Source organism: Tursiops truncatus, chromosome 14 (genome assembly GCF_011762595.2).
Source record: "Tursiops truncatus isolate mTurTru1 chromosome 14, mTurTru1.mat.Y, whole genome shotgun sequence".
Lineage (NCBI taxonomy): Eukaryota > Metazoa > Chordata > Mammalia > Artiodactyla > Delphinidae > Tursiops > Tursiops truncatus.
The window spans coordinates 78,554,501-78,626,589 of NC_047047.1; the positions used below are offsets into that span (position 1 = coordinate 78,554,501).

Consider the following 72,089-nt stretch of genomic DNA (forward strand, 5'->3'; position numbering starts at 1 on the left):
AAAAAAGTGAGAAGACTCAAATCAATAGAATTAGAAATGAAAAAGGAGAAGTAACAACTGACACTGCAGAAATACAAAGGATCATGAGAGATTACTAAAAGCAACTATATGTCAATACAATGGACAACCTGTAAGAAATGGACAAATGCTCAGAAATGCACAACCTTCTGTGACTGAACCAGAAAGAAATAGAAAATATGAACAGACCAATCACAAGCACTGAAATTGAGAATGTGATTAAAAATCTTCCAACAAACAAAAGCCCAGGACCAGATGGCTTCACAGGCGAATTCTATCAAGCATTTAGAGAAGAGCTAACAGGTATCCTTCTCAAAATCTTCCATAATATAGCAGAGGGAGGAACACTTCCAAACTCATTCTACTAGGCCACCATCACCCTGATACCAAAACCAGACAAAGAATTCACAAAAAAAGAAAACTACAGGCCAATACCACTGATGAACATAGATGCAAAAATCCTCAACAAAACACTAACAAACAGAATCCAACAGCACATTAAAAGGATCATACAACATGATCAAGTGGGGTTTATCCCAGGAATGCAAGGATTGTTCAATATATGCAAATCAATCAATGTGACACCATATTAACAAATTGAAGGAGAAAAACCATATGATCATCTCAATAGGTGCAGAGAAAGCTTGTGACAAAATTCAACACCCACTTATGAAAAAAACCCTCCAGAAAGCAGGCATAGAGGGAACTTACCTCAACATAATGAAGCCCATATATGACAAACCCACAGCCAACATCATCCTCAATGGTGAAAAACTAAAACCATTTCCTCTAAGATCAGGAAAAAGACAAGGTTGTCCACTCTCACCACTATTATTCAACATAGTTTTGGAACTTTTAGCCACTTCCAAAGTGGCTAAATCAGAGAAGAAAAAGAAATAAAAGGAATACAAATTGGAAAAGAAGAAGTAAAGCTGTCACTGTTTGCAGATGACATGATACTATACATAGAGAATCCTAAAGATGCTACCAGAAAATTACTAGAGCTAATCAATGAATTTGGTAAAGTAGCCAGATACAAAATTAAGGCACAGAAATCTCTTGCATTCCTATACACTAATGATGAAAAATCTGAAAGTGAAATTAAGAAAACACTCCCATTTACCACTGCAACAAAGAGAATAAAATACCTAGGAATAAACCTACCTAAGGAGACAAAAGAACTGTATGCAGAAAATTTTAGACACTGATGAGAGAAATTAAAGATGATACAAATAGATGGAGAGATATACCATTTTCTTGCATTGGAATAATCAACACTGTGAAAATGACTATACTACCCAAAGCAATCTACAGATTCAATGCAATCCCTATCAAGCTACCACTGGCATTTTTCACAGAACTAGAACAAAAAATTTCACAATTTGTATGGAAACACAAAAGACCCTGAATAGCCAAAGTAATCTTGAGAAAGAAAAACGGAGCTGGAGGAATCAGACTCCCTGACTTCAGACTATACTACAAAGCTACAGTAATCAAGACAGTATGGTACTGGCACAAAAACAGAAATATAGATCAATGGAACAGAATAGAAAGCCCTGAGGTAAACCCACGCACATATGGTCACCTTATCTTTGATAAAGGAGGCAAGAATATACAATGGAGAAAAGACAGCCTCTTCAATAAGTGGTGCTGGGAAAACTGGACAGCTACATGTAAAAGAATAAAATTAGAACACTCCCTAACACCATAGACAAAAATAAGCTCAAAATGGATTAAAGACCTAAATGTAAGTCCAGGCACTATCAAACTCTTAGAGGAAAACATAGGCAGAACACTCTGAGACATAAACCACAGCAAGATCCTTTTTGACCCACCTCCTAGAGAAATGGAAGTAAAAACAAAAATAAACAATTGGGACCTAATGAAACTTCAAAGCTTTTGCACAGCAAAGGAAACCATAAAGAAGACGAAAAGACAACCCTCAGAATGGGAGAAAATATTTGCAAATGAAGCAACTGACAAAGGATTAATCTCAAAAATTTACAAGCAGCTCACGCAGCTCAGTATCAAAGAAACAAACAACCCAATCCAAAAATGGGCCGAAGACCTAAACAGATATTTCTCCAAAGAAGATATACAGATTGCCAACAAAGACATGAAAGGATGCTCCACATCATTAATCATTAGAGAAATGCAAATCAAAAGTACAATGAGATACCATCTCACACCAGTCAGAATGGCCATCATAAAAAAACCTAGAAACAGTAAATGCTGGAGAGGGTGTGGAGAAAAGGGAACCCTCCTACACTGTTGGTGGGAATGTGAACTGATACAGCCTCTATGGAGAACAGTATGGAGGTTCCTTAAGAAACTACAATAGAACTACCATAAAATAGAACTACCAGCAATCCCACTACTGGGCATATACCCTGAGAAAACCATAATTCAAAAAAGTCAGGTACCAGAATGTTCATGGCAGCTCTATTTACAATAGCCAGGACATGGAAGCAACCTAAGTGTCCATCGACAGATGAATGGATAAAGAAGATGTGGCACATATATACAATGGGATATTACTCAACCATAAAAAGAAACGAAATTGAGTTTTTTGTAGTGAGGTGGATGGACCTAGAGTGTGTCATACAGAGTGAAGTCAGAAAGTGAAAAACAAATATCGTATGCTAACACACATATATGGGATCTTAAAAAAAAAAAGGTTATGAAGAACCTAGTGGCAAGACGGGAATAAAGACGCAGACCTACTAGAGAATGGACTTGAGGACACGGGGAGGGGGAAGGGTAAGCTGGGACAAAGTGAAAGTGTGGCATGGACATATATACACTACCAAATGTAAAATAGATAGCTAGTGGGAAACAGTCGCATAGCACAGGAGATCAGCTTCATGCTTTGTAACCAGCTAGAAGGGTGGGAAAAGGAAGGGGGAAGGGGGGGAGAGGCAAGAGATATGGGGATATATGTATATGTATAACTGATTTACTTTGTTATAAGGCAGAAACTAACACACCATTGTCAAGCAATTATACTCCAATAAAAATGTTAACAAAACAAACACTTAAGTGTTAAGACATGGAAGAAAATATGGAAAGAGAGCAAACAAGGAAAGAATCAAAGTAATGATTTTATTATGTAGAATTCTGTTGAATTAGCTTGTAGGTTAATTTAGGATAGAATTTTACCTATTCACCCCAACCTGCCATCTGTCTGCATCTACTGTTTTAGTGAAGAGACTACAGTTGGTTTTCAAACAGTCATAGTTTCTTCTTATCTTGCCCAGCCTGGATCTTCACAATGAGTGAATCTTCAATCTTACCATGTTCTTATGGACGACGGGTACTTTTTATTTATCTCATTATTCCTGGGAATAATGGAATCTCCACATAATAATAATATGGAACAAACAGTATAGTTAATATTTATGGACTAAGTTACCTTTTACAAAATACTCTTCCCAACTGTTATCTGATTTAATCTTGAGGCCTGTGAGAGGTACTTCAATCTCTGTCTTAAAGGGGAGGAAGTAGAGACTCAGAAATAAAGAAGAATAAAAGATAAGAACTTAGTCATATAGCTAAGAATAGAGAGAAATTAAATTCATGTCCACTGATCATAACTCTTGGTCTTTTGAGTACTTAACAAGTGTTAGGTTACAGATGGAGGGGCAGGGAGATAGCTAAATAACGTAGCATTTTATACCTGTAGTGACCCTCATCTTTGCAAACCCATATCCTACCTATCCTTAGTGCCCTCTGCTGTATTATGCCACCTGTGATAACCTCAGATAGCCATGATATCTGCTTACTCTAAATTCCCATGCACTTCCCTAGAGCCTTAGTGGACCTTTTATATCATCATTATCACAAACTACTACTAGTTCACATTTATCTATCACTTAGCACACAGTCCTAAGAGCTACATACTGTGGTAGGCTAAATAATGGCTCCTAAACATAGCCACATTCTAATACCCAGACCTGTGAATGTTACCTTATGAGGTGAAGGGACCTGACAGATATGATTAAATTAAGGACCTTGAGATTGGGAGATTATCCTGGCTTATTGAGCGAGCACTTCATGTAGTTACAAGTGTCCTTATAAGAGGGAGGAATGGGGATTTAACACAGAGGGACAGAAGGCAATGTGAAGTCTGAAGCAATGTGCTAAACTACTGGCTTTGAAGGTGGAGAAAGTGGCCTTGAGCCAAGGAATGCAAGGAATGTAGTTCTACAAGCTGGAGGTACTAGGAAACTGATTCTCCTCTAGGGCCTCCAGAGGAAGCACTGCCCTGCCAATACCTTGATTTCAGCCCAGTGGTACTGACTTCTAACTTCTAATCTCCATAACCATGAGAGAGTAAATGTGTACTGTTTTAGTCTCTCAGGTGGTGGAAATTTGTAACAGCAGCCATAAAGCATTCTTATGTACACAATAATTTAATCCTCATCACAACTCTGTGAGGTAAGTATTATCATTATTTCCATTTTACAGATGAGGAAACTGAGGCATTGGGAAATTAATAAAATTGTTCAAGCTTATACAACCAACTAGTACAGGAGATGGAATGTAAACCCCAGATAATCTGGCTCCAGAATCAATGCTTGTAACTACTATACACAATACGAAATGTTTGATAAATTGTGAGTTCTGTCTATGAAAGTGTTAATCATCTATTTTATCTCCTACTCTTGCAGTACTTAAGATAGCACTTCAGGTACTGTGCTCTGAATGGTTGTGTCTGCCTAAATATCATATGCTGCAATCCTAAGCCCTCAAAATGATGGTATTAGGAGGTGGGGCCGTGGGAGGTGCTTAAATCATGAGGGTAGAGCCCTCTTGAGCTCTTTATAAAAGAGCCTCCATCATCGGAATATTGGATGTAATAGTGAAAACCTGGAAACAATTTGAACATCTGTCAACAGAGGACTGGTTAAATAAAATATTGTACCTTTACACACTAAAGAAAAAAAAAAAAAAAGAGGCTCCAGAGAGCTCCCTTGCCTCCTCTGACATGTGAAGATACAAGAAGTCTAGGACCCAGAAGAGAGCTCTCATCTGACAATGCTGACACCCTGATCTCAGCATTCTATCCTCCAGAACCACGACCAATACATTTCTGCTGTCTATAAGGCACCTAATCTGCAGTCTGGGTTATGGCAGCCTGAAAAAACCAAGACATCCTACACATTAAATAAATCCTTTATGAACATTGTTTTAAGTTTTTTACCACCATAAAATGTTATGTATTCTAGCTCATTATACAATATTTGAAAAATACAGAAAGAAAAAACACCCACGATTCCCAATACCCATGACCCAGAAATGAGCATGTTTAGTACTCAGATATATAACCATGTGTAATTTTTTATGCTTACAGTTTTGTTACTTTTGCATAGCTACAGCTTTAATACAATGTAAAATAGTATATCTTCCTATATGTACTTAACAATTTGACATCCTTCTCTATATTTAATAATAAAATCTTTAATCATTACACTATATATTTCTCCCTAGAATATCAGGATTTTTTTCTCTTTTATTATTTTTGATTATAAAATTATATAGGTAAAAATAAGTACAGAATTGCAATGAGAAATCGCTCACCTCTTAACCTTCCTGCTTCTTAGCATAAGTTCCCAGATAGCAATGGATGGATAGAGGCAGAAGATAGATAGACAGATAGATAGATAGATAGATAGATAGATAGATAGATAGATAGATAATATATAGAGATTGATAGATGGGAGAGATAGATGAGAAAGAGAGAGAAAGATTGAGAGACAGAGACAAAGAGACAGAGAAAAAGCATAAATCTTGGATCTTGCTCTATGTATTGACCTACAATTTGCTTTTTAACCCAACAGCCCATCATGGATATTCTTACATGTCTGTAGGTAAAACTGAGCTTATTCTATTCAATGACTGTACAATAATCCTCAATATGATTGTATCATAATTGATGTACCGATGGACATTTAAGTTCTCTACAGCACTTTGATGTTCCAAAACTGCAATAAAAATCCTTGTCAACTCTGAGTTTTTCTGTATGAGAGTTAACTTAAAAGTAGAATTTGCTGGCCAGCAGTTTTATATATTTTTTATTTGATTGGTACTGACAAGTTGCTCTCTGAAAATGTTGTACCAATTTACACTGCAATCTGTAGTATAATATATGAGAGTACCATATTCCCTGTAGCCTTAAGAACCATATAAACTATGCTGTTCGTTGGTCCTTGAAAATATGATAGTTTAAAAAATAGTACTCTATGATTTTATTTTCTTTCACTGAACAATACACAGTTTGGGCATCTTTTCATACATGTATTTTTCTTCTGAATTTTTTTTTTTTTTTGCTAAATTGTTCAAATCTTTTGACCATTCTCCTATTGTTTTATAGTCACCATTTTAAATCATAATATAACATCCCAAATAGTGTATATACTGTTGAATTCTATCATTTTCTAGTATTGATAAAAGTTATGGAACAAGCATCTCTGTGCAAAAAACTTTTGTACTATTATAGATTATATACTTAGAATACATATTTACTCTAATTTTTGAGTTAAAAAAGGTACACATTTTTAAAGTTCTTGATATTTTCCAATTAAACTTCCAGCAAAGAAGCAACACATAATACTGTCCATTTCATGGAAGACCAGAAAAAATAGTATTACTTTTTCAAAACTTTTGCTAATTAAGCAAGAGAAAATGTATCTCATATTTAGAAAAAGCATATTTAACTAATTATAGTGTGGTTGAATATTTTTCTATTTGTTTGTTTACCTCTTTTTCCCTCTTGTAAATTACATTTTAGGATTCTTTACTCATTTTCCACTGAATTCTTCTACTGTTACAAAGATTCCCACTGTTTAGTGGTCCTGTATCTTTTTTGTTTTAAAGAACTAAATGTAAGTCCAGACACTATAAAACTCTTAGAGGAAAACATAGGCCAAACACTCTATGACATAAATCACAGCAAGATCCTTTTTGACCCACCTCCTAGAGAAATGGAAGTAAAAACAAAAATAAACAATTGGGACCTAATGAAACTTCAAAGCTTTTGCACAGCAAAGGAAACCATAAAGAAGACGAAAAGACAACCCTCAGAATGGGAGAAAATATTTGCAGATGAAGCAACTGACAAAGGATTAATCTCCAAAATTTACAAGCAGCTCACGCAGCTCAGTATCAAAGAAACAAACAACCCAATCCAAAAATGGGCCGAAGACCTAAACAGACATTTCTCCAAAGAAGATACACAGATAGCCAACAAACACATGAAAGAATGCTCAACATCACTAATCATTAGAGAAATGAAAATCAAAACTACAATGAGGTGTCACCTCACACCAGTCAGAATGGCTATCATCAAAAAATCTACAAACAGTAAATGCTGGAGAGGGTGTGGAGAAAAGGGAACCCTCTTGCACTGTTGGTGGGAATGTAAATTGATATAGCCACTATGGAGAACAGTATGGTGGTTCCTTATAAAACTAAAACTAGAACTACCAGAAGACCCAGCAATCCCACTACTGGGCATATACCCTGAGAAAACCATAATTCAAAAAGAGTCATGTACCACAATGTTCATTGCAGCTCTATTTGCAATAGCCGGGACATGGAAGCAACCTAAGTGTCCATTGACAGATGCATGGATAAAGAAGATGTGGCACATATATACAATGGAATATTACTCTGCCATAAAAAGAAACGAAATTGAGTTATTTGTAGTGAGGTGGATGGACCTAGAGTCTTTCACAGAGAGTGAAGTAAGTCAGAAAGAGAAAAACAAATACCGTATGCTAACACATATATATGGAATCAAAAAAAAAAAAAAGGTTATGAAGAACCTCGGGGCATGACAGGAATAAAGACAGAGATGTAGAGAATGGATTTGAGGACATGGGGTGGGAGGAAGGATAAGCTGGGGCAAAGTGAGAGAGTGGCATGGACTAATATATACTACCAAATGTACAATAGATAGCTAGTGGGAAGCAGCCACATAGCACAGGGAGATCAGCTCAGTGGTTTGTGACCACCTAGAGGGGAGGGACAGGGAGGATGGGAGGGAGACGCAAGAGGGAGGGGATATGGGGATATATGTACATGTATAGCTGATTCACTTTGTTATACAGCAGAAACTAACACACCCTTGTAACGCCATTATACTCCAATAAAGATGTTAAAAAAAAAGAAAGAAAGAGCAGTTATTCCTGATTCCTGATATAATTTGGTTTAAGAGGCTTCACACAATGCTCACCAGACTCTTTTTTTCTGGCTTTTCCTTACATTACAACACGCATAGGTAATCTACATTTTACTATTAATGGGATTTAGTAAATAGCCAAGGTGTTCAAAATTAGTTATTTGGAACACAAAAAATATCGAAAGCTGGCTTGCAAATGTCTAGCTCTTCAGAATTACCAGCTCTGCCGAGGCTACATCAGATAATCAGCTAAAGAAAATTCCGAAAGTTTTCCATTCTTTATTCCAATTTCTTTTAGGGATTGTTTAAAATCAAAATGACTTTATCAGAGCTTTGCCCTCTGACATCTGTTGTTCTCAATAGATTTATGGTCTTTATAACATTAACTCTTTGTTACTCCTATTGTCTGGGAACATTTAGCCAACAATTATTTGCTCTGCACCTTTTTTCTTAGCACTTAAGTCTTTAATGTTTACCTAGTAAACTTTACTTATTGTCTCTTTTTATTTTCTTCCCCCAGCTTTTAAACCAAAGAAATTCTCTGCATATAAACTTCCATGTGCTTGCTTTTTTTTCTCAGTTGTTTATTATTTGTTTGTTTTTTCTTTTTATGTTTAACCCTTTAAACCATATAAATGTGTTTTAGCACATGTTGTTATGTGAGTCTATATTTATTTATGTTCCCAAAGACCAGTCACTCTATTATTAGCATTTATTGAATATTTTTATTTACTTATTGATCAAATTTGTTTGCTTTATGCTGAATTATTATTAAACTACAGACTGTTTCAGAGTTAGCCATGCCTCTGCTTATAGTGATTTTTTTATATCAGTATCCTATTATTTTAATTATCAGAGCTATTAACATATTTTAGTATTTTTTAGAACTGTCCTCCCTCCTTAGGTTTCTTTTTCCAAATTTTATTTTCTATTTTTGACTATTCAGTAAACTCTTTATGAAGGGATGAAAAGAGGAATGGATAAAGCACAGCAGTAAAAAAATCAAGCCATGTAATGATACTTTCACCTACAAGGTAGCAGTAGTGCAGGAGTGGGCCAACCTTCCCTGAAACCATTGGACAGTAACCCAAAGGCAACAGAGCATCTATGTCAATCACTTTATGACTGCAACTCTTGCAGATGAAGCCTGAGACTGCCGTATATAATTAAAGACTTGCTCATAAACCATATAAGCCGGAGTCAAGATATACAATGATACAATTACAAAGGAAAAACCATATCTCAAGGCCCACTTTGCTTAGTTCCATAAGACACTGACTTGTACAGTAACTTGTATGCCTTTGTTAATATTGAAACCGAGAAGGACCCTGTGGGGTTCCTGGGCATGAAAGCCTTTTTGTCCCCCATTTCTTGTAGGCAAGACTCCAGCCTCCCTTGACCTTCCTTGGGTTCCAAAGGGCAGATTCGAACAGTTGCTAATCCAGGGAGGAGCAGTCAAGAAACTACCTGAGACAAGATTAAAGGGACCAGAGAAACTCATCAAGATTAGGAGACTGACCATTAGATGAGATTAAAGGATTGCAAACCCTGCTCACACCTGATTCTTATCAGCAACCCCACACTTGAACTCTTGCTATAAAACCTCTCATCGAATCCTCCCAGGTTGGGACACATAGTTTCTGAGGGCAGGAGCCTGCTGCATCCCTCTTTGCCTGGCAAAGCAATAAAGCTATTCTTTTCTACCTCACCCAGAACTCTGCCTCTGAGATTTGATTTGGCATCCGTGCAGAGAGGCTGAGCTTTTGGCCTTAATATGAATCTGCTGAAGTAATGGAAAATGTCAGATAAAATTGCTAAGCAAACAAATTCCAGCTAATGGCAACTTTTTCACAAGATAAATATGTCTATCATCTAATCATTAAAGAAACTACAAAACACATTGTCATAAAAAACAATCACAGGAACTTGTTCCTGGGAACCATTTGACTTGCAGAGTGTATGGAGGAAATAGACATTTCTTTGCAAGTTTCAACACTTAAATAAGGTTTTCTTATTGAATTTGGAGTAATGTTTTTCAATTTTAAAAAATGTGAAATTCTCAAGAACTATAACAATTTAGGTATTTGAATTAAAGTTATAACTGTCACCAGGGCATAATGTGTAAATAAAAAGAGCAGGTGTAAGTCACTATTAAAAGAGCACACACAAATTGCAAAGACGACATTTTCTTGAAGCAAAAATCCTTTGTGATCTGGCTCTGTGATCCCAATTCCATTCATTTGCAGCAGAGTAATGGGAAACGCTGGATATTTCTCCCTCATACAGAAACTGAGTTTACATTATGTGTTTCATTAGTCCTACAGCGTACCCACTAAAATTAACAACGAATCATGTAATTTTCAAAGGTTTTTAATTATTGAAAAAACACAAACTCATAAATGTATACACACAAGAATCTAGTGAGTAAAACACAGAAAATACTTAGAATTGAGTGACCTGGGTGTGAGTTACAGTTTCCTGTTTTTTTAATCTGTAAAATCTTGGGCAAGGAATTTAAATTTACAGAATCAAGTTTCTCCATCTCTAAAAAGTGATAATAGCAATGATCATTTAGCATGACACCACTGGAGTTTCTGAGCATTAAATGATCCCCAAAAGGGTGTTTGGTAAAGTGTAAGCACTATATTAAAATAAGCTTTTATTAGAAACATTACAACAATAATTACTATATCTATTAAAAAGTGATTTCCTTAAATTAGATTCATTTATATTGAGAGGTATATTTTTCAATTCTATTTATTTTCCTTTCTCATGTATATAATTTATTTTCTCAACTTTTTTTGAATGATCTAAAACTTACAATAAATTTGAAAGAATAGGACAATGAATACTCATGTACCCTTCACCAATATTGTTAGATTCACGAATTGTTAACATTTTCCCACATATTCTTCATCTATCCCTCTCTACCTGCATGGGGGTTTGTATTCATTTATAAATTTGTGAAAGTAAGTTGTAGATATTTTTCCATTTCTCCCCTAAATATATCTCCAAGGAACAAAGGTATTTTCTTACATAACCAAAATACTATAATCACAACCAGATGTCTAACATTGATACAATGATATTCAATAGGCAATTTATATTCAAATGTTTCTATCTAGAGTCTAATATTATAAAGGATTATAAATGACCCTTTGGTATTTCTTTAGTTTCTTTTAATCTAGAATACCCCTCTCTTTTTTTTTCTTTCACATCACTGACATTTTTTAAAGAGACAAGCCATGTGTGTTGTGTCCACATGTAGACTTGTCTGATGTTCCATTGTTTAGATTTTAAGCATTTTCAGCAAGGATGCTTCCCAAAGTATTTCATCACAAGGAACACAATGGCATTTTGCCCATTATTAGTAATATGTAGTTTTATCCCTCGGTTAATTTAGTATCTACCAGATCTCTTCATTGTAAAAGAAGCTTTCTCTCATCATAATTAATAATTTGGCGGGGGCAATTATTTGAGATTGTGTGACTATTCTTTTCTCCAACATACATTCAGTAGTGTAAGTTTATTTGATTTTGGTTTTTATTTGTAGTATGCGCATGCAAACATGTAAATTCAATACTTGGATTTCTGATAACTCAAAATTATTTTGATATTTTAAATTATCCCATGAAAATTTACTGTGAATTAATGAAAGGTCCAAAATGCTTAAATAATTTGAAAGTGCTTTTTTTTTTTAACGTCTTTATTGGAGTACAATTGCTTTACAATGGTGTGTTAGTTTCTGCTTTATAACAAAGTGAATCAGTTATACATATACATATGTTCCCATATCTCTTCCCTCTTGCGTCTCCCTCCCTCCCACCCTCCCTATCCCACCCCTGTAGGTGGTCACAAAGCACCGAGCTGTGCCATGCGGCTGCTTCCCACTAGCTATCTATTTTACGTTTGGTAGTGTATATATGTCCATGCCACTCTCTCATTTTGTCCCAGCTTACCCTTCCCCCTCACCATATCCTCAAGTCCATGCTCTAGTAGGTCTGTGTCTTTATTCCTATCTTACCCCTATGTTCTTCATGACCTTTTTTTTCCCCTTAGATTCCATATATATGTGTTAGCATAGGTATTTGTTTTTCTCTTTCTGACTTACTTCACTTTCTATGAAAGACTCTAGGTCCATCCACCTCACTACAAATAACTCAATTTCATTTCTTTTTATGGCTGAGTTATATTCCATTGTATATATGTGCCACATCTTCTTTATCCATTCATCCGATGATGGACACTTAGGTTGCTTCCATGTCCTGGCTATTGTAATTAGAGCTGCAATGAACATTTTGGTACATGACTCTTTTTGAATTATGGTTTTCTCAGGGCATATGCCCAGTAGTGGGATTGCTGGGTCGTATGGTAGTTCTATTTGTAGTTTTTTAAGGAACCTCCATACTGTTCTCCATAGTGGCTGTATCAATTTACATCCCCATCAACAGTGCAAGAAGGTTCCCTTTTCTCCACACCCTCTCCAGCATTTATTGTTTCTAGATTTTTTGATGATGGCCATTGTGACTGGTGTGAGATGATATCTCATTGTAGTTTTGATTTGCATTTCTCTAATCATTAATGATGTTGAGCATTCTTTCATGTGTTTGTTGGCAATCTGTATATCTTCTTTGGAGAAATGTCTATTTAGGTCTTCTGCCCATTTTTGGATTGGGTTGTTTGTTTCTTTGATACTGAGCTGCGTGAGCTGCTTGTAAATTTTTGAGATTAATCCTTTGTCAGTTGCTTCATCTGCAAATATTTTCTCCCATTCTGAGGGTTGTCTTTTCGTCTTCTTTATGGTTTCCTTTGCTGTGCAAAAGCTTTGAAGTTTCATTAGGTCCCAATTGTTTATTTTTGTTTTTACTTCCATTTCTCTAGGAGGTGGGTCAAAAAGGATCTTGCTGTGGTTTATGTCTCAGAGTGTTCTGCCTATGTTTTCCTCTAAGAGCTTGATAGTTTCTGGCCTTACATTTAGATCTTTAATCCATTTTGAGCTTATTTTTGTGTATGGTGTTAGGGAGTGATCTAATCTCATTCTTTTACATGTAGCTGTCCAGTTTTCCCAGCACCACTTATTGAAGAGGCTGTCTTTTCTCCACTGTATATTCTTGCCTCCTTTATCAAACATAAGGTGACCATATGTGCATGGGTTTATCTCTGGGCTTTCTATTCTGTTCCATTGATCCATACTTCTGTTTTTGTGCCAGTACCATACTGTCTTGATTACTGTAGCTTTGTAGTATAGTCTGAAGTCAGGGAGTCTGATTCCTCCAGCTCCATTTTTCGTTCTCAAGATTGCTTTGGCTATTCAGGGTCTTTTGCGTTTCCATACAAATTGTGAAATTTTTTGTTCTAGTTTTGTGAAAAATGCCAGTGGTAGTTTGATAGGGATTGCATTGAATCTATAGATTGCTTTGGGCAGTAGAGTCATTTTCACAATGTTGATTCTTCCAATCCAAGAACATGGTATATCTCTCCATCTATTTGTATCATATTTAATTTCTTTCATCAGTGTCTTATAATTTTCTGCATACAGGTCTTTTTTTCTTAAATATTTATTTATTTATTTGGCCGTGCCGGGTCTTAGTTGTGGCAACGTGGGATCTTCATTGCGGCATGAGGGATCTTTAGTTGAGGCATGCAGGATCTAGTTCTCTGACCAGGGATTGAACCTGGACCCCCTGCATTGGGAGCATGGAGTCTCAACCACTGCACCACCAGGGAAGTCCCTGAAAGTGCTTTTAAATGTTTTATGAATATATACTCCTTTTTAAATGAAAAAAATAATGACTTGAGGACCTCCATTATGACCTGGTGCACACAGGGGCATGGAGGCCAGGTTGGAAACAGATATAGTTCATTTCTGTATCACTGGAAATGAGGAGAAATCCAAAAATATGTCTTTGTTTTCACTTACTGAATATTAAAGAAAAGGTTACCTAGTGAATGACCTTAACTTCCAAAAATATCAAATATTTTAAATAATCCTTGGAGGCTTTGCAATCATTTTAGATAACTCAGATTGACCACCTAAGCAAGAAGTATTGAAAGGTATGCAAATGAATCTACGTGTACCCATAAGAGGTAGCAGTCTACTGCAGCTGTTTCTGAAAATTCTCTCAGCTGAGTATCTATGGAATTATTACGTTTAAAACCTTTGCTCCTAAGCATTCATGTAGGCTGACTTTTCAATTTCAAGGGATTTCAGAACAGTTCCCTGCAATTTATCATGTGAAAAGAATTAACAAGAAAGAAAATGGAAGCACATTCACATTTGCCAAGACATTTCCCTTCAGAAGGAGAAAAAGCTCCTGAATGAATAATATAAGAAAGATGGTTTCGGTGCTTCAAAAACAGAAAAATTACTTAAAGTTCCCGTTAGTAAAGCCAGCCTTCCCTTTCCTATAGAATATGAATAAGAACCCGGTACACAGTTGAAACCTGATGTATTCCAGCCCATTATCACACCGGTTCAGGTTGCTAAGGGCTCACTGCAGTGTCCCACCCTCTATAGAAACCATCTTGATAAGGTGTTAGAACACGTCTCAGTACTGAAGGCAAATCCAAATTAAGTTGATCCTCTATTTTCCCAAAGTGGAATAAAATGAAAATAAGGTTTTAGGCCAATATGAATATACAGACTTTTACAGGTTTATAACACATAATGAACTAACTTAGTTACACATATTTTAAACCATCTATGTTGTTGTCCAGAGCTAATGTTTGGTTCCCTTATGTCAACTCAGTCGCTTGGTCCTCTAATCTAGTTTCACGCCTTTAATCTTCCAATGGCTCCCAATTTGACCAGAAATTTTCCCCAATGTCCAGATTCAGATATCTAATATCTGAATTCAGTGGGTTACAAGGAGACTGGTCTTTGCGGCTTCAGAGACAGCTGCAAACTCCTCCAGGACCATTCAGATTACAAGCATGGGTGGCAGATGGAACGTGAGTTTGATGAGGATCACTAATGGTGTCTATGAGGACGAAAACTATGAAGTGGGAAGTGATGAGGAGGAAATACCATTCAAGTGTTTCATCTGTCGACAGACCTTCCAAAACCCAGTTGTCACCAAGGGCAGGCATTATTTCTGCGAGAGCTGTGCACTGCAGCATTTCCGCCCCACCCGGGGCTGCTATGTCTGTGACCAGCAGACCAATGGCGTCTTCAATCCAGCGAAAGAATTGATTGCTAAACTGGAGAAGCATAGACCTGCAGAAGAGGGTGGTGCTTCCGATTTCCCAGAAGACCCCCATAAGGGTCCAATTCCTATTACTTAATTTTCCCATTATTCTCAAATCTCAAGATAAATGTTTTGTTGTTTTGGAAATCTTAAAAAGAAAAAGTCCAGATATCTAATTTTTATTCAACATCTCCAGTTGGGTATCTAACGGATAGCTCAGAGGTGCCACCAGAAACAGTCTCTGCCCCTCCCAGGGGTTCTCGTTTGCTAAAGCTGGCAACTCTAGCCCTCTTCTCCCTTGCAGCCTTCCACAGCTCAGGTGATGACAGGTAAGGAAGTAAGCAGAGACAAAAGGGTTCTTGAAAGACAAAGAAGGGTCATAAATGGAGCCCTCGGAAGATAGTTTTTTCTGGGAATGTTAAATTCTAACCTCCAATAGCAAAGAACTTTTACAGTCATTAGAGTGTATTTGAAAAGATTTATATCAAGACTTAACTGCACTGGAAATTCAGAAGTGAATCAAAGAGATCCAGGACAGTAGAAACACACCAGAGGTAGAATACCTCCATATGCTAATTACTGAACCCTGAACAATCAGAGTCAGAGGAATCTCAGCAATTAGTAAGTAATACCCATAGTAGTAGTCCTCTGGAATGCACCAGAATAAGACAATACAATAGATAATGTGGGCCAGAATCAAAGATAATCCAAAGAATGTGGCAAAAGTATAAGAAACACTGCTCTATTCACTGTTATTAATGTAGAAAAGTAGAATAAAAATTTTAAACTGGAACTACATTTCCGTTGATTCTCACATATGTACTAATTTGTCATATGCATTTCTGCTTAAATTAGCGCTTTGAAACACGTATGTTATTGTTCTGTGATATGAGTCTAGCTCCTTTCACTTAATACATTTTTTTTTTTAATGAACAAAGATCTCCCATTTAACAGAATTTGCTTTTAGGTTATCCAAATAACATCACATGGTTTCTTCTATAAGAAACATACAATCATGATTACAAAACCATTAAAGATATTCTATACAAAATAGAACATGGACCAATCTCATATACAAACATAAAGGGTGCTATTAATTATTTCTAGTTGTTCCATAAGTTCCCAAATGGAAGAGTCCCTCCTTGTATTGATAAGAAGAGATATATGCCCAAGGTTATAGCATGTGAACAGTGAACAAGCACAGTCAGGATTAAATAGATACTCAGATAAGCAACTCCCTTGAGTCTATTCAACAGTTCATGTCATCGACAGTGTTAAACATTGGGCTTCGGAACGAAGAAATTTGATTTATCCAAACTATAGTTCTTGAGAACTACTGAATTTTTATTAAAAAATAAATTGTAGAGGGGAAAAAGGATTAAAAAGCAAACAAGTCAATCTTAGGCTTCATTTCTGTTTTATATACCTGCCATAGCCTAAGGTTAAAAAGCACTCCTTTTAATCATGAAAAAGATATTCATCACAAGTTAGCCTGAAATAAATCACTCCCCATAGGAAAATCAACATAAACATGGATGGCTCTGCAACAAAAGTCAGAAAAAAAGAGAGAGAAATGGAAACATTTTGTCTTACCTGTGAACTTCCCCAGTTTAATGAAATCTCCAATCAGAGCCTTCTCCAAAGTCAATGTCTGCAAACATCTGAAGAACAAAACAATTAAATTTGATATTCTCAAATATATCTTCCAAATGATGTAACTGGCATAATATTGCAATGTCATATAATTTGGAAGCAACATTTGAATTTGGTAAGGAAGCCAAAGCATGTACTAAACTCACTGAAATTTCTTTCCTTCAGCCTAACAATTTTTGTCAGTTTCTGAAACAGACCCACAGATAACGTAAACATTTTGACAGAAAATTGGTGGTGGTGACAATGGCATAAAACTATCTGAGGACAAATGTACTGTGACTTGGAACATAAGATAAAATTTTCTTTGCATAGAGGCAAAATGAAGAGATGACAGAGTTCACAAAACCTATTCTCCTCTCGAAATTGCATTCTGATTTTTCCTTTCATTGGGCATCTTTCAAAAATAAACACTCAACACTCCAAGCAATTCCATTGACATTGGTTTGCAAGTAATCACCATTCCAGAATTTGCTTTATACTCTTTCCACCTGTAAGAGTATTAAAAAGGCATTCCTGCTTTACTGTGTTTTATTAAGAAGTTTGATCTAGGGGAAAAATTTGGGTAGCCCAAACTCTATCATGCCCATCCTCCCTGCTTCTACATGTGCTGTTCTCCCTTTCCTGTCAAATACATATTTCCAATTGGTAATACCAAGCACAGTGTCAGGGGTGAGTAGAAAATTTGGGGTTAGAGTTTATTCTTTCTAACTACTAGGTTCCTGAGTACTGCCTCTCATGTATATATTTAACCTTTTTTCCCTTAGAATTTCTCTTTAGATCTTCCTTTTTTTTAAATTTAATTTTTATTTTATATTGGGGTATAGTTGATTTACAATGTTGTGTTAGTTTCAGGTGTACAGCAAAGTGATTCAGTTAAACGTATACATATATCCATTCTTTTTCAGATTCTTTTCCTATATAGGTTGTTACAGAATACTGAGTATAGTTCCCTGTGCTGTATGGTAGGTCCTTGTTGATTATCTGTTTTATATATAGAAGTCTGTATATGTTTATCCCCAATTCATAATTTATCCCTCCTCCACACCTTTCCCCTTTGGTAACCATAAGTTTGTTTTCAAATCTGTGAGTCTGTTTCTGTTTTGTAAATAAGTTTATTTGTATCATCTTTTTAGATTCCACATATAAATGATATCATATGATATTTGTCTTTCTATCTTCCTCTGTCTGACTTACTTTACTTAGTATGATAATCTCTGGGTCCATCTATGTTGCTACAAATGGCATTATTTTGTTCTTTTTTATGGCTGAGTAATATTCCATTGTATATATGTACCACATCTTCTTCATCCATTCCTCTGTTGATGGACATTTAGGTTGCTTCCATGTCTTGGCTGTTATAAATAGTGCTTCAGTGAACATTAGGGTGCACGTATATTTTCGAATTATGGTTTTCTCCAGATATATCCCCAGGAGTGGGACTGCTCGATCATATGGTAGCTCTGTTTTTAGTTCTTCAAGGAACCTCTATACTGTCTCCCTAGTGGTTGTACCACCCATCTATGTTTTAATAAAACTGAAGTACAGTAGTCCCCTGCATCTGCAGGGAATATGTTCCAAGACCTCCAGTTGATGCCTGAAACCATGGAGAGTACCACACCCTGTATTTGCTGTTTTTTCCTACACATACATATCTGTAATGAAGTTTAATTTATAAATTAGGCACACTAAGAGATTAACAACAATAACTAATAATAAAATGTAACAATTATAACAATATACTGTAATAAAAGTTAGGCAAATTTGGTGTCTTTCTCTCTCTCAAAATGCCCTATTGTACAAATGTAATGCCTTTTCCATCTTAACAAAGCACTTAGCATGCACCATAGCCGTAACTTTTGCATTTTGAGATGCAACAGCCAAACTAGCAAGAATTTCTCTTTTCTTCTTCACAAGTTCATGGAGAGAAGATTTGTTCTTAGATCTTATCAACTTTAGCATATAATTTTTTTCTTTCCTTATTAAGTCAAAAGCTTTCACATCTTCACTTAAAGAAAACATGTTATGGATTCTCTTTGGCATGTTTGAATTGCCAGCATTACTACACTTGCACATTGAGGTCATTATTAAGTAAAACAAGGGTTACTTGAACACAAGTACTGTGATATCATGACAGTCAATCTGGTAACTGAGAAGGCTACCAAGTAACTAATGGGCAGGATACAATGGACAAAGGGCTAATTCACATTCCAGGGAGGACAGAGTAGGACAGCACCAGGTTTTATCATGCTACTCAGAAGACCTACAATTTCAAACTTAAGAGTTGTTAATTACTGAAAACTTCTGTTTAATATTTCTGGACCAGAGTTTACTGTGGGTAACTGAAACTGTGGAAAGTGAAACTGTGGATCAGGGAGGGCTACTGTAACCCCAATTTTCAAACCATCACTTGTGTTTGCCTCCCTTTGTGCTTCTTCTTAATCTATCTATCATCCTTCAAGTGTCCTTACTCAGACTTTTTCTAAGTTCACATTTGCTATATTTTCCAAAGTCCAACTCAATTATTAGCTCACTTGCAAAGCTTTTCCTGACTGCCAACTAGAAACAGTTTGATCTTCCTTTAAGCTCTCAAAATAATCCATGAACCACTCAAGTTATATATATATAATACAGTCTACTTTGTATTCAATTAATTTGCTGCAACTCTTCTCTCTCTTACTGGATGATAGCAAGTTGGTCACAAAATTGCTGCCGTGTGTTCTAAATCCATCCCTTGTTCTCCCCAAGACCTAGACCTAACTGAACACTCCATACATGGAATATGATATCAGCAATTCTTTGTTTAAAAATGAGCATTTATATTCTTCACCAAATAAAATGTAAGACTTAGAAAATTCAATATTCACTGGACTCCAATTCATAAATTAAATTAAAATACCAATGAATATTTTCATTAAAGAAAGCAAGAAGATCACATTGGTGGCCAACACCACCCCCCAGTAACCCTGCAGAAATTGCAGCTCAATCACAACAGGAGGGTGCACACAGCCCACTCAGTGAACAACCCTGGAGCACCTGGTTCTGGTGACCAGAGAGGGTTGTACCACTGGGCCCCACAGAGTACTTTGTACATAGGTAACTCTTTTAAGACCGGAAGATGTGGCTGATATGCATAATAGGTAGAAACAAAAAGAGAGTTAGACAAAATGAAGAGACAATGGAATACCTTCCAAACAAAAGAACAGGACAAAAGTTCAGAAAAAGAACTAAACAGAATGGAAATAAGCAATTTACCATATAAAGAGTTCAAAGAAATAGTCATAAAGATGACTGCAATCAGGAGAAAATGGATGAAACTCACTGAGAACTTCAAAAAAGAGATCAAAAATATAAAAAAGAACCAATCAGAACTGAAGACTACAATAACTGAAAGGAAAACACACTAGAGGGAATCACAGCATATTAGAGGATGCTGAAGGATAGATCAGCAATCTGGAAGATAGAGTAGAGGAAGAAGAAAAATATGAACAAAAAAAAGAAAAGAGAATTTAAATAAAACACCTGGACACAAAGGAAATAGAAACACAATGATCCATAATCTATGGGAGACAGCAAAGGCTCTTAAAAGAGTGAAGTTTATAGGGGAAAATGTCTACCTCAGGAAATAAGAAATGTCTCAAATAAAGAATAAAACCTTACATCCAAAGGAAGTGGGAAAAGAACAAGAAAAACCAAAATTAGTAAAAGAAAATAAATAATAAACATCAGAGCAGAGACAAAAAAGAGTAAAGATCAACAAAACTCAGAGCTGACTCATTGTCAGCTGACACCACAGAAACACAAGGGATCATAAGAGATTACTATGGACAATTATATGCCAATAAAATGGACAACATGGAAGAAATGAACAAATTCCTAGAAATGTACAATCTCCCAAGCCTGAATCAAGAAGAAATAGAAATATGAACAGACTAATTACCAATAATAAAATTGAATCAGTAATAAAAAAATTCCCAACAAACAAAATTTCAGGACTGGATGACTTCATAGGTGACTTCTATAAAACATTTAGAGAAGAGTTAACACATATCCTTCTCAAACTATTCCAAAAAATTGCAGAGGAAGGAACATTTTTGAACTAACTTTGAGGGCAGCTTCACCCTGATACCAAAAGCAGATAAAAGTACCCCCAAAATAAAATTACAGGCCAATATCACTGACATACATAGATGTAAAAAATGCTCAACAAACTATTATCAAAGGATCATACACCATGATCAAGTGGAGTTTATCCCAGGGATGCAAAGATGATCCAATATCCACAAATCAATCAACATGGTACACCACATTAACAAAATGTTAATAAAGATTATTCACTTTTGTTGTAGAATAAAAAAAATCATATGATCATCTCAACAGATGTAGAAAAAGCTTTTGACAAATTTCAACATCGATTTATGATAAAAACTCAACAAATTGGGTATAGAGGGAACATACCTCAACAAATAAAGGCCATATATGACAAGCTCACAGTTAACATTGTACTCAATGGCGAAAAAGAGAAAACATTTTTTTCTAAGATCGGGACAAGGATATCCACTCTTAGTGCTTTTATTCAACATAACATTGGAAGCCCTAGTCACAGCTGTCAGACAAAAATATAGGAATTCAAATTGAAAAGGAAGAAGTAAAGCTGTTACTGTTTGCAGATGATGTGATATTATATATAGAAAATCGTAAGATACCACCAAAGAAACTATTAAAACCAATAAATGAATTCAGTAAAGTTGCAGGATACAAGATTAATATACAAAAATCTGTTGCATTCCTATACACTAACAATAAACTATCAGAAAGAGAAATTAAGTAAATAATGCCATTTACAATTGCATCAAAAAAAAAATAAAACACCTAGGAATAAACCTAACCCAGGAGGTAAAAGAACTTTACTCAAAATAATATGAGACATTAATGAATGATACTGAAGATGACACTAACAATTGGAAAGATATACCACCCTCCTGGACTGGAAGAACTAATATTATTAAAATGGCTGGGGGGGGGGGACCTTCAAGATGTCAGAGGAGTAAGACATGGAGCTCACCTTCCTAACCACAAATACAACAAAAATACATCTACGTGTGGAACAACTCCTACAGAACACCTACTGAATGCTGGCAGAAGACCTCAGACTTCCCAAAAGGCAAGAAAATCCCCATGTACCTGAATAGGGCAAAAGAAAAAAGAAAAAACAGAGACAAAAGAATAGGGATGGGACCTACACCTCTGGAAGGGAGCTGTGAAGGAGGAAAAGTTTCCACACACTAGGAAGCCCCTTCATTGGCAGAGAGGGGGGTTTGGTGGGGGGGAAGCTTTGGAGCCATGGAGGAGAGTGCAGCAACAGGGGAGCAGAGGGTGAAATGGAGAAATTCCCACAGAGGATCGGTGCCTGCCACCAGCCTGAGAGGCTTGTCTGCTCACCCGCTGGGGTGGGTGGAGGCTGGGAGCTGAGGCTCGGGCTTTGGAGGTCAGATCCCAGGGAGAGGACTGGGATTGGCTGTGTGAACACAGCCTGAAGGGGGATAGTGTGCCACAGATAGCTGGGAGGAAGTCCGGGGAAAAAGTCTGGACCTGCCTAAGAGTCAAGAGACCATTGTTTCAGGGTGCGCGAGGAGAGGGGATTCAGAGCACCATCTAAATGAGCTCCAGAGACAGGAGCAAGCTGGGGCTACCAGCTCAGACCCAAGAGACGGGCACGAAATGCTAATGCTGCTGCTGCAGCCACCCAAGAATCCCATGTGCAAGCACAGGTCACTATCCACACCCACCCGGGGAGCCTGTGCAGTATGCCACTACAAGGGTCCCAATCAAGGGAGAACACATGGTGTACCTCAGGCTGTTGCAATGTCATGTAGGTCTCTGTCACTGCAGGCTCACCCCATATTCCAATTATAGCTACTATACCCCTCCCTACACCTAGCCTGAATGAGCCAGAGCCCCCAATCAGCCGCTGCTTTAACCGCCTCCTGTCTGGGTGGGGAACAGACGCCTGAGGGTGACCTACATGTAGAGGCAGGGCTAAAACCAAAGCTAAACACCAGGAGCTGTGTGAACAAAGAAGAGAAAAGGAAATTTCTCCCAGCAGCCTCAGGAGCAGTGGATTAAATCCCCACAATCAACTTGATGTACCCTGCATCTGTGGAATACCTGAAAAGACAACAAATCATCCCAAAATTGAGGCAGTGGACTTTGGGAGCAACTGTAGACTTGGGGGTTTGCTGTCTATAACTGATTTGTTCCTGATTTTTACGTATATCTTAGTATAGTTTTTAGTGCTTATTATCACTGATGGATTTGTTTATTGGTTTGGTTGCTCTATTCTTTTTATTATTATTTTATTTTTACTTTAATAATTAAAAAAATATTTTTATCTTTCTTTTTTTTCTCCCTTTTCTTCTGAGCCATGTGGCTGAGAGGGTCTCAGTGCTCTGACCTGGTGTCAGGCCTGAGCCTTGGAGGTGAGAGAGCCAAGTTCAGGATATCGGACCACCAGAGACCTCCTGGCCCCAAGTAATAACAATTGGTGAGAGATTTCCCAGAGATCTCCTTCTCAATGCTAAGACCCAGCTCCAATCAACTGCCAGCAAGCCCCAGTGCTGGGCACCCCATGACAAACAACTAGTGAGACAGGAACACAACCCCACCCATTAGCAGAGAGGCTGCCTAAAATTATACTAAGTTCACAGACACCCCAAAACACACCACTGGATGCAGCCTTGCCCACTAGAAAGACAAGATCCAGCCCCACCCACCAGAACACAGGCACCAGTCCCCTCTACCGGGAAGCCTACACAAGCCACTGAAACAACCTTACCCACTGGGGGCAGACACCAGAAACAACAGCAGCTACGAACCTGCAGCCTGAGGAAAGGAGATCCCAAACACAGTAAGTTCAACAAAATGAGAAGACAGAGAAATATGCAGCAGATGAAGGAGCAAGGTAAAAACCCATCAGACCAAAAATGAAGAGGAAATAGTCAGTCTACCTGAAAAAGAATTCAGAGTAATGATAGTAAAGATGATCCAAAATCTTGGAAAAAGAATGGAGAAAATACAAGAAAGGTTTAACAAGAACCAAGAAGAACTAAAGAGTAAACAAACAATGGTGAACAACAGAATAAATGAAATTAAAAAGTCTCTACAAGGAATCAATAACAGAATAACTGATGCAGAAGAACGGATAAGTGACCTGGAAGATAAAATAGTGGAAATAACTACCTCAAAGCAGAATAAAGAAAAAAGAATAAAAAGAATTGAGAACAGTTTCAGAGACATCTGGGACAACATTAAATGCACCACATTAAAATTATAGGGTCCCAGAAGTAGAAAAGAAAAAGAAAGGGACTGAGAAAATATTTGAAGAGATTATAATTGTATAAAACTTGTATAATATGGGAAAGGAAATAGTCAAGTCCAGGAAGCGCAGAGAGTACCATACAGGATAAATCCAAGGAAAAACATGCCAGACACATATTAATCAAACTACCAAAAAATTAAATACAAAGAAAAAAATATTAAAAGCAGCAAGGGAAAAGCAACAAATAACATACAAGGGAATCCTCATAAGGTTAACAGCTGAACTTTCAGCAGAAACTCTGCAGGCCAGAAAGGAGTGGCAGGACATACTTAAAGTGATGAAAGGGAAAAACCTACAACCAAGATTACTCTACCCAGCAAGGATCTCATTCAAATTCGACGGAGAAATTAAAACCTTTACAGACAAGCGAAGCTAAGAAAATTCAGACCCACCAAACAGCTTTAAACAAATGCTAAAGGAATTTCTCTAGGCATGAAACACAAGAGAAGGAAAAGACCTACAATGACAAACCAGAAACAATTAAGAAAATGGTAATAGGAACATACATATTGATAATTACCTTAAATGTAAATGGATTAAATTCTTTAAGCAAAAGACATAGACTGGCTGAATGGATACAAACACAAGACCTGTATATATGCTGTCTACAAGAGACCCACTTCAGACCTAGGAACACATACGTACTGAAAGTGAGGGATAGAAAAAGATATTCCATGCAAATGGAAATCAAAGGAAAGCTGGAGAAGCAATTCTCATACCAGACAAAATAGACTTTAAAACAAAGACTATTACAAGAGACAAAGAAGGACACTACGTAATCATCAAGGGATCAGCCCGAGAAGAAGATAAAACAATTGTAAATATTTATGCACCCAACGTAGGAGCACCTCAGTACATAACGTAAGTGCGAACAGCCATAAAACAGTAACACAATAATAGTAGGGGACTTTAACACCCCACTTTCACCAATGGACAGATCATCCAAAATGAAGTTAAATAAGAAACACAGGGGCTTCCCTGGTGGAGCAGTTGTTGGGAGTCCGCCTGCTGATGCAGGAGACGCAGGTTTGTGCCCCTGTCAGGGAGGATTCCACATGCCATGGAGTGGCTGGGCCCATGAGCCATGGCCGCTGAGCCGGCATATCCGGAGCCTGTACTCTGCAATGGGAGAGGCCGCAGCAGTGAGAGGCCCACGTAATGCAAAAAAAAAAACAAAAACAAAAACAAAAAAAAAAAAAACACACACACACAAGCTTTAAATGACATATTAAATAAGATGGACTTAATTGATATTTCTAGGACATTCCATCCAAAAACAACAGAACACATTTTCTTCTCAAGTGGTCATGGAACATTCTCCGGGATAGATCATATCTTGGGTCGCAAATCAAGCCTTGGTAAACTGAAGAAAACTGAAATCATTTCAAGTATCTTTACCAACCACAACACTATGAGACTAGATATCAATTACAGGAAAGAAACTGCAAAAAGTCCAAAGACATGGAGACTAAACAATACACTACTAAATAACCAAGAGATCACTGAAGAAATCAAAGAGAAAATAAAAAAATACCTAGAAACAAATGACAACGAAAACACAATGACCCAAAACCTATGGGATGCAGCAAAAGCAGTTCTAAGAGGGAAGTTTATAGCGATACAATCTTACCTCCAAAAACAAGAAACGTCTCAAATAAACAACCTAACCTTACACCTAAAGCAATCAGAGAACGAAGAAAAAAAAACCCCAAAGTTAGCAGAAGAAAAGGAATCATAAACATCAGATCAGAAATAAATGAAAGACAAATGAAGGAAACAATAGCCAACATCAATGAAATCAGAAGCTGGTTGTTTGAGAAGATAAACAAAATTGATAAACCATTAACTAGACTCATCAAGAAAAAAGGGAGAAGGCTCAAATCAACAGAATTAGAAATGAAAAAGGAGAACTAACAACTGACACTGCAGTAATGCAAAGGACCATAAGAGATTACTACAAGCAACTATATGCCAATAAAATGGACAACCTGGAAGAAATGGACAAATTCTTAGAAAAGCACAACCTTCTGAGACTGGATCAGGAAGAAACAGAAAATATAAACAGAAACATCACAAGCAGTGAAATTGAAACTGTGATTAAATATCTTCCAACAAACAAAAGCCCAGGACCAGATGGCTTCACAGGCAAATTCTATCAAACATTTAGAGAAGAGCTAACAGCTATCCTTCTCAAACTCTTCCATAATATAGCAGAGGGAGGAACACTTCCAAACTCATTTTACTAGGCCACCATCACCCTGATACCAAAACCATACAAAGATGTCACAAAAAAAAGAAAAGTAGAGGCCACTATCACTGATGAACATAGATGAAAAAACCCTCAACAAAATACTAGCAAACAGAATCCAACAGCACATTAAAAGGATCATACACCATGATCAAGTGGGGTTTATCCCAAGAATGCAAAGATTCTTCAATATATGCAAATCAATCAATGTGATACACCATATTAACAAATTTAAGAATAAGAACCATATGATAATCTCAATAGATGCAGAAAAAGACTTCAACAAAATTCAACACCTATTTATGATAAAAACCCTCCAGAAAGTAGGCAGAGAGGGAACTTACCTCAACATAATAAAGTCCATATATGACAAACCCACAGCCAACATCATTCTCAATGGTGAAAAACTGAAACCATTTCCTCTAAGATCAGGAACAAGACAAGGTTGTCCACTCTCATCACTATTATTCAACATAGTTCTGGAAGTTTTCACCACAGCAATCAGAGAAGAAGAAGAAATAAAAGGAATCCAAATCAGAAAAGAACTACAGCTGTCACTATTTGCAGATGACATGATACTATACATAGAGAATCCTAAAGATGCTACCAAAAATCTACTAGAGCTAATCAATAAATTTGGTAAAGTAGCAGGATACAAAATTAATGCACAGAAATCACTTCTGAAAGAGAAATTAAGGAAATCCTCCCATTTACCATTGCAACAAAAAGAATAAAATACCTAGGAATAAACCTACCTAAGGAGACAAAAGACCTGTATGTAGATAACTATAAGACACTCATGAAATAAATTAAAGATGATACAAACAGATGGAGAGATATACCATGTTCTTGCATTGGAAGAATCAACATTGTGATAATGACTATACTACCCAACGCAATCTACAGATTCATTGCAATCCCTATCAAACTACCAATGGCAATTTTACAGAACTAGAAGGAAAATTTCAAAATTTGTATGGAAACACAAAAGATGCCGAATAGCCAAAGCAATTTTTTGTGAAAGAAAAATGGAGCTGGAGGAATCAGGCTCCATGACTTCAAACTATGCTACAAAGCTACAGTAATCAAGAAAGTATGGTACTGGTACAAAAACAGAAATATACATTAATGGAACAGGATAGAAAGGCCAGAGATAAACCCATGCATATATGGTCACCTTATCTTTGATAAAGGTGACAAGAATATACAATGGATGAAAGACAGCCTCTTCAATAAGTGGTGCTGGGAAAACTGGACAGCTGAATGTAAAAGAATGAAATTACAACACTTCTTAACACTATACACAATAATAAAATCAAAATAGATTAAAGACCTAAATGGAAGGCCAGACATTCTAAAACTCTTAGAGAAAAACATATGCAGAACACTCTATGACATAAATCACAGAAAGATCCTTTTCAACCCACCTCCTAGAGAAATGGAAATGAAAACAAAAATAAACAAATGGGACCTAATGAAACTTATAAGCTTTTGCACAGCAAAGGAAACATAAAGAAGATGAAAGGACAACCCTCAGAATGGGAGAAAATATTTGCAAATGAAGCAACTGACAAAGGATTAATCTCCAAAATATACAAGCAGCTCATGCAGCTCAATATCAAAAAACAAACAACCCAATCCCAAAATGGGCAGAAGATCTAAATAGACATTTCTCCAAAGAAGATATACAGATTGCATCAAACACATGAATGGAGGCTCAACATCACTAATCATTAGAGAAATGCAAATCACACCTACAATGAGGTATCACCTCATACATGTCAGAATTGCCATCATCAAAAAAGCTACAAACAGCAAATGCTGGAGAGGGTTTGGAGAAAAGGGAACCCTCTTGCACTGTTGGTGGGAATGTAAATTGCTACAGCCACTACTGAGAACAGTATGGAGCTTCCTTAAAAAACTAAAAATAGAACTACCATATAACCCAGCAATCCCACTATCTCGCATATACCTTGAGAAAACTATAATTCAAATAGTGTCATGTACCAAAATGTTCATTGCAGCACTATTTACAATAGCCAGGACATGGAAGCAACATAATGTCCATCGACAGATGAATGGATAAAGGAGGTGTGGCACATATATATAATGGAATATTACTCAGCCATAAAAGAAATGAAATTGAGTTGTTTGTAGTGAGGTGGAGGGACGTAGAGTCTGTCATAGAGAGTGAAGTCAGAAAGAGAAAAACAAATACTGTATGCTAACACATATATATATGGAATCTAAAAAAAAAAAAAAGGTTCTGATGAACCTAGGGGCAGGACAGGAATAAAGATGGAGATGTAGAGAATGGACTTGGACTTGAGGACATGGGGAGGGGGAAGGGGATGAAGTGAGGGAGTAGCATTGACATATATACACTACCAACTGTAAAATAGATAGCTAGTGGGAAGCAGCCACATAGCACACGGAGATCTGCTCTGTGCTTTGTGACCACCTAGAGGGGTGGGATATGGAGAGTGGGAGGGAGATGCAAGAGGGAGGGGATATGGGGATATATGTATACATATATCTGATTCACTTTATTATAAAGCAGAACCTAACACAACAATGTAAAGCAATTATACTCCAATAAAGATGTGAAATAAGAAAAAAATAATTAAAAGTTAAAGGTGGCAAAACAACAACAACAACAGAAAAAAACGGCTATACAGCCCAAGGCAGTCTACAGATTCAATATAATCCCTAAAAAAATACCTATGACATTTTTCACAGAACTAGAACAAAGACTCCTAAAATATATATGAAAACACAAAAGACTGCATATAGCCAAAACAATCTTGAGAAAGAAAAAGAATGCTGAAGGCATTATGCTTGCTGACTTCAAACTATACAAAAAGCTACAGACATCAAAACAGTATGAAACTGGCACAACAACAGACACATAGGTCAATAGTTCAGAATAGACAGCCCAGAAATGAATTCACCCTTATATGGTCAATTAATCTAGGACAAAGGGGCAAGAATATACAATAGGGAAATACAGCATTTTCAGTAACTGGTTTTGGGAAAACTGGACAGCTTTATGCAAAACAATCAGGCTGGACTATTTTCTTATATCATATACAAAAATAAACTCAAAAGCTATTACAGACTTAAATGTAATATGTGAAACCCTAAAACTTCTAGAAGAAAACATAGGCAGTATTCTTTTTGACATCATCCTAGCAAAGTGTTTTTGGATACGCCTTCACAGGCAAGGGAAACAAAAGCATAATAAACAAATGGGACTACATCAAAATAGAAAGCTTTTGCACAATGAAGGAAACTACTAATAAAACAAAAAAGCCCACCTATTGAATAGAAGATAGTTGCAAATGATATATGTGATAAGGGGTTAATATAAAAAATAGGCAAAGAACTCATAAATCTCAACATCAAAAAAAAAAGGATTAAAAAATGGGCAGAAGATTTGGATAAACATTTTTCCAAAGAAGACATACAGATTGCAGTAGGCATGTAAAAACATTCTCAACATCACTAATCATCAGGGAAATGTAGATCAAACTACAATGAGATATCACAACATACCTTTAAGAATGGCTTATTATCAAAATGTCAAGAAATAACAAATTTTGGCCAGAATGTGGAGAAAAGGGAACCCTGGTACACTGTTGCTGAGAATGTAAATTGGTACAGCCACTATGGGAAACATTATAAAGTTTCCTCAAAAAATTAAAAATGGGACTCCCATACAATCCAACAATTCCACTTCTGGGTATTTATATGAAAGAAACAAAAACACTCATCTGAAAAGATATATGCAGCCTTATGTTCATTCCAGCATTATTTACATACACACACACACACACACTTTTATACATATACAATAGGATAATACTCAGCCACAAAAATTAACAAAATCTTGCCATTTGCAGCAACATGGATGTACCTATAGGGTATTATGCTAAATGAAATAAGTCATACAGAGAAAGACAAATACCATATAGTTTCTCTTGCATGTGGAATCTGAAAAACAAAACAAATGAACAAACAAAACATGAACAGACTCACAGATGTGGACAAAAAGCTGGTGACTGCCAGAAGAGAGTGGGGTGTGGGGATAAGCAAAATAGGTAAAGGGTATTAAGAGATACGAGTTACAAAAGAAATAAGTCAGGGATGTACAGTCTGGATTAGGGAATATAATCAATAATATTGCAATAGCTTTGTATGGTGACAGATTGTTGTTAGACTTATCATGGTAATCAATTCATACTGTACATAAATATTGAAGCACTATGTTATGCACCTGCAACTATTGGGTGGGTGAAAAAGTGCCTTCAGTTTTTTAAGTAAAAATAAAAGACACTTTTTATTTTCACCAAGAACTTTATTGAACAACGTATTCACCCTTTTGTTCCACTACCTTCTGCCATTTATCAGGCAACTTCACAATTGCATTGTCCCAAAACTTTTTATCTTTTTCAGCAAAGAACTGTTCAAGGAACCTTTTACAGTCTTCCAGGGTATTGAAATTTTTTCCATTAAGAGAATTTTGTAAAGACTGAAATCAATGGAAATCCCAAGGTGCAATGTCTGGTGAATACAGCAGATGAATCAGAACTTCCCAGCCAAGCTGTAAGAGTTTTTGCCTTGTCATCAAAGAAACATGCGGTCTTGAGTTATCCTGATGGAAGATTACGTGTTTTCTGTTGACTAATTCTGGACACTTTTCCAGAATTAGTGCCACTTTCGGTTGGTCTAATTGGGAGCAGTACTTGTTGGAATTAATCATTTGGTTTTCTGGAAGGAGCTCATAATAGAGGACTCCCTTCCAATCCCACCATATACACAACATCACCTTCTTTGGATGAAGACCAGCCTTTGGTGTGGTTGGTGGTGGTTCATTTCACTTGTCCCGTGATCTCTTCTGTCACCTTGTTGTACAGTGTCCACTTTTTAATCACCTGTCACAATTTGTTTTAAAAATGGAACGTTTTCATTATGTTTCAGTGGGGAATCGCATGCAGAAATACGGTCAAGAAAGTTTTTTTCGCTTAACTTTTGTGGAACCCAAACATCAAAGCAATTCACATAACCAAGCTGGTGCAAATGATTTTCAATGCTTGATTTGGATATTTTGATTATGTCGGCTATCCCCCGTGTGATATAACGTTGATTGTTCTCAATTATTGTTTTGATTTTATTGTTATCAACTTCAACTGATCTACCCGACTGTGGAGCATTGTCCAGCAAGAAATTTCCAGCACCAAATTTTGCAAACCACTTTTGACATGTTCGATCAGTCACAGCACCTTCTCTGTATACTGCACAAAGTTTTTGTGCGTTTCAGTTGCGTTTTTCTTAAAGTAATAAAGCATAATATGCAAAAAATGTTGCTTTTTTCTTCCATCTTCAATATTAAAATGGTTACACAAAACTTCACCAGTTTTGATAAGTCTTCTTTTAAATGCACACTGATATAACAGCTATCCCATACAATCTAACAAAATTGTTTTGAATGAACTTAAAGACAACTAAGTGCTACTGGAGCCATCTTAGGGAAAAAACGAACAAACCTTTGGGCCAAACCAATAATATAATATTGTACAGGAAAAATAATTAAATTAAAAACTAAAACAAGAAGTTTAATGTATGAAAGAAAATTTATCTCAGTTTAGCTTTTCAACAAGAAAATTTCTTAGAATAAAACTCAAGTTTAAATACATACTAAAGAGGAGACCAAGCTAATCTGTTGAAGAATATAACAATAGAACAATTGTATTAAAATGTCATTAATAGTTCAGTGTATTTGGGATCTTGGAAGTATTACTTTGGCCTTGATTTCAAGCTAATACTACTGGAAACATACTCATTGGGATAAGAGCAAGTCACATATTCTCATTACTCAGTTCCACGCTGGACTGATTTTCATCTTGTTAGAATGCGTGGCATATGGTGGAAATTCACAGCTAATGTATTCTTCCTGAGGTCTTTACTTACCCATATAAGAACAATCAAAATTAAAAACGGTGCTTTACTGAACACTGATGTGAATTTCTTGTGCCCTCTGATAATACTGGGGAAAGTTAACAAGTGTGTTAAAAGCACAGAGAGTTTCTACGGACATACTTTCACTTTATGGTAAACAAGGTTAATGCAAGGTCATTTGAGACACTGCAGATAACTTGGATTTTTTAGCAAGTAGACAGATAAAGCCCGAGTGTACACAATGCAATAAAAAAATCAGCCAAATGACAAGAGAGCACAAGAAAAGCATGTTTAAAAACCCCAGACTGGGCTTCCCTGGTGGCACAGTGGTTGAGAGTCCGCCTGCCGATGCAGGGGACACGGGCTCGTGCCCCAGTCCGGGAAGATCCCACATGCCGCGGAGCGGCTGGGCCCGTGAGCCATGGCCGCTGAGGCTGCGCGTCCGGAGCCTGTGCTCCGCAACGGGAGAGGCCACAGCAGTGAGAGGCCCGCGTACCGCCAAAAAAAAAAAAAAAAAAAACCCCAGACTTTCCATCCAAAACGCTAATTTATGAAATACATGAATATGTATTTCATGTATTAACACTGTAGCAAGCACAAGATTAATTATTAGTTGACTGATATCTATAATGCCTTTTCAAAAAGTCAAACTAATGGGAACATTAATAATCAGCATTTCAGAATATCTAAAATTATTAAGATAGAGAATTATTAAGAGAAAGTCTAAAAAGTTCTTCCAACTTCCTCTTTTGGTTATTAAGGCAGCTGAGGCCCAGAGAATGGAAGTGGCTTGTGTAAGGACACAAATTACGTCTAGATCTGGGATTATGACCAGTCTCTCACCAGAATATGCGGAGTGATGCTTGCCACTTTCTTAAGAGGGGGCGCTGAGTCAGAGCTCCCGGGAGAGTGTGGCGGTTGGTGAGTGATTGACAAGGCACGTTTCTCTTCCAGCAGCAAGACTACCAATAAGTGCTCTGAATCCGCTCCTGGAACCAAAGAGGTACTATTGCCTCTTTAGTAAACGGCTGCTGAGTGATCACTAATGAGATTACAAGGAAATTATGTCTTTAATTTATACCAAAGGATATACTACATCATTATGATAAAATCTGCCCCCTGGGTTTTAGTATAATAATCACTTTCCAGGAGAGGTCATGCATGATGGAAAGAAGCATGGATGAGACAGTGGTTTAAGTGTATATCCTCATGGTGTTAGTCTGGGCAATTACTTAAATTCTCTGAGCCTCATTTTCTCCCACCAGTAAAGCCAAGGTACAATAATCAGTATGGGATAATAAAACTAACTTTTATATATGCCTACCATGAGGCATAAATTCAAATGCCTCCTTTTATTAAATCACAGATAACTATAACACAGGTGTGATTATCATCTCCATTTTGCAGATAAGAAAACTGTGGTTAGCAATCTTAGTGAAGTGTAATAAAGTGGTAATAAGCATAGGACCTGGATGCAGAATAAGTTTGAATTTGGCTTTAATACTTCCTAGCTGTTGGCTATTGAGGAAGTGACTTAACTTCTCTAGGCTACAGTTCTCTCATCTAAAAGTGGGAATAATAATAATATAAAATGCATATGTTGTTGCAACAGTTAAATGGAATAATTGTGCATCTCTCAAAACAACACCTAGAACACAGTAATTCTCAATAAATTAACTAATTGTCATTATTATTATTATGTATTGCCAAGGATCAGTGGGCCACTAAATGGCAGAGATCAAATCAGCAGGTCTGATCTGCTGGATCCCTGACTCTTACCCATGAAGTTCTGCTCCTGAAACACCTCCACTGTTTCTGTGTCCAAGATTTTACGATGCTGATAGGTAGGCCATTTTCGAGGGGCATTAACTCTTTCAACTTTTTACATGATACACTAGACATTTAAAACTATACCAGTTCACTAATTTATATCCTATGCTGAAAAGTAGGGACTTTTTTAACTTTGAATTTTTTCATTTAGATGTATGAAATTGGGAGGAATTCCCATACACCGTTCACCCCAAATCCCTAAACAAGATCAACTGACAACATGTGCGTTCTGATAGGGTGCACTGAGAAGGACACAGCATTGCTTCTGTGGGTTTCCTGCCAAAAATCGCATAACCTAAACGCAATCCTGAGGAAACATCAGACCAACCTGATCTGAGGGATACAGCACAAAACAACGCGCGGTACTGTTTAAAAGTGCCAAACAATAAAAAAAAAAAAACAAAGAAATACAGAGGAACTGTGCTGGATTAAAAGAGACTAATGAGACATGACAAGTAAATGCAAAGTGTGTTCCTGAATTGGATTATGATCCAGAAAAAGGATAATAATGAGATGATCTCCTCTACTCTGAACAGATTGTCTCATGTCCTCTTTCTAGTCCAGAACCTGACCCACGAATATGAGCATTGTATCAATGTTATTGTCCTAATTTGATATTTGGAAATTTATTATGTGTTGGAGGTTAAATATAGATTATTTTTATGTAGATAACATTAAAACATAAAGGAGAGTCATGGGTTACAGTGTAGACAGAGGACCTGGGCTTCGGAAGCATGCAGTTGCCTATGGTCCCTAGTTCGTGAGTAACTAGCTGTTCTGGGATTCTGTCTCCAATCTCTCAGAACAGGCTCTTTCTGCTACACTGAGTTGCAGAAAACATTCAGAGCCTGTAAACACTGTATTGGTTTCCCGTGGCTGCTTTTATAAATTAACAAACATCTGGTGGCTTAAAACACCAGACATGTATTCGCTTCCAGTTCTTGATGTCGGAGACCAGAATCAGTCTCACTGGGATAAAGGAAAGGTGTGCGCAGGGCTCTACGCCCTCCACAGGCTCCAGGAAAGAACCCCTTTCCTGGCCTTGTCCGGCTTCTAGAGCTGTCTTCCTTGCACTCCTTGGTTTACGAACTCCCCTCCTCCGTTTTCAGAGGCAACAGCTCAGCATCACAAATCTTTCTCTTTCTCCATCATCCCTTTGCCTTCTCATCTGCTTTCACAACTCCCTCTGCCTCCCTCTTATAAGGACAGTTACATTACATATAGGGCCCACTCAGATAATCCAGGATAATCTTCCCATTTCAAAATCCTTTGTTTAATTGCAGCTGCAAAGACCCCATTACCATATAAAGTATCAAACATGGGCTGCATGAACTGGGGCCTGGATATCTTCGGGGTTCATTATTCAGCCCACCACAGACATGAAAGGACATCTCCATCTGCAATGAGTTTTAATTTTTGATTCATATAGTCAAGTTGGCATTGATCCCTATTCAGATTGAAACTGAATTTAATAATTGGGAAGCCATTAATTCCTAATCATTTCCTAGCAGGAAAATAGTATGCCCTCAGAGTCTGTGTCTCACATTAAACTTTCTAAGATTTAGGTAATCTGTTTACATGGTTTTCATGTGAGCTTTTCTGAGGGCAGGTACATGGTTTGTATTTCATGTGTCTCCAGTATGGTAGGCTGAATATTGGTCCTCGAATATAATCAGATCCTAATTCCTAAAACCTACAAAAATTACCTTATGCGGCAAAAGGGACTTTGTTGGTGAAATTAAATTAAGGCTCTTGAGATTGGAATATTATTCTGAATTATTAGGGTGGGCCCTAAATGCAATCTCAAATGTCCTTATAAGAGAGAGGCAGAGGGAAAATTGACACAGAAGAGCCAAAAGCAATGTGACAAGAGGAGAAGAGATTGGAGTGACATGGCCACAAGCCCAGGAACGTCAGCAGTCATCAGACATTGGAAGAAGCAACGGGAAACGGATTCTCCCCTGGAGCCACCCAAGGGAGCACAGCCCTACTGACACCTTGACTTAGCTGTTTATGACTCAGTCTGGATTCCTGAATTCTATAACTGTAAAAGCAAAAAAAAATTGCTGTTTTAAGCCACTAAGTTTGCGGCGATTTGTTACAGCAGAAATAGGAAACCAGTATATTCAGTAACCAGCTTAGCACCTGGCACGTATGCTTGTTAAATGTCAGAAGGCAAGAAAGGAAGGGAGGGAGGGAATGAGGGAGGAAGGAAGGAAAGAAGGAAGGAAGGATGCATTAAAGTTACAAGGAAAAACAATATTTGGGGTTTTAATCAATATTTGACCTATTTTCCTCAACCTGGGACACATTACTAGCCTCGGACTGAAAAGACTTAAGGTTTTTTTCCCTTTAGTTAAATGTTCTCTATCTAAATCTGAGAAACTGTGTTTTTGAAATCTACATCTGGGACCGGAAGACTCCATGACATGTTTCACATTGAGGGGAGTTCTACAGCTGAGTTAAGAACTTCTGCAAGAAGGGGTTAGGGTGAAAGCCAGCCAGGTCCTTTTCTGAGGGAGAACTTACAGGCCTGGGGCAATAATTGGGAAGCGGGTGGAACTGACAGGTGAAGGTATACACTCTCACTGCCATAGGAGATCATTCATTTCTGTCTGAAGTTTTTACTCTAGAAGACATACCAGTATAGGTAGAGCCACTGACAAACTGTCCTTGTGTTTAACAGCTCTGGGGAAACAATTATTACTTGATAGATTTGGTGATAAGTGAAATATCAGATCCATACCCACGGTTTCAGAAATAATATATCCTGACCCACACTGAACTCCTTAATTTGTGGTATTCAGTGAAAACTGTGAAAGACCTAAAAGGAGTTAGAAATGTCTAAGGCAGTATGCTACTATCGGGAAGTTCGCTGAAGTGTTAAATTAAACAAAACAAGATGGAAAGGTTGAAGCAATAATCTCTTATCCTGTAGACCTTTTTCTGTTAAGTCCTATGCTAGAGTGCAATTAAAATAAATAACTTTTCCCCTGGAATTACCATTGACTTATTGAGTTTGACAATACCCAACAATGCCTGAATGTTTGTCCAAGTGAAAAAAAATCTCTTTGCTCTGTCGTAGAGATAAATGAGGTCAATTCATCAAGAGACCCAACTCAATAAAATACTGATAATGTTCTGCTTGGATGCATAAACCCTTCAGTCACGAGCGCCTTGTCAGATACCCAAATTGAGGGTTTTGTTATTGCTTATAAAAAATAATTGTAAAAAGTGCATTTAAATTCCACATCCTGTAATTTCCTCAATTATTTTTCTGATTATGCTGTACTTTTCATTGCAAATTGCATTAAATCAGAGCTGGAATGAGAAAGATTGTAGAAAACTAAACAAGCAAATATACCATTGAGCTGAATCTGCTCTGTTATTTGCTGACTTTTTCCTCAAAATGTTATTCATCATTTAGATTTTAAAACATGGCTAATAAAATATGCATATAGTATTTCCCCATCTCTCAGAAAAAGATGCTGTACTTTTTTTACACATGTATATTTTACATACTATACAAATGTGGAACCATATCATGTATACTATTTACTTAATGCAGTCTTGCGTTTTTTCACTCTTTCACTTTCATTTTTTTGCCTTCCTTCCTTCCTCTTTCCTCTCCCTCTACACCAGTGCCCTTTTAGGTAAAACATGTTAATATCTATATCTTCCATTCTTGTCTCCACACCTAGATATACCAAGGCACACAATATACACACACATTACATATATATAATATGTATATCACACTATATACTTATATGTATATACACACAAATATATAAACCTAAATTTCTGTTATACATTTTTCTTCATCTTGCTTTTCTCAATATCTAGTAAACATTCTTTCCAGTAAACAGACATAATTCTTTTTTTTTTAAATTAATGCTCCCTTTCTTTTTTTAAAAAAATTTATTTATTTTTTGGCTGCATTGGGTCTTCATTGTTGCATGCGGGCTTTCTCTAGTTGCGGCGAGAGGGGGCTACTCTTCATTGCAGTATGCGGGCTTCTCATTGCAGTGGCTTCTCTTGTTGCAGAGCACGGGCTCTTCAGTACTTGTGGTGCACGGGCTCAGTGGTTGTGGCTCGCCGGCTCTAGAGCGCAGGCTCAGTAGTTGTGGAGCACGGGCTTAGTTGCTCTGCAACATGTGGGATCTTCCCAGGCCAGGGATCGAACCCGTGTCCCCTGCATTGGCAGGTGGATTCTTAACCGCTGCGTCACCAGAGAAGTCCCAACAGAAATAATTCTAACCCATTCTTTCTAATGGCTTTATTTCCTGGCGTTAACACACCACAATTTGTATAACCAATTCTTCACTGATGGGCATTTTTCCGTATACATTTCTACATGCATAAAAATGCAAGAAAGTCCTTGGTACATAGATCTTTGTTTACTGGTCTTTTGGTTTCTATAAGATACCTTTCAAGGAATACAGTATTGCTGGATCAAAGAGTATATGCATGTTAGGTTTCAATAGCATCTTTAAGATAGCTTAATAAAAAAAGATGTGACAATATGTATTTATACCAGCAGCTGTTAGAGTAGTATTTTCACTATACTCCCAACAAAAATAAATATTGTAGTTGCTGTAAATGTTTCCATTTTGATGGGTGTAAGTGGCAGTACTTCATTATTAGTTAATTTTTATTGCACCACCATATAACTACTTTTTACATCTGACCTTGTTGCATTTCTGGAAATTATGATCCCTCAATAAATTTAGCAAAAGACGCAATTATAGAGAGAAAAAGAGAAGCAATTCTATGCAGTAGGTATATGTGTGGATGTGAGTGGGCGCTCTTCTTCTGTTGAGATGTCCACTGTCTTGCTATCTGGAAGGACACATGGGCAGTGAGGGAACACGAATTACCCGTGGGCCTTGTACCATTGCATCTTGCCGGTTGGTTGGTTATTTAATGTTTGCAAATCTCCCGGGAATCTGGAACTCACTTGATTTGAGGCAGTTCAGCGGAGACAACTCTATTCGAAACCCATGTCTCTGAAGAGTCATTACTCTAGTCATTGCTCTTCAATTGTTTTCTTGAAGCTACACAGAAGAAAAAAAAAACTGAATAGGAGTTCATTTAAATATCATATTTGATGGCTGTTAGCATTTGTTCAGAATTATTTTCTTCTCTATGTATCTTCATTTATTTCAACTGCTTCTCAGAAAACAGTAAAGTCCTCTCACCACAGGCACTTTGGTTTCCTGTCACATCTGTTTTCCTTGGCAAACCTATAAGTTATTACAAGATATTAAGAGGGAAAAATAACAATACAAACATCATATTGTTACTGAATTGGTTGACAGGACCCGTGGCAATGTCCTAGCCAGGCGAGACCCCCTGTCTCAGCCAGGGACGTTCTTTTTTTTTTTCTTTTTTTAATTGATATATAGTTGATTTACAATGTTGTGTTAATTTCTGCTGTACAGTAAAGTGATTCAGTTATACATCTGTGCAGCCAATAACAAAACCGATACTGAAACTGGAACTGCACAAGTTTTATTCAATGGCCAAAGGAGAAGCAGGAACCTAATTCACAAATCAGCTTCTCAACCCAACTCTAGCAGAGCCACCAACTCTATAGAGGGAAGGTCGAGGTAAAAGGGAGGGAGTTGGATAGAGTAGGAGGAATATTCATGAGGTAACTGAGAACGCGGGTGTGGTTTGGACCTGGAATTGTTGCATCTCTCCTTTTCAGTCCTTGCATGGGCTTTTCTGGTTGTTGTCATAGCAACTGTCAAGGGGCTGGTGGGTGTGTCACTTAGCTAATGTATTACAATGAGTGTATAATGAGGCTCAAGGTCCCTGGAAGTCAAATCTTCTGCCATCTTGGGCCTAGTTGGTTCTCATTCATTTTTTCTCTTTGCAGCTCCTTCCTGAAACTTAGGTAAGAGTAATTATTTTCTATTCCAGGGAGGGGCAGGTACGATTCTGGGGCAACAGCGTTGGTAACAATAGGATTCTGCTGTAAAGAGTCCTTACTGGAATACTGGCCTGTATTAAAATAATACGTCACCTGCTCTGTTTCTAGATGTGAGGAACATGGAAACAGTCTCCCTGCATGTTACACATGGAGATTCCTGGGCTCTACCGGCCAACAAGAGAAAACAGAGCTTACAGACACTAGGCTCAAAATCTGCCTTAGAAAGCAGCTTCCCCAGGGTAATCTTCACACTCTAAGAGTCGAGCCAGAGCTTTAAAACCTTTATCTTTTTCCTAACATCTGGGCTGATTAGGAAGTCACTTAGTTGTCAGTTACAAAGAAGAAAGGTGCTAATTACCTCTTTGAAACCTCTGAGTGACTCTGAGTTTGACTTTTCTTCTTTTCAGTCTGAGAAGACTGCATGTTTCCTTCCTGGAACCTAAACCCCTTGAGTGCTTTACTCCTGCTGTGAGAGTTAAAATAAAGGTTTCTTTGAACCTTAACTGACTCTCTCCCACTCTTCTCATATGAAAATTTCTTTACTTTGCAAACTGCCTTCTTCAAAGTGTCAGTTTTTCTTCAGAAAATTTGATGTTCAGTAACCAAATTACAAGAACAAACAAAATCATAACGGTTTTGTCGTAAAAGAAAATGCCAAATGGTTTCCTTCTAAAGATGAATGAATCTCAGTTCTAACATGAAGATAGGCAAAAATATGGTTCCCATGTTCTTTCCATTACATATACTGTATGATTTTAGAACTTGAGAAAAAAATAATCTTGTCCAGTATCATTCCAGTTTTGATTCCTTTGAATATTAAATCTTTGGATACCTAAAGCACCCTCTTAAAGTATCGATGCTCCCTGAGTCCCTAACAGCTAATATCTTAGTCATCATTTGAAAAGTTTCTCAGAATTAAACATGAAATTGAGGTTTCAGTGGAAACAATGCCAAGCAGATGGGGGGTGGACCAGGAAATCAGGAGGTTTCAAGGACATCATTTACCTACAGACTAGTTTGCAGTGGAGAGGACTTTGAGCTCAGAGCTGGGACACGTGAGCTCCAATGGAGCAACCAAGTTCTGTAGACATATAGACAACGGATGTGTCTCTTGTTTTCTTTTTTTAAATTGTGGTAACAGGAGTTAATATGAGACCTGCTCTCTTAACATTTTTTAAAGTGTACAGCACAGTATTGTTAGCTGAAAACACAACATTGTACAGTAGGTCTCTAGAATTTCTTCTTCTTGCACAGCTGAAATTTTAGACCCATCAAACGATGGCAATTTCCCATTTCTCTCTCTGCCTTGACCGTGGCGACCACCCTTCTATTTCTGCTTCTGTAATTCTGACTACTTTAGATACCTCAAGAAAATGTGGCGTATCTATATCTATATCTATAGATACATAGATCAAGATAGATAGACATAATGGAATATTATTCAGCCATAAAGAAGAAGGAAATCCTGCCATATGCAACAACACAGATAAACCTTGGGAACCTTATGCTAAGTGAAATAAGTCAATCACAGAAGGACAAATACTGCATGATTTCACTTACGGAATGTGTGCTTTCTGAGTTTCAACTTTCTCTTCTGTAAAATGCAATAGTAATTCCTTTCCACTACAAGCTATTGCTATGATGAAACAAATAATATTAAGAAGTGAAAGAGTAACACTTTTTCACTTGAATCGGGACCTCAAGGGGCCAATTATACTCACCCCCCCAACACAGGTATGTAGACTGATGAACTCCATAGTCTCATTATAAGAACTTGGGCAACTGTTAAAGCACTATCAAAATATTAAAAGAACAATAAGACTGTGCTAATTAAACATTTATTTAAGTTTGAACAGCTGGTTCAATGAGGTTGGCAGGGTTCTAAAGAAGCAGATCCTGAGATGAGGGTTTAGGTACAAGTGGTTTGTTTATTTATTTATTTATTTATTTATTTATTTATTTATTTATTTTGTGGTATGTGGGCCTCTCACTGTTGTGGCCTCTCCCGTTTTGGAGCACAGGCTCCGGACGCGCAGGCTCAGTGGCCATGGCTCACGGGCCCAGCTGCTCCGCGGCATGTGGAATCCTCCTGGACTGGGGCACAAACCCGCGTCCCCTGCATCGGCAGGTGGACTCTCAACCACTGTGCCACCAGGGAAGCCCGGTGCAAGTGGTTTTTAAGAAACTATTCCCTGGGGAAACAAGGAGGTGAGAGAAGAGCAGGGAGGGGAGACATCAAGCAAGGTTGAGATTTCAGGTATAGTCCCAGCAATAGCATAGGAAGCCCTGGAAGATATTACACTTTCAGAATGCATTCACCCTGACGGCAAGGCAGCTGGGTTTTCATACTACTAGATCAGCCTGTCACTGGATAGGCTAGAGGAGGCCTAGTGGGGAACAGATAAACTCCTGGCACTTTTGTGAGTAAGGATGAAGCAAGAGGCACCATGAGTCAAAGGTGGTCCCCTATAGAAAACTGCAGGCCCTGCCAGTAGAAGCAAAGCATGCAGGAGGTGAGGGGATTGGTATCCAGAATGATAAAATGCATATGAGGGGATCTGAGCAGGGCACGAAGAGTATCTCCTTAGTTTACAAATGCCAAGACTGAGGCTAAGAGATATCAAGCAGCTGTCCAAGCTCACACCACATATGAATGGCAGACTTGATTGTCCAACCCGAGACTCCCACCTCAGTGTTCCTTCCACATCACCAGGATGCTGATGAGTCTGTTACACTGTGAGTCCTGATATCATTATACACATCCTGCATCCTGAACTGGTTTTTTATTCATGTCTGAGAAAACGTCCTACCCTGGTACAAATTGATACGTACCCACCACGGCAACAGCACATTTTTTGTGAGGCTATTAATAATGTAAGACGCAGTTGCTGCTAGAAGATCTCCTGCTAACACTGCAGTGAGTGGAAATGCTGTCCTTATTCTTAATAAACGGAAGGGAGAATGAGACACGCTTCCTTGGATATAAGAATTTTAGAGAAATCGGTATTTTTAAAATGCTTGCAAGGGTCCATGTTTATTGTGCATTTCCTCAGCATCCAGAAATACAGACCAAACTAATTACACTGAAAGCAAGAAAGGGAATCCCAACATGATGAATATGAACAAGTAGCATAATAATCTTGCTGCTTGGAGAATAATTTTGCTGCCTCATATTGAAAAAAAAATACAATGTACCCATCTGGCTCAGAAATAAAAACTGTGGAGTTTGTTCTTTGTGATATCACTAAAAAATAAATAACTTAAACCGGTCTAAAATGGGGGAAAGTACATTTTCAAAGGCTTTGGAGATTTTTTTAAGCGCCCGTGAGAACCCACACAGGAGCTACTGTTATAACATGGCCGTGGAGAAGTTGCCTTCAGAAGGATGGCTGCCCCACTCACTGCCTCCTCCTGAGGTGCCCAGCAAATGTTTGGGTTCTTCTCCATTCAGGCAAAATGATAATTACTAAATTATCAGTGACAAATAATCATCACTCTGTATCCTGGAGTCCATCCCCAAATATAATTATAAGACTCTCAATCAAAAGAAAGTCAGCTGAGAAACATGGGCCAACTTCCAATAGAGGGTGACGTGATCTCTCTGCCCTTCCTTTACGTCCTTTTCCTTTGTCCTTGGCTAATCAGAAACAAAGGAAACTAACAAATGGCTCTCCACAAAGCTTCAGAAGATTCATAAAACCAAGAGGAGTTAGATATACCTTCTTTCATCCCAGAAAACACCAGAATCAATAGATGGAGAGAAAAGAGAGAGGCTGTTTTAAGCTCTGTACTACTACACTCAACAATTAAGAACCGTTCAATTACAAAACGGAAGTCCTGTTCCCAAGACAGATCAATGTATTCTGCGCGACATGCCTTATATTGCCTTATATAACATTGCTCAACAATTCTGTAAGTTTTATATTATGTCCTCTTTACATAACAGTAAAAAATAAATAGTTTGTAAAAATTACAGCCAAGATTCTTGGGCGTTAAACTTCTAAATCCTGTCCTGAAGCCCCATCTCCCCACCCCCAAAACATACACACACCCAGATCTTGAGACTATGGCCCCTGCTGTGGGATTACCGTCCTAGACAGAAGACTGCTAGAAAGAAGTAATAAGGAAAGTGGGATTACGCAAGATGAACTAAGTGTCTCCACGGCAAATTTCAGGTGAAAAATAAGGGGATTTTTGTCCATACCTGAGCAGGGACTTACTCTTGCGAGGAAACAACCAGTTATAGGAGGATGTGGGCATGAAGCAGGAAGTGACTAGGCAAACATCCTAATAGACTGTCCCCTTAGAGGTTCTTTTTTTTTTTTTTTATGAACAATTAACATTGAGTTCTCAGCTTGCTCTGCAGAGGAGCTGTCTGCATCTTTCATATTTAGACGGACAGTTTCCTTTATCTGACACCAGGTCCCCGGCCACATCCAAGCCAACAAGGCATTCTTCTACAGAGCTGAATCAGAGTCTCTCATCTTTAGTCCACTTTATGTCCTCTTCCTCACACCCACCCCACAGAAGCCACGTGGTTAAGCAGGAGGATAGTCAATAATGTTTTTATCAACTCCAAGCCCTAATTCATATTCCCCCAAATCTCCACTCCACCCTCTCACACCCCCATCCCCACCCCCACCCCCAGGATTTCACTGAGACGTCTCTCAACAAGGGCAGGGGCTTCTGCCTCTCCAGCCCACACCCAAGCCACCTCCGGACCCCTGGCTGCAAAAGCAGGGAGGGCCAGGAGCCAGCACAGGACCCAGGGGGGCAACGTCTCAGTATCTGGCAGAGCCCCGGGCAGCATCATTCAAGTTGGCCGCTGCGGACCAACACAGAAGAAAAAGAAAACACTGTCAAGTAGGAAGGGAAAGAGCCCTAAGTTCCACCCCAGTCTCTACCCCATCACTCTTCCGCACTTAACAATCAGGGCTACCTGGCACATGTCTCAATCTTATCCAGCGAATTGTTTAAAACAAAAGAGAGAGAGAAAATTTCAGTCTTTTCCTATCTTCAAAACAAAATGTTCTCTTTTTGGAGATATCCATGAAAACAAAAACAGAAAAAAAATTATTTAGACAAGATCAAAATAACTGGAGGTTTTCAGGGGTGTAAACTGCCTGGCTCAGAGCAGGCTTGGTCTCAGAGGCATGGTCAGAGCCACTTGCAGCAGCGGAGATGGACTGGGGGCACACAGTGATCAGGTGGTAACTTCCCGGAGGTCAGGGCCAGACAGCACACATGTTCTTCTGAGTGGACTTAATAATCTAGGTTTAATCAGAGCAATTTGGATTTGGATTTTGAAATGACCCTTCTTTGCCATGGAAACTATGCACTTCACACTGTGGAAACAGGTGGCATATAGAGAGGGTAGCTTTTGCTTCTTTGATTTCTTAGCCTTGAAGATGACCAGGTGGAGAAAGAGACCAAAAATTTTTCTGATTTCCCTATTTCTTCTATTCCTTCCTAAAAACCAGACTCGCTGTGGCCTCGGTCTTGAGGAGTCATACTGACCGATAGAGAAGACAGCTCAGACAGAAAAGAAAAGAGTACAAAATGCGAGAAGATTGGAGATGAAAACATACAAAATTATATATATATTTACATATATAATAAACACAACATATCTGTGTACAACATGTCTGGGACAGTTGAGGAAACTATACAAGGATGTGCAACACTTTCCCCTTTCCACATGGATTTTAGACTAAGGAAGACAGCATAAGGAAATGGAGCAAGAAACACAAAAATTATATACAATTACAGGCGACAGCCAAGGAGTTTGGGGGCCAGGGAATCACAGGATCCTGCTCTTTCCATTCCCTCCTCACCAACGTTTTCCTATCCAGTTGGAATGATGGCCTGAAAAGTGAATGGCTGGTCAGGAAAGAAGTGGAGGCACCCCCAACCCCCTCCATGTGCATCAGCAAGTTCATCAGTTGTTCTCATTGCGCCAGATGTGTGGCGTATCAGAAGTGGTGAGCTGAGAGGGCGAGAGAGGATTATAGAATCTTCCTCTCTTGAACGGCTAGCTAGTTCCCACCCTGCCGTCTCTGTGATCACTAGCAGGTTGCATTCAGTAACATTCAGGCCAAGCTACTGATAACTAGATTGACGATGCTGGCCTTCTGCAGCCCCTTTCCTCCGCCTGGTTCACGATCAGCACTCTGCTTCTCAGAGCACAGGAGCTGGGTGACTGAGCTCTAGGAAGGCAGAGATTTCTCAGTGCTTCTTCCCTTTCTCCCTAATCACCTTCCCCAGCTTCCTCCAAGGTGAGTCATCTCCTGAGAACCTGCTGCCCCAGCCCTGCTGTAGCACTAAGCCCTGGAGGCTCGCTCAGTTCATCCCTTTTCTTCTTGTCTCCCTAACAATACGCCTGGCAGCTGACAACATCTGAAATGTGGGACTCCACCTGTGCACGACTGAGCATGTTTCTCCAGGCCCACAGCTTGGCTGTCAGTGCAGCTTTTTAGCAGCAAGGGCCCAGATTGTAGGAAAGCAGGTGAGGGCAGAGGCAAGAGCTTTGCTAGCTTAGAATTTTTTTTCTTGACCCTCAAGACCACGATCCTGATGAGCCCCCTCACGCCTGAATTTATAACCCCCAAACCTCAACTTCTCTCCCCATGTAGTCTTCAAATAGTTCCCCTCTGTAGGCTCACCTATGGGCCTTCCTCACTTTTGGCTTTACAATGAACAGCACAGTTTTTTTCAGGATTTTAGAATCAGAATCAATCTCATCTATATTCAACTCTGTTTTGCAGATGAGGAAATAGAAATCCGGAGAGGTTAAATGACTTGACCAAGGTTACACGTCCGTTCTGCCTAGGCTGAGTGGAGCTAGAACCCAGATATCTTGACTCCCAACCCAGTGTTCTTTCCACTATCCCATGATACTTTCAAAAAGCAACATGCTGGAAGAGAGAGAGAAGGTGCCCATTTTATGTGAATTATATCCTCCAATCTTTACGTTATTTAAGAGCCGGGGCAAACTGTAAAAGACACTGACTGAGTAAAGGAGGTTAAGTGGGCACTATAGTTTTAGGCAAGGAAATCAGTTTTTCTTTTTGAGGCTTCTCTAAACCAGTCATAATGGAAACATGAAGCAGTAGCAGCCCAAGGGGCAAAACACTTAAAGCACAGAAAACAGATCGCATTCAATCTACCTTTCCCAACCATGTCAGGTTAGCCTTGGGATGTTAAACCTGTCATATTATTCCCAAGGCCTAGGCTAACCAATTTGGGGATATTCTCTTCCAAAAGGAGAAATCACATCTCCCCAGTTTCTTGTACAAAAGAAGAAGAGTTTGCAGCATTATCCAATCCTAGTCTCCCATTTCTGAGCCCCTACCTGGGCCACATGAGGGTGTGAAAATCTCCATTTATCCAAAGAAATGGACTCAGAGCCTCTCTTCAGCCCACATTACCTTCTCAGCAGCCTCCAGGAGAATCACAGTCATTTCTGGCTAGCAAGTTGAGAAGATATAACTAGGTGCCCATTGCATCCCTGCCTATGATATATAAAAGTCCGGTGGGTGAGGAAGGGAAGCAGAAGGGGGCCCCAGTTACCTCGCAAGCTTGCTGGTGATGAGCGAGGACTTTCCCTGGGGCAGATCCTGTGGGCTGGGGATGTGGTCACCCGTCACCAGGTTCTTGTCTGGTCCTGTACTTGGTAGCTGCCTATTCTTCATCTTGGCTTTGGGCATGTCGTAGTCTCCTGAGTCAAAGTACTTTTGCCCTCTCTGGAGTCTCTTCGTGAGGAAGTTGGAGCCTCCAAGCTTTTGTCCTAGGCTTAGATATTTGGCCTTTAACTTTGCCTCCTTGGCTCTCTCAGGGAGCGTACCTTCTTTCTCCTGTGTGTCCTGCTTCTCCTTTACCGGTCTCCTCCCCAGGGTTCTCCTCCTCTTGTTTCTGGGACATGGTGGGATCGGGACTGTGGAGTGAGGGGACCCAAGAAGTCAACCGGAGAAGGGAAGGGGGAGGGGAAACGGGACAACCTGCACTGCTTCTTCGGCTCCTGTCACTAGGGCTGCTCAGTCCCTTCAGAGGTGTTTTGTTTACACTTTAGGACGTTTAAAACTGATCAAGAAATAAATTGATCAAGTGCTTTAAGTGTCTTATATCACAGCTCTGAAACAAACGAGGCCAGTGACACAAACAGGAGAGCAAGTTTACCCGATTTTTCCTGTCCATGCAATCATATTGCTTTCCTGAGTGACATTTCCTTCCTTGTTTGATCTCAAATCAGGAGTTAGTCAGAAAGACTAATCCAAGCTACATTTCTGTAACCTAACACACACAGGTTAAAAATAAAATAACTGAGGGATTTGAGCAGTAAGACAAGTGCATGGTAGTACTGAATTTACTTCAAACAGTCAATCCTTCCTCAAATTTGTGTCCTTTCATACAAATTCCAGTGGACTTTTAGTTATTGCCTAAATTCAGCCTCAAAATAAGTCAGTGGAGTAGTCAAGATTAGTATTATTCCCACTTCATGAAAGGAAAAAATAGAGATTAAAAATCTAAAGGGGGAAACTTGACCTTCAGAGTTGACCGAAGGTGGGAATGGTGAACATCTTGTCACTGGAGGAATGTAAATGATGGTCCAAGTGAAGAGTGAAGACTCTTCCCAATGGTCAGACTGGTGATTATTTGGCCTAATGTTTTAGTAGCAGGTTGACAATTAGTTTGGGTGTCATATGTATGATGTCCTAATTGATCACCCCATGAGTCTGCCTCTCTCTCCTAAATTACTTTATGGGTTATCATAATTATGGAAAAAAAAAAGTGTTCCCTAACAGTACTGCATTTAACTAACAAATTTTACATGGGCAACTTTGAGTGAAAATACCATATATCTTAAATTATTAATCAACTGTTTTAAGAGGATGACATATTTAAGACAAGTATGTTAACTCAGATTCCCTTCAGGAATTTTCAGGACAGTTAACACTTGTATAGATGAGTTAACTGTAAACATCAGCTTGCTTTTAATATTTATTGATGCTTTAAAACACATAAAATATATATATTTATTGAAACATAAACAAATGAAAATGACTTTTAATGGAAATTATATTTTTAAAAAAGACCTAATTTTACTGAGATGTGCTCTCTTCATTGGTATTTAACCTTGCTACATTTATTCCTGGGGCTTCGTCCATCTTAAAGAAGTGTAACACCTTTGAACACATTTTAAACTTCATCGTAAAATCAGATATACTGCAAGTAACCTTAAAACTTTCCTAAGATGAACTAATTGCTATGATCATTCTCCCATAATAATGATAAATTTTAATTCTTTACTATTCATTGTTTTTATAACCTCACTTTTATTTCTTGTCATATATCAAGGGAAATGAGGGGCGGTTTATAGTAATAAACACCTATATTTAAAAAGAAGAGATACCTCCAATTAATGATCTCAATTTGTACCTTAAGGAATTGAATTTAAAAAGCAAACTTAACACAAAGTATGAAAAGATAGGAAGTAATAAAGATCAAAACAGAAAAAACTAAGATAGGAAAAAGGACAACATATGGGAAAGATAAATTAAGCCAAGAGATGAATTTTTGAGACCAGTAAAATTGATAAACCTATAATCAGATTAGTCAGAAAAGATAGGGAAGAAACACACAAATTACTAAGATCTGAAACAAGAGAGGTGACACCATTACAGATTCTGCATATATTAAAAAGATAATAATGTAATATTAACAAATTAATGCCAATAAATGCGATACCTTAGATGAAATGAAAAAATATCTTGGAAGACACAAACTATGAAAGCTCATTCAAGAAAAAATAGATAAACTGACTAGTTCTATATATATTAAAGAAACTGAATTTGTAGTTTAAAACCTTTCAGGTAAAAATAATTCTAGGCTTGGAAGGTCTCCCTGGTGAATTCTACCTAAGAGGAAGAAATAATGCCAATTCTACACAAACTTTGCCAGAAATTGAAGAGAAAGGAATACATCACACTCATTATATGAGACCAGTATTAACCTAATAACAGAAGCAGACAAAGACATTACAACAAAAGAAAACTACAGATCAATATCCCTCATGATTATAGATGTAAAACTTCTTAACAAAGTTTTAACAAACTGAAACACAAATATATTAAAAGCATAATATACCATAATCAGTGGAGGTTTACCCTAGGAATTCAAGGTTGGTATAACACACAAAACTCAATGTATTCACCATATTAACAACCTCTCCAAAACAGAAAGAGAGAGCAGAGAAAAAAACATATGATCTTCTCAATAAATGAAGAAAAACATTTACTAAAAATCTAATATTTTTCTGATAAAGACTCTCAGAAAACTAGGAATGGAAACAAATTTTCTCAAAGTGACATAGGGCATCTATGGCAAATCTACAGCTAAACTCATACTTAATGGAGAATGACTGAACGCTTTCCCTGTAAGAGCAGTAACAAGGCAAAGACGTCTATCTCTCACCATTTCCATTTAACATTGCACTGGAAGTTCTAAATCAGTGAAAAAAGGAAAAAAAAGATAATAATAAATTAAAACATCCAGACTGAAAGTAAATAAATAAAATTGCCTTTACTCACAATCTTTTTTTTTTTTAAGTAAAACATACAGCTATCATAGAATACAGTCACCCCACTGTTAGGCATTTACCCCCCAAAAATGAAAGCGTATGACTACACAAAGACCTATACACAAATGTGTATAGCAGTTTTTATTTGCAATAAAAGAGAAAGGCTCAAATATCCACCAACAGATGAATGGTTAAACAAATTATGGGTATATTCATACAATGGGATACTACTCAGCAATAAATATGAATGAACTATTTATGCACACAAAACATGGATGAATCTGAAAATAATTATGCTGAGTGAAAGAAGTTAGACAAAAAAAAGTACATACAATACGATTCCATTTCTGTAAAACCCTAGAAATGCAAACTAGTCTATAGTGCCAGAAAGCAGATCGGTTGTACCTGATTGAAAGAACCAGGGAATGAGTGGTGAGGGAGGATTTCAAAAGGGGTTTACATATATGTTCACTATGTTGGTTGTAGTGATGGTTTCATTAGGTTTATACATTTGTCAAAACTGATCAAATTGTGTATGAGTTATTTATTGTGTGTCAATTATGCTTCAATAAAGCTATTTATGTTTGTTTTTGAAATTAAAAAAGAGAAATCTAAAGAAAGGGAAAGATGAACTTCAGGGGTAAATAGAGGAATGCAACAAAGCTTCCCTTGACAGTACTTGATTACCCCTCCATAAAGGTTCTTTTTAGGTAACTGAATATATTTTTTAATATTTTAAGGAAAGTGATATATTAGCCTGCAAAGTGATACCTCATCTTTTTTTAATATTACAAACATATTCTTGTGACTGAGCTCTAACTTCCATTAGATTACCTAGAAAACAGGACTTGAAGGAGTTCATTGTCAACAGAAATAAACATTTAATTTTGCAATACATGAAAACAAAGTCAAGCTTTTAAAAGGCTTTGAAGGGGTTAAAACTCACTGATTGGGCTGTATATCTTTATTAGGACATCTTTGGCAATGCTCTAGCTTGGAAAGCTCTTTTACCCTTTGGCACGAAAATATGATTTCATAATTTTAGACCTGACCTGAAATGCCAAGACTACTGTCCAAGTGGAACTGTTTACTGGACAAAGTTCTCAAATGAGAGTGGCAATGGCCCAAATGTCCCTTTATTTAACTTACGGATTCAGGAATCCACTGTGCTATCTAAACCAGTTCTAGCCTTTTTATATGCATTAAACTTATACTTTCTCTTGTCTCTTGACCACTTAGTTCCAGAACTTTGAAATAGGAATCAACCTGCCCAAGTCTTTCATTTTAGAGATAAGATAAATATTCAGAGAGAGAAAATAATTGTTTCCAGGTCACAGGGTGAGTTGGGGACAGATTAAAATCTGGATTTAGATATCCTGATTCTCAGACTAAGCTTTTCTCATACCACTGGATCTCTTCCCATCCCCAACCCCTGCCCCCCCCCCACACACAGTGTACATTCACGATTTGTCTACTTTTCTGTATGGGTTTTATATTTGGTAATAAAAAGCATAAAATAAAGAATAATGTTCATTATTAAATTAATTGCTATTGACAAATATTCCCATGTGTTTGCCTTTGCAGTTACTAATAAATTAACATTTCATTTACAAAATGGAATAATAATGCTTAATGAGTATTTACCACTTGCCATGGGCTATGTTAGATACTTTTTAATGAATTATCTCAGTGATTCCTAACAATAATTTTATCGTGTGTATATTGTTATTTCCCCCATTTCACAATGACAAATTTACACAAATAGGTGATCCAGCTAGATCGCAAATCCAGATTTGTCTAATGTTAGAGCCTGTGTGTTAAAACAATAAACTAAAGCACCTCCTGGATTGGTGAAGAAATTTTTTCTGTATATATGGAGAATGAAAATTTACATATAATTGTATATATAAAATTATATATAAATCATATATATAATTATAGATATATTTTTGAAAGATAACTGGAGCTTTACACCCCACATTTAAGCAATTTCTGAGAGTATACATTCTTCAGTGGGTATAAACATACCTACATCCTTAAACAATAAAAATAAAACATTCTTTTACTGTTGATTGACCATGGCCCAACACTAACTTAATAAATACTTAGCAGCTACGCAGACTATATAGTCCAGCCACCTAACTGGATGCCTTTTTTTGAATCCTTTGGTGAAGAGATGATCACTGCCTCAGGAAATCAGTGGCTTAATATATTTTCAGGTGGCTCCAATATTTATATGTTTTGTTATGAACAATATTGTGGTGGCAACATTACAAAGGGCTCTAGGGACAAAGCACTTGGTTAAAATGATGACTCTTCTACTTAAGTAGGTAGTCCTTGAGCAAATTATTTATATCTCTGAGATTTGGTTTTCTCAAGTGGAAAATGGGAATAATAGCAGCAACTCCCTCCTAGGGTTGATGCAAGGACTGAGTGAGTTAAAAGATGTAAAAATTTAGAACTGTGCCTGGTACATAGGTAAGTGTTATTGACACAGTTGCTTGTATTATTATTAAGTAATAGCATGTATTGAAATTTACCTGTGTATCAGATACTGTTTTACATGCTTTACAATTTTTGTTTCAGTCTTCACAATAACTCCACAATGAACGTATTCTTATTTTATTTTCCCTTTCAGATGAAGAAATCAAGACACAGGTTAAAACTTGGTCCAAGTTTGCAGTTGATGAAGTTGGGATGTCAATCCCAGGCAGTATGACTTTTGAGCCCATCCTTGACCCTTGTAACCACTATGTTAGATTTCTGTTGCTATGGAGCTGATTTTGTTTGTACTATATGGGCCTAACTAGCTTTCTTAACCAAGTTCTGTATATAAATTTTATGATGACATCCTTAAAAAGAGATGAGGTGAAACAGTTGAGGTCATGTTGTTTCTCAGTGAATGGAAAGAACATGGCCTCATATTTCAATGCTGTGTTGGTTATATCTGTTTTTTTATTTTTTTTTAATTAATTAATTTATTTATTTTTTGCTGTGTTGGGTCTTTGTTGCTGCACACGGGCTTTTTCTAGTTGCAGTGAGTGGGGGCTACTCTTCGTTGCAGTGCGCGGGCTTCTCATTGCAGTGGCTTCTGTTGTGGAGCACAGGCTCCAGGCGCACGGGCCTCAGTAGTTGTGGCACGTGGGCTCAGTAGTTGTGGCTCACGGGCTCTAGAGTACAGGCTCAGTAGTTGTGGCTTGCAGGCTTAGTTGCTCTGTGGCATGTGGGATCTTCCCAGACCAGGGCTTGAACCCATGTCCCCTGGATTGGCAGGCAGATTCTTAATCACTGCATCACCAGGGAAGTCCTGGTGATATCTGTTTTGCTTTTGTTTTTGTTTTAGTTTTTTATGTCACTCTTTAATTATAGACTTTAATTCTTTCATTCTATTCCCTCTTCTAATACCTGGAAACATTCCTCTGTAACTGTTTTTTGATGTCTGAGTATTCTACTTTTTACTGTTACTAGTATTTTTATATATGTGAAGCTTCTCTAACTTTATACTGAGATCTTTGAAGATAGGACCATGTGTTCTACATTTTTGTAGCTGCAGAGTATACTGCAGGGCTTCACCTATATCAACTAATCAATAAATACTCAGTGAAAATGACACAGTTATCACTGACACATTTTGTGTTGTAAATGTGATATGGTTTAGGAAATCTAGAAAACAAGTTTACTAGAATTTGTGCCAACAAAGAATCAATAATTTCTGAATGAGGGTTGCTTTTATATATTAAAGTTATATGGGCTTTCAGAGTATTATTTTCTTATTTATAAATTCACACTTTTGTCATAGAATTTTCAGATTGCTCCAAATCAAATTTTCAATAAATAGAACCTCTATTGTACAAACAACTCACATTATGACTCATGTCTGGAGAGACAATGCTATTGTATGAAAAGATCACTGAACTAATGATACAAGGTTAACATAACATGAACAAAGGAAAACAAACCAAAAATATCTCACTAAGATTTATCCTTGCTATAAACATGACATAGACACATGAACAAAAGCAAAGAGGGGGCATGTATAACATTAGTCATTAATTGTTTTTGGTGTGACAATAAAATGGGTAATATTTTCTTACTATTATTTACCTCCTATTAATACAGTTACTGCTATATTGTAACATTTTTTAAAACAGAAGTGTGCATTAGGTATCAAAAGACCATGGTAAAATAATAAACATTGTACAATTCCTTATTGTTTCTGATTTCTTGTTCCCCAAATGAAAAGGAGAGCATAATTAGAACCTAGAAAAGGATATTATATACCATAGGACTGTTGCTGCTATCAAATGAGAAAATTTAGATGAAAACACTTAATAAATGATATATAGGTCTACAAATTAAAGAATACATTTAGCCCAATTCTGATTAATATGACTACATTATGATCAATATATGTATTTGCCAGTAGCAATCATAAATAAAAGAGTTATTTCCTCACGATTATAACAGTAGACACAGAAAACGCATTTGACAAAATTCAACACCGATTCATGATAAAAACTCACATCAAAGTTGGTATAGAGTGAATATATCTCAACATAATAAGAGCCATTTATGACAAAGCCACAGCTAACATCATACTAAGTGATGAAAAGCTGAACGCCTTTCCTTTAAAATCAGGAACAAAACAAAAATGCCCACTCTTGCCAATTCTATGTAACATAGTATTGGAAGTCCTAGCCACAGCAATCAGACAAGAAGAAGTAATAAAAGGCATCTAAATTGGAAGAGAAGAAGTAAAACTGTCACTATTTGCAGGTTATATGACACTATATATAGAAAACCCTAAGGTCTCCATGAAAAAAATTATTAGAATTAATAAACAAATTCAATAAACTTGCAGGATACAAGATTAATATACAGAAATCTGTTGTTTTTCTGTACACTAAATATGAACTTTCGGAAAGAGAAAACAAGATAATAATCCCTTTTAAACTGCATCAAAAAGGATAAAATGTCTAGGAATAAACTTAACAAGGCAGTGAAAGAACTATACTCTGAGAACTATAAAACACTGATGAAGGAAATTGAAGATGATACCAAGAAATGGAAAGATATTCCCTGTTCTTGGATTGGAAGAATTAATATTGTTAAAATGCCCATACTACCCAAAGCAATCTACCTATTCAATGCAATCCCTATCAAAATAACCATGACATTTTTCACAAAACTAGAACAAATAATTCCAAAATTTATATGGAACCACAAAAGATCCCAAATTGCCAATGCAATATTGAGAAAAAAGACCAAAGCTTGAGATATCATCCTCCCTGACTTCAGACTATACTAAAAAGGTACCGTCATCAAACCAGCATAGTACTGACAAAAACCAACACATAGATTAATGGTACAGCATAGAGAGCCCGGAAATAAACCTGTACACTTAAGGTCAATTAACCTATGACAAAGGAAGTAAGAATACACAGTGGAGAAAGACTGTCTTTTCAATAAGTGGTGCTGGGAAAACTGGACAACTACATGTAAATGAATGAAATTAGAACACTCCCTAACATCATACACAAAAATAAGCTCAAAATGGATTAAAGACTTAAATGTAAGACCAGAAACATTAAAAACTTTTAGAAGAGAACATAGGCAGAACACTCTGACATAAATTGTGGCAATATACATTTTTTTAATCTATTTCTTAAGGCAAAATAAATAAAAGCAAAAATAAATGAACATAATTAAATTTAAAGGTTTTTGCACAGCAAAGGAAACCATTGACAAACAAAAAAAGACATCCTACTGAATGGGAGAAAATGTTTGCAAATGATATGACCAATAAAGGATTAATATCTGAAATATATAAACAGCTCATACAACTCAGTATCAAAAAAATGAATAACTCAATTAAAAAATGGGCAGAAGATCTGAATGAACAAAGATATACAGATGACTAACAGGAACATGAAAAGATGCTCAACACCACTAATCATCAGAGAAATGCAAATCAAAACTATACTGAGCTATCACCTCAAACCTGTCAGAACAGCTGTCATCAAAGACCACAAATAACAAATGTTGGCAAGGATGAAAAGAAAAGGGAGCCCTCATACATTGCTGGTGGAAATGTAAACTGGTGCAGCCACTGTGGAAAACAACATGGAAGTTCCTCAAAAACTAAAAATAGAGCTACCATATGATCCAGAAATTCCACTCCTGTGTATATATCTGAAGAATATGAAAAAACTAATTCAAAAAGATACATGCACCCCAGTGTTCACAGCAGCACTATTTAAAATAGTCAAGATATAAAAGCAACCTAAGTGTCTATCAACAGATGAACAGATAAAGAAGAAATGATATTTATAGATATACACATACATACAAATACACACGCAATGGAATATCATGCAGCCTTTAAAAAGAATGAAATTCTGCCACTTGCAACAATGTGGATGAACCTAGAGAGTATTATGCTTAGTGAAATAAATCAGACAGAGAAAGACAAACACTCTATGTTATCACTTACATGTGAAATCTAGAAAGAAATAAAACAAATAAATGTATATAACAAAACAGAAACAGACTCACAAGTATAGAACAAACTAGTGCTTACCAGTGGGGAGAGGGAAGGTGAGAGGGGCAAGATAGGGGTATGGGATTAAGAAATACAAATTACTATGTATAAAATTGATAAGCAATATGAATATATTTTACAGCACAGGGAACTATAGCCATTATTTTGTAATAACTTTAAATGGAGTATAATCTTTAAAAATATTGAATCACTATGTCACACATGTGAAACTAATATAATATTGTAAATCAACTATACTTTAAAAATTATGTATTTCCTCTACAACTGTTTACTGGTATTCTATATCTGATTGAGAGAGCAAGTAATGAAGCCTGTGAACAACATGACAGCCTCATGTACAGTAAGGCATTGCTACACATTTTTTTCAAGTGTTTACAATATTTCAAGAGGCATATCTAAAAACAAGATGGTACATGATTAAGATAAAATGTTATAAATAGGTACATATTATCCATCATCAAGTCTAATATGACTTGAGTCCAATAACACTCTAAGGGAAATCATTAACATAATGAAAAGATATAAAAAAGAACCAAATGAAACTTTAAAAAATAAAAATACAACATCTGAAATTATAAAAGATAACAGGATCAGATTCACAGGAGATTGAATATTTCAGAAGAAAAGATCAGTAAACTTGAAGACTTGACAATAATATTTACTGAAAATGAAGTACTGAGAAAAAAAGAGACCACAAAAAATAAATATAGCTTCAATAAACCATAGGAAAGTTTCAAGTAGTCTGAAATGTCTGAGTCCCAGAAAGGGGGATGAAGCAGAAAAAAATATATGAAGAAATAATGGTTGAAATTTATTAATATTTGATAAAAACTATAAAACCATAGGTCCAAGAATTTCAATGAACTCCACAGAAGAAACATAAGGTCACACCAAAGCATATCATAATGAAATTGTTGAAAATCAGCAATAAAAAAAATCTTAAAAGCAACTTTGTTTCTGTACAGAGAAAGATAAGAATGACCACAAAAATTATTCAAAAGAGGAAAGTGAAATGCTATCTCTGAATCACTGAAAGAGAAAAAAAATGATCAAATTCTAATTCTATACTTAACTAAAATAGTTTTTAAAAAATGGATGTGGATCAAAGACTTTTCAGCCAAACATCATCTGTCCTGAGTGAATGGCAGGACACCCAGGAGAAACCAAGAATCTGCATGGACACCATCCTGGCATTCAAGGCTTCCATAATGGGGAGTGTAGCAATAAAGTGCTATTATCTGAACCAGCTTTTACATATTGAAAAATGACCATCTCATTAATTGGTTAACTCAGAAATCTATTAAGTCATTCAACACACCTGGCTTTCAGTGTGCAAGGTACTGTGCAATATACTAGGGAATAAAGTAAATAAAGCATAGTCCCTGACCTCACAGAGCTTACAGGTTATCATGGAAGATAGAAATACAGGTGGAGGATTATAATATGGTGTCATGGATGCAATGATGCAGACTAGCCCAAGGAGTGATGAGAACAAAATGGGAAAACACCCAACTCAAACTAAAAAAGAACAGCAAAAACAACAAAAATGAAAACAAAACCACTCAACGGAAAGGACACTTTTATAGGATCCATAGCTCTTAGGTAAGAGGAAAGGGGATTAAGTATTTTCAAGTAGCTAGGATACAACACATGTAAAGCACAGAGACAGGAGGATACTGTAATGTTTGAGCACTACTTCAGCGTAGCTAGAATTCAAGATGCTTAAAGGGACATGTGAGATTAGAAGTCCAAGAGCTCATTAGGACATGAAATATTAACACTGTAGTACATTCTACTAAGGAGTTTGAACTCTATTGTGAAGGCAACAACCATTCAATGGCTTTAAGAAGGTGAGAGAATCATTAGGATTGTAATTTCAAAATATTTGATAGTAATATGGAAATTAAATGGAGACTAATACTGAAGAGAAGTAGCAACTGGTATTTTTTACCAATCTAGTAGAGAAATGAAAAGTCTTGAAAGAAGACAGTGTGAGGATGAAATAAAGGCAAATTCAGCAAAACTTTCCAGTAGACATAGCTGTCTGTCGTCACTGGACTTATGCTGCTGCTGATGTAGGATATCAAGGTGAATTTTCATTTTACTCACTTTTGTGAATCCCCAGACCTTTCACTACAGAAGCTCCTAAGCTTTAAAATATGTCATTCGATGCTTCATTCATGTCAAGCCTTAATAAGTAATAAAGAAGGACCAGTACAATTTAGGGAATTCAACTTAGAGCTCTTAGGTACCCAAATTGCAAGCCTAAAATCATCTGACCTTTCCTTCTTCCTGCTGAACTGTGTTATGAATAAGCTGTAGATGCAGTATTTCAAAACACTAATTCCTGTCTTCATTCCAGTTGTAAAAATGCCGAATTGAGAAAGGGATGAAGGGGGTGAGTAGCAGAAATCCCTCAATTAGAAAGATGGAAGCAACTGCAGGAGCCATTTAATCCCATCAAGGAATAATAGAGCCACCTGTAACTTTTTAAAATAAAAAGTCATGTATTAAATACCAAACATAGTCATCTCTTCACCATATCATACTGGGTACTAACTCTAGAAACAGTCATTAAGAAAACCATTTAAATACTGAGAGCCAATATTGAAGTAATGTTGCTATTTCTTTGTTTTAAAGGAAATTGGGAATCTGAAGTAAATTTACACTCTGTGTGTGTGTGTGTGTGTGTGTGTGTGTGTGCGTGTGTGTGTGTGTGTATTCTAGATTCAGTACATCAGCTGAGCAAAACCCAGAATGAAGTTTAGGGCTGGAGATTGCTGGTGAAAAGCAGGGAACTGAGGAGTGCAAAACTGAGATTCAAGAGAAGTAACGAATTTCAAGAGCGATTTGTAGTCTGCCCATGCTAAATGTATGATTTCACTGTGAGTAAGGAAACTTCCTTCCTCAAGGAAAATCTTCCTTCCTTTGGGTGACAAGAAAATGTCACCCGAAGTGCCCTAGACCCAAGTAAATTATCACCAAAACAAGCAGTCGGGAAATCAAATATTTGGGTGGAGGCTTCTGTGATTGAGGTCAGGGCAGTTGGGCAAGTTCATGAGTGTTATAGTCAGACTACGGGTAAAATATTTATACATTTCTGTGATGAGGACAAAAAGACTGTCCTTCTGCTTCCAGAGGGAAGGAGAGCTTCTGTACCTATGAAAATGGTACAGATATCAGAGGGGCCACCTTCCCTGTCCTTTTAAAGCTCCAGAGTCCTTCCCCATCCGCTCTCACCTATGGCATGTTACTCAGCCTTTTCTATGTCGTCTGACACCTGTGACATTTTACACCCTTTTAATGTTTCCTTTGCCTTAAAAAAATCAGAATCAGATATGAAGCTGTTAAATTCTCTGGGGGTAGCAAGACTCTGCCCAGCTTCCTCTTCCACCCATACTAACTAGATAGACTTTTAGAGTGGGCACTTATACCTGTGTGTTAAATGAATGTATAAATTTGTCTATTAATTAGACAAATGTTGATTTGGAAGGTGGGGAGTATAAAAAATAAGAAGTAAAAGAGATACTTATCTCATTCCAAGAAGACCCAAAGGCCAATAGTTATGTTACAGAGAGAAATATATTGGCTCATTGTACTTATTTCTAAAACTTAAGTATATCCAGGAACACTTTACAGGGCAGTCATCTCTTAGACGCTAAATGACCTCAAACAGAGAATGTATGAATCACCAGCATGCTTCCTCAGATGTTAAATGAGGTCAACTTGGAGGCCCAGCAGAGACCCAAGTTCTGTGATCCTTTGACTATTCCTCATGTAGATCATGGGGTCTGGGGTATCTCAAACTCATCTCAAATTACAAAGACAGCATACAGTGCCATTTGCTTATTGTCACCTTTGACTAGTCCCACTGGGGATAAGCCTCTTTTAGAGAATGCTTTCTCCAATTTTTGTATGATAATTTCACTTGAGGAATTCCTTGGATCTCAAGGATCCATTATCTAGGACCAGTTCGTCACTACGGAAGTACAGTCAGTCACACTAGAGACACTCGCCAGTGGGAGAAATGCTTTTGAGTCAATCCACATCCTTTATGAGGCATTCCCATGAGAGGCAGAGTGCTCTGGATTTGGGGTCTTTATGACATTATAAACATGACTTTTTGTAGAACCACTAATTTTCCACTATGATTGTACTTTTTCTTTCTACCCTTATGGATTGTGTGAGTCATGAGAAACGTCAGTGCGTCCTATTCAGTCCTCTCTCCCCAGCACAGTAACCAAGAAATCCAGTGCTCACTATCTGTTGACTTAATGGTTGAACCTGCTTATTTAGAAGGATGCATTTTCTGAGACATTGTGATAACAGCAGACTTAAAAGCAGCATGTTCTTAGAGAAAAAGGTCTTTTTTGAAGATGATCTAATCTATATCTCCTTTGAGCAAAGAAGTAGAAAAAAGAGAGATGAAGTTAGTTTTGAGAAAAGAGAGATGAAGTTAGTTTTGATGGAAAGATTCAGTTTTGACTCCAAGACTGGAAAGTGGTGGTGAGGATTGTGACACTGAGGCAATCTACCTGGGTTCAAATCCTGGCTCTGCTGATGGTGACCCTGTTCCTTGGGCAAGTTTCTTAACTTCTCTGTGCGTCCACTTCCTCATTTATAAATGAGATCCTAGTAGTACCTGCCTCATAGGGTTGTTGTGTTGGTTGAAGGAGTAACGCGCAAAGCACTTAAAAATAGTGCTTGGCATGTAAAGCGGTATATAAGAACAATACTAGCTGTTGTCACTGTTGTTTCATGGTTATAAAGTTACTGCATCCAAAAATGTAAGAGTTTGAAAGGCCTCAAAGGTCATCCAGTCTTGATCTCACATGGTAACAGGTTGTTTCTGTCTTTGGGATCACAGTAAAATTTCAGCTTCCACAAATTTTGCTGTACCTGTCAGGACCCAACTTCAAGTTTAATTGCTGTAGGGGGATGGTTGATCAGAATCCCTTCCAGAGCCTGCACAGTGAGTACTTCTTTTAGCATCTACCTCTCTTGGAAGGATCAGGACACCTTGATCCATATGCTTTCTTTGTGGTCATGGCTCTACCGCTGTTGTGGCAGAGTTTGATTGGGAAACTAACAACCTTCTATCACATTATCTTCAAACCTGGAGAAGAGGCAACTCATAGGCACCCTCAGTATAGACGGGGTAATGTGTGTTCTGCTTTTAGTTGTAATGATAACAGTTAACAGTGTTACTAATCAGTATTATTAGCTTTCAAATTTATACAAAACTTTGCTATTTTCAAATTGCATGTATGTAATGATTGCGTTTGATGCTCAAAGCCTTTCTGCAAATGCGTGACATGGACTCTTGGTTTCACATTAGAGGAAACGAAGCTCTGAAAGAATCAAAATAAAGACTTATTGGCAGAGCCATACCTGCTGGATCCCTGTCCAGTGCTTTTTCACTACAGCATATTTATTTCACACAGCCAAGAAGGAAAGGGAACTAATGGTCTGAATATTCCTTGGGCATCTGGGAGTTTGAAAGTCTGTGAGATGCACAGCGTATGCTCCAACTAAAGACAGAATACAGTCTCAGATCCACATCAGGGGATATTCATTGCAAATTCTCTAATTGATGATTTGTGCGCATTTTCCTCAAGGACAAGTTGTTGTCTATACGAAGGCCTCCTGTCAGGGTCAGAGGTGAACCAAAATGAATAGATCTGATGAATCTGACACCCTGATGGGAAATGCCAGACTTGTAAACAAAAGGAAGCAGGAAAATAGCATGCATTGTTCTCAGCACTTACACACGTGAACTCCCTTACTTCTTCTCACAGCATCCCTCTACGGCAGTACTGTGATATTCTCATTTTACAGATGAGGAAACTGAAGCCAAAAGAATTAATCACTTGCCTGAGATTATGTAACTGGCAGAGTCTTGTAGACTCCTTTAACTATTTTGATTTCTAGAAGTAGAAGCACAACTATAATATGCTATTTGCTGGGCTTCTGTGTTTCAGACGATCACAAACCCTTCAAGTTTGCTTGGTGTGTTTTTTTTCAGCATCACTGATATCCTACTGAGAGAGTACAGGGAAGAAGAAAACTCCCAGACTGTTTCCACATTCGATTAGTGTAACACAGGAAGATATAAATTTTAAAAAATTAAATTTCTTATCATTAAAATCGCTACTTATAAAACAAAATAGAATATTAGAAAAGAGGGCCTTTTAAGACTGAGCTCCTCAGATGCTCTTAAGAGATTTGTCATTGATCATTAATGATATCAGCTTTCTAAGGCTTGCTTCCCACTCACTGACTAAGCTCCCAAAACTCTGAGATGCTCATGCCAGTCTCGAGAGCTTCATCTTAAATAGATACGCAAGGTCTATGTGCTGAGTTGATGAGATTTTGGCATATGGAGTTGGATTCCTCATTTGAGCTGTGATAGTGCTTTAAAGGGTACAAGTTCCACAATGCTGCAATTGCAAGTAAGGAAACTGGGAACTTTCTTGAAGGTTATGAAAAGGCAGGGAGGCTCTGAATCAAAGAACAGAGAAGGTGGTCTTGAAGAGAACTGGAAGGGTGGCTCTGAGTGTGTCTCAGGTGCAAGCCCCTTATCCTAAAGATTTTAAACAAATGCCTCAAAAAAACACGTGATTTTGAAGGTGAGAAAGAGTCTTTAAGTTGATGAGAACTACAAATGATGTGGGTCAGAGGATCCAGCTTTGAGGGGAGAAAACCAGCACAGGCAGGGCTGGTGTTCATCAAAAGAGGAGCAATCAAGTGACAGAGGCAGGGAATCAAACTAAGAAACTCAGGAACTGGTAAGAACCAGGTAAGCCAACAGTCCTTGAACAAGGAGTCATCACGAAGTCCTAGGAAAAGGCAGAAATACTGACAGAGAGACAGGTGGATAGACAGTCCCTTTCTGAATAAAGGGACTATCTAGATTATCAAGATTATCAACCCTAACTAGATTATCGAGTACAATGATAAGTAAACACATCATAGCCACTGAATTCTTCAAGTAAATGGTCTGGTTGGCGATAGAGAACAATCAAAAAATTACACCATAAATATAAAACTGCAATTCTGATAAGTTTTACAAAGGAGAGGTTCAAGATGCTGTGAGAATATTTGATAGAAGATTTGAGCCAGGAAGGTCATGGAAGTGTTCCCTGAGTGATACTTGTGCTAAAATCAGAAGGAAAATTAGAAATTAGATAAAATGGCAAAAGAAATTTTAGGTGAAGACACTTGTAATTGCAAAGAAACTATGGCAGGAGTGGGCTGGGGGAAATGGCTAGAACATTATGGTTAGAGATGAAGCTAGAATTACATTCAGGGTTCTGTGGGGCACACAAAGTTGGTTCCAGTAAGGAGTGTGTTTTTTTATCTGAAGTGCAATGGAAGACAGATGTGTAAGCAGAGGCAGCAGAGGGGATAAAGGACCATCCATCAGACTGGTGATTTGAAATGTGAATGATGGACCGGAAGAGACTAAAGCGTTTGTGAGTATGCAAATTAAGAGGCAATGAATGCAGTGGGCTAGATCTACATGAAAGGATCTCGAACTAAGTAGAAGGAAAGAACTGGGAAGATTCCAATCAACAGAAGGAAATCTTGTTGCTCCAGTTGGCTGACGTCACGCAACCACAGCTTAAGCTAGCTGAATCAATTTGGTCTTATTGAATTTTCCCTTCTTACTGGCTAGAAAAAACTAACATGACAAAGATGTGGCGGTATGGTTAGAGTTGAGGAAAGCAAGACTCCAGAATCTGCCTAGACTATTCCAGAGCTGAAGATAGCTGAGGAGGCCCAGCCAGTGCCTAGAGATTGCCAAGCATGAGAAAAATAAATGCTGTGGAGCATTTGACAGATTTGAGCTTCCCAGCATGAACTGATGGGTGAAGTTGTTAGACTGTAAGGAATTGAGAAGAGAGAAAATAATGAAAATACAGAGACAAAATATATAAACTAACCTTTGGAGAGAATTCTTTAGGAAAAAGCAGAGATTAGTTGAAAGGGCATAACGTTGAGGGAAAGGAATATTAAGAAGGGATGCGATCTTTAGGAAAAAACAGAATCGCCAGTGAGGTTGATGTTAGCTGTAGCTTTTTCAAAGATATCTTTCATTAGGCTGGGAAACTTCCATCTTATTCCTACTTTGCTGAGAGGTTTGTTTTTGTTTTCATCATGAATGAGCATTTTACCTTTTTAAAATAGTTCTTCTGCATCTATTGAGTAATCATATTCATCTTCCTTTTATTCTGTTAATATGATTAATTAATTATTTTTTCAAAATTTAAAGCAATATTTTACTCCTCTGATAAACCCTTTCTGATCTTGATTCATTATCTGTTTTATATATCAATTTTTGTATATCAATTTTTTTTATATAGCGAATAAAAATGTTTTTTATTTGCTATTTTGTAGGATTTTTGTAATCTGTGTCCATGAGGGATGTTTCCCTTTAATTTGTTTTCCCTTCTCTTCTTTCTTTTGTATTGTTTATAATGTATGTATCAGGTTTCATCATCAGACTTAGGTTGACCTCTTAAAATGAGTCCAGGAGTGTTCCCTCATTTTTTAAAAAGAGGATGGACTATTGGAATTCATCAGATAAACCAACTGGGTCCTGAGGTTTTTCTTATGTAAATGTTTTCTTTGTGGAGTATTTAATCCACTTGTATCATTGATAAGGTTGAACTTACGTTAATCATTTTATTATTAGTCATCTTGATTTTGCTTCTCTGTTCTTCCTACCTTCATGTGTATTTGAATATTTTCATAAATCCATTTTATCTATTTGACTGTAAACTATACTTTTTTGCACATTTGGTAGTTGCTCTAGGATTAGAAATATGTATAATTTTCAGTCTGCTTAGAGTTAATTTTCTACTATTGCAAGTAAATATAGAAATCTTTCAAACCCTTATGTCATGTAGGTCCATTTATTCCAACCTTTCTTTATGCTGGAGTTGAAGCAGATCCTGAGGTTCCTGGTAGATATTATCATGGGAAACAGAAACTATCTCTTAACGATATGTGACTATAACAGTCGTCAGAGAATTAGATATAAATTCCCCATTTAACAGATTTGAAGATGTAAATTGATTTGTCCAATACAAAACAGCTGGTGCTTTCTAATAATGACCCTGAATCCAATCCAATATGCCTGATATAATTCCATAAGCAGTATCTTTTCTGTGATAAGAGGAAATGAAGTATAAATAAACACCTAGCAATATCCTGACATGGAGAGGGAAGGGGAAGTGGGACATCATTTGTTCTCCCTGATGTGAAGTTCTTGATTTAAAAAATTATATTCTAGCCATGCACTTAGAGAAGAGCACAGGCTCTGAAGGCTGACAAATTTTGGTAAATTTGTTGATTGATGTCTTTACTTCTCCCTTGTCCTCAACAGCAACAAAACAGTACTTTGAGTCTACAAAAAAATAAATGCTTCTTGGTTAGTTGACTACGGCAGATTCTCATGGGTCAAACTGGGATGACTGAACATAGGGCTTTTACTGCTCTCAGAAGATCAAATGTTTGCTTAAATCATTCTCAGCTACTTTGAATGAGTGAAGCAGACACGTTCCACAGCATATTTGGCTTCTGTTTCTTTGTCTTAAAAAAAAAAAAAGATGAACAATTCACAGAATGGTTCACAATGAAACAGAGAGAGAATATGGATGATGCCAGCTTATTTTAGCCCCTGTGGGAAGTATTATTAAAGGAACAGGGCTATTAAAATAAGCATAATGTAATATGGGGGCTGAACTGTCAAAATGAAAAATTTCCCTTTGGGTTTCAGTGACTCCCTGTGGGTAAATTTCTAGGGAGCGTTGCAGGCACCCCAGCAGTTGGTTCCCAAGCCTCAGCCTCCCTGCACCCAGGAGAAATGTTTTCTACTTGTCCAGTGACTGTTGAGCAGTGATGGCCTAGAGCAACATAGAGAAATTTTGCATATGTTGGGAGCAACACCTAAACCTTCTCCTGCGGGGTCTGAATCCTAGTTTTGGAAAGGAACTCTTCACTCCCTCCCAAGTTGATCATTTCCATGTTTTGTTTTTCCTTTAACTCTTGCCTGTTTATAGTTTCCTTCTTCTAATTAGCGATAATGATTCTTTACATTAAATTTGTCTATAGTAAATACTAGGCAGTTTCTTTCTCTTGATTGAACCCTGACTTATAACCGAGCCAGAGAACTGAGATTAGCAAACTAGTCTCAATTAAAGTTAATGACAGTCAAGCTATTTACAGAGAAGTGTTATAGGGGAAACAGTCAGAGTGTAAAATTAATTCAAGAGATGGGGAAAAAGTAGATAAAATTGGGAAGCAGCTCAAGATTGTAGAGTGAGCAGGAAACCCTCAATCAAGCCTGGGAGAGTTGAAGTTAATGTAGATAAGTCTCAGCAAATTGAAGATGTATTCCCAATTATCAAGGCTTCTCCCACTCACAATAATAAGATTTACTATACTTGCAAAAAGATAGGCATAAATAGCATAGTGATTGACAATCAGAAAACTTCTCTAGTACAAAAAAAATGAAATTAATTGATCTGGACTACAATATGAAGAAAACTACACAATGTTGTAGAAATAGAAATCATTAATGACAGAGAAGATCCGAACTAACTCAGGAATGGGAGTACATAAACAGATAAATTATGGGGCTCAGGGATACAAAACACCTGTTTCATCTTGTTGTTATTTGTTTGACTGTTTTAATGGTAGAGCAGACAGCTCTTCATAGCATGTTATAACCACGCCAGAAGACTGATTTTGGCGATATGGAAGCACTCTGATGATTTCAGAAAGACTGAGGGAGGAGAATCCAGTGAAAGATGGGGCCCCTTATAGTCACATAGGGTAGAAGCTCATATCGTGCAGTTAGGTATTAAGCAGAAAGGTGACCGCTGAGGACTGGGGAACTTGAGGACATTCACAGTCACAAATAACACACCTATACCTCAGAGAAATTCCTATTGCTAGTTTGAATGTCAGTTGAAGGACAGAAGTCTAAAGATTCCAATGTGCGGACTGTAAAGTGGCAACTTTCTGGACTTCATCTGAAACTGAATAAATGATCACTATCACATCAGGCATGCTGAAAAAAACAAGAAAATAGATTTTTAATGGATTCTTTCTACCTTGAGTAAAAGACCCTTCCATCTCCTTTTCAAACCTTTTTTTTTTTTAATTTGAAAAACAATGTCCTTTAGTGTCATCAATTTTCACAAATATTCAGAAGGGGCTTAAAAAACACCAGCTTTCATATATGATTTCTTAGAGTCTTTCATGTGTGTGCCTGATGTAGGTAAATGCTGAAAATGTTCATGGCTGTGATTCATGTAAAAAGAGATGCTGTTCCCCTAACCAGTCTCATTCTGAACTGTTCAAACCCTTGTCACTAGGGCCATCAAGTGATCAAAAATAGCTCAGGTGTTGAGCTTCCATTTAATAACTCCACAGGGTATAAGCCTTGTCAAAAGCTCAAGCAGGATGATTCTTTGTACTATTTCTTTTTCTTTCTTTCTTTTTAATCAACAGAGATGGGATGCAAAGAACATTAAAAGAAATGTCGAGAGATCTGGGATCATACCTCAGCTCTGTTTTTAACTTGTTCCGTGACTTTGGAACCATCTTATCTCTTGGGGCCTTAGTTTCCTCAACTAAAAATATGGACAGAGATGCCATTGTCACATAGTTATAGGTATAAAGGCCCTTTAAGAAACACGGTGTTATAGAGATGGGAGATTCTACTAATTTTCCTTAGAGTAAAACAGAGTTAAAAAAAAAAATGACAAACAGCCATTTATTTAATAGAACCTCAATTTTTTTTTTTTGGTCAAGAAAACAAATCTAAGGCTAATCTTGCATAATTTCATTATACAAGAGGGAAAAGTGATTTGCAGAGAGTCTATACAAGCTTATAAGCTGAATGGTTACCACTCTATCTCCCCATATGTAGGTAGCTGAGGAATGGTTTACTAGGGGTGAGCTAACAGGGCTGTAGTTTGCTTCCTTCACTAACCAGTAGAACACTGTCCATCTTCACAGAGCTTTGGTTCTCTGGGAGTATCCTGGATGATGGGCTTGACCTGTGAAATAGCTACAGATGCTGCCCTACCTGCCTAGTGTCTGGTGTTATTGAGATGTAGGCTGGAACGCGTGGGTCCTCCCTTTGAATCAGCTCCCTGGCACCACAGTGGCCAGTTGTTATACTGGTTGGTCATTAGAGTGGCAAGTCTCTGTCTATGTCTATTTAGACCATCATGTCTGCTCCTGCAGCTTCCCACGTCATTCTTCAAGGTGAACTCCTCTTGTGAGCCCCTTATACACTCATATGTATGGTAAACTCTTTGTAAAGTTCTAAGGAAATATAAATAGTAACCAGAAGAGATAGACAGGGAAGCACACACAGAGAGAGACAGAGGGAGACAGCGATCCAGATGCAGAAAGTACAAAGTCCAGGTGCAAAAATAAAGAAACTCTGACTCATGATCTCAATATGTGGTGATATAGTGAAAAGAGCAGTAACTCTGAGTCAGAAAAGTCTCAATTTATATCCTTACCAGCAGCATCCCTTTGGAGAAGTTGATTAACTTACTGAGCAGGTGAACTCATCTGTAAGATGGAGACGATCATATATGCTATAGGGTCATTTTGAAGATTAAATGAGGTGTTTTGCAAGTGCTTGTAAATAAAAGTCTAACCCCCTTCCTTACATTTTATTATTCAAAGAAACCTACAGTCTATGAGGATAAGCAGAAAGACTCTGTTATGATGTAAAGCAGCAAACTACTTCATTGTAAGTAAGAATAAAGTGTTATAAGAATAGAAAAAAATGAGTCTTGAGGAATGAAATCTCAGCAGTGAGAGAGAAAATACACCCAGTGAAGGGAATAGTGTGTCAAAAGTCTGTGTGTCCACTATGGAGAACAGTATGGAGGTTCCTTTAAAAACTAAAAATAAAACTACCATACGACCCAGCAATCCCACTACTGGGCATATACCCTGAGAAAACCATAATTCAAAAAGAGTCATGTACCACAATGTTCATTGCAGCTCTATTTACAATGGCCAGGACATGGAAGCAACCTAAGTGTCCATCGACAGATGAATGGATAAAGAAGATGTGGCACATATATACAATGGGATATTACTCAGCCATAAAAAGAAACGAAATTGAGTTATTTGTAGTCAGGTTGATGGGCCTAGAGACTGTCACACAGAGTGAAGTCAGAAAGAGAAAAACAAATACCGTATGCTAACACATATATATGAAATCTAAAAAAAAAAAAAGTGGTCATGAAGAACCTAGGAGCAAGATGGGAATAAAGACACAGACCTACTAGAGAATGGACTTGAGGATATGGGGAGGGGGAAGGGTAAGCCGGGACAAAATGAGAGAGTGGCATGGACATATGTACACTGCCAAACGTAAAATAGATAGCTAGTGGGAAGCAGCTGCATAGCACAGGGAGATCAGCTCTGTGCTTTGTGACCACCTAGAGGGGTGGGATAGGGAGGGTGGGAGGGAGGGAGACGCAAGAGGGAAAGGATATGGGGACATATGTATATGTATAACTGATTCACTTTGTTATAAAGCAGAAACTAACACACCATTGTAAAGCAATTATACTCCAATAAACATGTTAAAAAAAAAAGTCTGTGTCAGGCAAAGCTAAGAGCAATGAGTTGCCAGGGTAACTGAAATGAAGATTTTGTTTGGGTTATTTTGGAGTGGGGCAGGGTCTGGGCTTGGAGGCGGGATTAGGAAGGAGATTAGCTTGCCAAGAGACGATACTGCAAAGATAGAATGGCTACCCAGGCTTGACTTATTCCCTAAAGGACCTGAAATGCAGCATGAAGTTATGGAAAGAAGGGGCTGAAAACGTGGGTTGTGCTGAGTATATGAAGCAAGATGTGTAAAAAGGTAAAGAGCTTCAAACTCTCCATCTTTCTCCGTGTTCCAATCACTGCATCTTTGGTTTGTGACCCCTATGATTAATCTTTAATACAGTCTTGGTGAGACATGCATGAATTATGCATTTCCCTTTTTTTATCCCAGCATAATCACTTGAAGAAAATTCAGGTCTCAAGTTTCACCTTACTGCTATGTGTCTAAGAGTTTATCATCTTTTTTCATTTTTTCCATTTCCATCCAAGCCCATTAAGTTTGGTACTCAAAAATTCTATTTTTAGGACTTAGAAAGAATACAATTAATAGAATATAATGAATATATAACTGTGTTTTGTTTCTTACTTTCTCATAAAATATATTCAGTAAGGAAATTTTTTCAATTGCCATTTCATAAAAACACAAGCAGTTCCCCAAATTGTATGATTACTCATAGAAAACAGACAAGCTCCATGGTCATTTTTAATTGTCACCATATTCTCAATTGTTTTAAAAAAATCATTCTCTTCCAGATACTAAATACAACTTGGATAAATTCATTATCCCTAGTTTAAAGCCTCTTTTCTCCCTAATTTGAACTAGTAAAGATGGAAGGTATCTAGTTAGCTTTATTTCTTTCTCCCTAACCTACACCCGTATTCACACTGCTCTGGCTGACCCCTTTG

At 37.4% G+C, this 72,089-nt stretch overlaps 1 pseudogene; it reads right to left on the minus strand.

Moving 5' to 3' along the window:
* Window positions 1–15,566: 15,566 nt before the first annotated feature.
* Window positions 15,567–48,309, minus strand: LOC101325907 (alpha-endosulfine pseudogene; annotated as a pseudogene).
* Between the last annotated feature and the right edge of the window lie 23,780 nt (window positions 48,310–72,089).